Raw genomic sequence first — 72,089 nt, 5'->3', positions numbered from 1 at the left:
TGAAGAAGTAAACTTAAAAAATATACTCAAATTTAACATTAGATACACTACAACTTCAGGATATTAAATAATGTATTTTTTAAATATACTTTCAGTGCATTGTTACAATGATCATTTTCAGCACACTGTTAAAATATACCTCAAATATATTTTTATAAAGTGCAAATAAATACACTTTTAAAAAATAAACTGAACTTACACTTCAAGTATATTTTTCTAAAATATATTTTTTAGAAAATATACTAAAGTACAATTATTTTAAAGTGTGTTAAAAGTTGCATTGTGAAAATATGATACTAATATACTTTTTATATATTTAATAATAGTACATTTTTTGTTAGTATATTTGCAGTGTACTATAGAAAAAGGGAATATATTTAAAATACAATAAAGTATACTTTTTTTTCAGTAGGGCAGCCACATACTGGTTACAATGGTAATTTAATGTCTTTAAAAACTTCCATGGTTACAGTTAGTGTTACTACATTAAAGGTGCCATCGAATTGTAAATTGAATTTACCTTGGCATAGTTAAATAACAAAAGTTCAGTACATGGAAATGACATACAGTGAGTCTCAAACAACATTGATTCCTCCTTATATAAATCTCATTTGTTTAGAAGAACAGGCGAATCTCAACATAACACCGACTGTTACATAACAGTCAGGATCATTAATATGTACGCCCCCAATATTTGCATATGCCAGCCCATGATCGAGACATTAGACAAGGGCAGCCAGTAACGTCTGGATCTGCACAGGTGAATCATCAGACTAGGTAAGCAAGCAAGAACAACAGCAAAAAATGGCAGATGGGGCGATAATAACTGACATGATCCATGATTACATGTTATTTTTAGTGATATTTGTAAACTGTCTTTCTAAATGTTTCATTAGCATGTGGCTAATGTACTGTTAAATGAGGTTAAAGTTACCATCGTTTCTTACTGTATTCACGGAGACAAGAGAACTGTCGCTATTTTCATTTTTAAACACGTGCAGTCTGTATAATTCATAAACACAACTTCATTCTTTATAAATCTCTCCAACAGTGTGTAATGTTAGCTTTAGCCACGAATCACTATCATACTCATTCAGAATCAAATGTAAACATCCAAATAAACACGCTGCATGACGAACACTTTGTTAAGATCCATTTTGAGGGTTATATTAACTGTGAACTTTATTTATGCAATGATTGAGTCGAGAGCTCGGAGGGGGTGGAGAGCGCGCGATTTAAAGGGGAAGCCTCATGAATCGGCGCATTTCTAATTATGCCTCTAAATAGGCAGTTAAAAAAATTAATTAAAAAAAATCTATGGGGTATTTTGAGCTGCAACTTCCCAGACACATTCAGGGGACACCTTAGACTTATATTACATCTTGTAAAAAAACGTTCGATGGCACCTTTAAATCCATGGCGAATGTTGTTCGTTTGTGGACTGAAAGCAGTCTATAACTTGTTCATTCACGGCACAATGTGTCTCCTGGTTTCCACGTCAGTGTTGTTTGATCTTATATTTTTGGTTAATAACGGAGAACTCTGTGCTGAATTTGAATGCTTCTCACCAACTTTAGATCTCCCAGTGATATTATTAATTCTGTGGTGAATTCAAATGCTTTCTTTACTGGATCTTCCAGTGCTGTATAGTAACAGTGTCACGTGATCAAGATCGGCTCGTCAGGGGCTCTGCACTGACATTGGTCCAAGCTGATAAACGCTCTGTGAAGCACAAATGAGCAGCACAGTTTTGTTCTGCATTCATTACATTTGCCATTTGATGTTGGGCAACGTTATGGTGGTAGCACCAGCATGACTGCTAATAAATTTTGATCACACCAGCAGAAAAAATGGTTTTAAAAGTGTGACACAAACATAATTGCATAGGATTGCATTTCATGAAGTTAGATCCCTACAATGATTACCATCTGGTCCTGATTTCTAATTAATCTTTAAGGAAGATACATCAGAGGTTGGATTATGTGCGGCTCTTTCCCAGCCCTGGAAACGACATTATGTGCCCCTGTTGCATCCACCATTTTTTCCAACAAACAAACCAGACATTAGAGTTAGTAGATTAACATCGGCGGATGCAAACTTGAAAAATGGTGTGTATCGACATCTTTCCATACCTTCTGATGTTCATTTATGTTTATTTCATGTTATAGCCAGTAGTAAAGATGAGATGATCGGTTCACGTGTCACTTAAACTGAGGCACTACAGAAATCTGTCCAACACATTAAAGAGCCACAAAATGGTATTTATTGTTTGAATTTCTTTAAAAAAAAAAAAGCTGAGACTTGTTTCATACAAATAGTAACCTGCTCTTTCTTGTCTCTTGGCATGTTCATTTTGCTCTATGATGTATTTTTTCACTGCATGAGAACACTGACTACCTTTATATGTGCACCAATAATCAGAATAAGGAGTAAGGATTTCAAACATACCTTACAGCACAAATGATAAACTCAAGTACAGTAGGCATGCTGTGCTTTTCAGCTTTAATAAAAAGCAAATAACATTTCTATGGATGTATTGGAATGTTATTCAGCACTGAGATGAACATCACGATGCCGCTGTAACTGGGTTTGCCTACACTGCACTGTTTTCTTCTCTATATGAAGATACAGAGCAGAGGCTACGCAGCGAGTTCTGTTGACAGTGGCCATACATGACTAGTGAAACAAATGAGAATAATAGTATTTTGTGTAAACAGGTTGTTTGAGTGTTTGTCAGTGCTTGAAGTTAAGCTGCGCTTAATTTTCATTGATGACAATATATAGCCTATAGGCCCATAATTCATTGTATAAGACCTAAAAAATGTTTAAATCATTTTCAAAGATAGCAAATAGCATAATCTTATATTATCCTCAGGGCACGTTATGCAGTGATGCGCTATGAAATTATTGCGGGACAAATTTATTATAATATTAATTTAATAATGAAAGAAAGAAGCCTAACAATAGTAATTTAACATGCAGGCATTAATTGGAAATGCCAAACCTTCTTAATATTGCCTTGATTTGATGCTTTAGACAATGGCTGCGTCCGAAAACCTAGGCAGCTGTCTTGCTGCCTCGCTATCTTATAAGAGAATGACTTGTACGGCAGCATTTGTGCATGAAGGTACCTCACGAAATTTATTTCGGACAGACTTCTGAGGCAGCGTAACAGTTTAATGATCTACAGCAATATAGCGCGAGCTTTGGTGAGAACTAAACAAATATTTAATTATTACAGTAGTAATTTCCCGATAGAAATGATATCAAAATTGAAATATGTTGATCAAAATCGTACATTTATACACAAACTGAGCAGCAAACGCAACTTTCGGACGCCATCTTTATTTTTCTAGCTCAACTGTCACAGAATGGAAAGCACAGGATTGTGGGATATCAAAGGCAGCTAAGGATACATCTATGCTTCCTTCAAAAATCGATCTGAGGAAGGTATCTCATGAGAGAGGAAGTGAGGCTAACATTGGATTCGGACGTGCCTTGATGCCTTACCTTGAAATGTGTCCTCGGAAGGCAGCATTTTCCAGTTTTTGGACGCAGCCAACATCTCGTCGATACATGATCGTCTGTTGACGTAAACCGGGTTACCGCAAGTGTGATTGATATGACGTCACACACGCAGAGCGCGTGCGCAAAAGTTTTAATCGGAATGTATATAAAACATATATAAACTGATATTTAAATCAGATTACAATGTTTAGAGAACATGTAAACAGATCTGCAGTCGGATTCAATTCATTCGGATTGATGAAAATCGGTGCATGTAAACATAGCCACTGATCTATACAAAGATTGTAGAAAAAAAGGCTGATCAGGTAGACTAATAGACAGAAAGATAATAAGTACAGGGAATACTTCTTGGAGGTCTGGAGGTTTCAGCACTGTTCACTTTGATTTTCTATGCGTTATCTGTGTATAAACAAGAGCATGTTGTCATATTTTTTGTCTTTAAGGGAAAAAGACAAAGATAGACTTAAGTTATTACAGACAATTATCAAAGTGTAAGGACATAGTATCTTTCTCTGTAAAAATATATATTGTTTTTGTTAACAAAGACATTCTTAGGGGAAAAGTATTGATGTGCTCTTGATTGAATTATTTATCTCAGTGGTTCTCAAATGTAAGGTTATACTTCTGAAATACAACATACAAAAACTAAAAAGATGATAAAAAGCAGTTTGTTTTAAATCCATACTTTGTTATTTAATCTGGTGGTCTAATTTAAATTTGTTTAGTGAAACTTGAAAAATTATCTCATTCAAATCTGTCCTTAATTCTTTCCCCAAATCACACACTGTCATTTCTCCACTGATTGTTTTCTGAATATCTGAATATCACAAGCAGACATGAATATAAATGAAAACTACATCTGAAAAGAAACAGATACTTACCCTGGGTTTGAAATGATTCTCTGATGTCTGAAGGGTATGAGGACCAGCCTGAGCTCCTCTCTCTTTTTATCTTTGGACTGTACCAAACAACAGAGGGGAGGGTTGAGTGATCTTAGTTACAAAAAGAGAGAGAAATTAGAAGAACCTAACAAATTTGCCTATTAAAGTGAAGGATTATACAGATCTGGAAGGCTGTCTGATTTCCCATCATCCTTTACTTAGATCTTCAGTTGGGCAATTCGGCCAAACTATTAAAGTGCCCCTATTATGCCTTTTTTAAGATTTCTAATATTATTTTGGAGTCTCCTACAACACATTTACATGCATGCAATGTCAAAAAACACTTTCATTTTTTCCTCATAATGTACATTTAATTTCACCTCAGTTCTCAATGATTCGTAAATGACTTAGTTTCCATCAGCCTACACTGCTCTGATTGGGTGTTGCTAACAAAATGGAGGCAGATATGAATGCCTGTTTGCAGCCAGTTGTAGGGAATTTCTCTCCACCGGACTCACTCCGAGCACCCTCATCATGTTACTGTTAGAACTTTATTTATTGAGGATGACGAGGATGGTCAATGGCACTAAACAGCGTGAGAGACTGACTGCCAGTGCGTGTCTGCTGGCGTGGAGCGAGTGGAGAAGAGCGAACGTTTTCAGGTCATTCCTATGGAAACTGAGCCTCATGTTCGCATGCAAGTGACTCTAAACTTCCATAGGAATTCCATAGGGGAAAAAATAAATAAAACTTCCATAGGAATGAATTTAAAAATGCTCGGGTCGCTTGATCCAGTGGACACTGACTGACTGTGTCCTTCAGGTTAAGTCATTCACGAAAAAAATTTGTTTGCCATGCCCAAAGAGTAGTGTTTTTGTAACATCCTTTCAGTGTTTAAGGGTACTGTACACAATGACTGGCATCAGTGACGGTTAATGCATTGATCTCTATTAAAGTGAAACATCAGCCTTAGCATTTCCCCCTTATGTCATTGGATCTGCTGGCAGTTCCAGATACCTTGCGCCATAGCATGTGACAGGAAGACGATGAGTCATTTTGAGTGGGAGGGGAGGTTAATGTTTTTGATCAAAGATTATGAGAGCACATGAATTAAAAAAAATAATAATGAAATGCACCGATAAATTACTTACAATAAATACTATAATATTCCATAAAAAATAAGGGTACATTTAAATTAATCATTTGATACTATGCACTTATTGTGTACATACATGTTTTTACATTGTACTTATATTTTAAAAACACCTGCATTTAATTACATCTGTAATTAATTTCTGTTATTACATTTATAATTACACTGTTGACCCATCCCTTACACCTTACCCCTACCCTTAAACCTACCCATACCACCAAAGCTTTCCCTAACCTTACCCGTATCCCACCTCAATAGCAGCACAAGTGTTTCGCAATTCAATATGAACCCAATAAGTACATTGTTCTTATTTTTTGATGTAAGTACATAGTAGTTAAGGCCACTTAATATAAAGTGGGACCCTGTAATAATAATAACACAGCCAAGCACAAATGTGAATAGCTGTTAATGCATTACTGTAATAAGTTCAAGTTCGTAGGGAAGGAAGAGGACAGGGTCGACTTTGACTGCTGACTGAGTTTTTATTTCAATAACAAGATGTCCAACAAAAAGTCTGTGCAACGCACAATAAACAATCCACATCCACAGACGGGCTTCACTCCAGTAGTGCTCTCCAGCTCAGTCCCAGTGTCTCTCAGTCAGCAGTCCCTCTCTCTCTCTCACACACTCCTGTTTCTCCCGGTGTTTTATCCTGTCTCCGTGCCAAATACTGGAATAATCCAAATAAACTGGGCATTGATCCATATTTTAAGACCAAGCATTTTTTGCATTCTGTGAAGACTGTATAAAGTTGCTAGGCATTAATTCAAGAGATCTCTCTAGCTAAATGAAAGCATGATCTTAAAACATTTAGTCATTTAGCATATGCTAATTATTTAAAAAAAAAAATTTTTATATTTTATATTTTTATTGAACTTTTGCAAAGCTTAAACCAATATGTAGAAAAGACCATCAGTGCACAAAAAAATGATCCTCTCCCCTTCAGAAAAAAAAAAAAATAATTTTGGCAATAACTGACAAATCCTTAGTCCAAGCGAGTTCCAGGAGGCCCGCTCTCAGTCTATCAAATTTAGGGGTCCCCAGATATAGGGGATCCATATCCTGTAAAAAAAGAAACGGTTTATCATTCATGGCTGTCGAGAAGGCCTCTAGAGCAAATGATAAAACATAGTAATAAATCAATTTTTGTTAACTGTCATAGCTTATGTCGCACTCATCAGTGGTAGCAAAAAGTCACACTCACAGAAGGCAACATATTCTAGCTGAAGATCAAACTTAAAAACAACATTAAGGACAGAAGGCTGTGTAAAGTTGCTATGAATTCAAGAGATCTATCTGGCTAAATAAAACTGAAAACACAATTTTAAAACATTTAGTCATTTAAGCAGACGTTAAAAATGAGAGGGAGCAAATAAGAAGACAAAAACATTGTAATAGATACATTTATGTTAATGTCACAGCTTATGATACATATTAAGCATAATATACAAACAAAATCATCATTTATCGGGTACTTTTGAGAAGTGGCTGTCCTAAACCCAAGCTCCTAAACTTCAAATTGTGAAATGATATTGAAATAATATATTTAAAAATATATTTTTGATTTTTTTTAAAAGTGAAGTTAAAAAAAAAATTTAATATTTTATTTTTAAATCATGAAACCTTATGTAAAAACAAGGTATGTTTTAGTCCATTGGCTGAGACTGATTTTATCCACACTTCTACATTTTTGATCAGGAAATATTCCCGTGTTCCTCCCTCTCATAGCCTCTCTTTCACAGTAGATATGTACCATCATTTTGAGTTAAATGTGTTCAAAAGTCTGAAAATCTGTGTGTAACTTTAAGGAACATCACTACCAAACACCTTTTTCTGCAATTAAGGAAACTTTTTTCATTCCATAAAATTTAGTTTTTATGTGTACACATGTTCAGAACTGTGCTAGGTAACCATGTACCGATTATCATCTTTCAGCTAGGTTCAAACGTAATTTAAAATAATATTACCGAAACAGTCACTAACAAATCGACATAAGTGTTTTTTTGGATGGTTTAGTTTTTGTGTGTACACATGTTCAGAATTGTGCTAGCTAACCATGTGCTGATTGACCTAGGCTCAAAAGTTTTTTAAATTGTCACAACCGGAACATCACCACATGTTGTTTCGGTCATGACTGTTTTGGAAGTGACAAAAAGAAACAATAATTTATTTGGGGGGAAATAAAATTGTAGTACAGTTATGTAAATCACTAGAATTTTAGTATGAAAGTTAATATTCTGTAACACATTACCATCACTACTGAAAATGTGCAGCCATGACTGAAACATGGGATGTTTTGTCAAAAATAAAGTACAGTGAATTATCAACTAAGATGTTATTATAGTGTTTGGTTCAATGTATATTGAAACTAATGAATCCTTAACTTTTTTTCGAACTTATATTTTTATTTTGAACCACAGAACAAGATACAATACAGTATAATATTGGTTTTTAACATGTCAGTCCATCACATTCCAACAGCCTTAACAAGTATTACATTGTAAATATATCAGACACATCATCCAAAAAGTGAAAACAAATCCACCTAGTACATGGGTAGGATGGGATTAAAAAAAAAAAAAAAAAAAATAGGGAAAAGCGGAAGACAACACATGAAGGATGTAATCATATAACATGAGATCACTGGAGTATCAAAGGCATTACAGGGGCCCATCTTTTTAAGAAATTAGCTTTCTGAAGTCGTAATGAATATGTGATTTGTTCCATTTCATACAACTCCCATACTTTTTGAATCCAGGCATTGTATGATGGGGGGTCAGGTTTTAACCATCTGCATGTAATACATTTGATGGCTGCAGCAAAAAGAATTTGCAGTAAATATAATTTAGTTCTACCCTCAAAGCCCTCTGGACGAACCCCTAGAAGGGCAATTGTAGGGTCTTCGGGGATTTCAAAATGGAAGATTTCTTTAAGGGCGTCAAATATGTCTTTCCAATAATTTCTTAATTTTGAGCATGACCACAAAATATGGGTGTGGTTGCCAATATGCTGGCCACAATTTCTCCAGCATTTGTCTTGGCAAGAAGGATTCCATTTTGCAATTATCTGTGGAGTTCGAAAAAATCTGGTTATTATCTTCCATTTGAATTCCCTCCAGATATTAGAGTTGGTCACAAGGTGTACCTCTCTGCAAACTTCCTCCCAAGTTTCGAGAGGAATTGTTTCGTTAATTTCCGCCTCCCATTTCTCCTTTATCTGTAATGTGTGATTTGGGTTCTTAGATAGAAATAACAGATATATTTTAGAAATGATTTTTTTGACCGCATGTCCACTTTGTATTTCTTTAAAAAACAATTCTAATGGAGAGGGTTTTTTCACAATTTCTAGATCTTTATGTGTAGTAAGGAAATGTCTCAATTGTAAGTATCTAAAAAATTCAGACCTTGGGAGTGTAAATTCTTTTCTAATCTGGTCAAATGATTTAAGTGTGTCATTGTGAAATAATTGGTGAAGATAATTGAGTCCGTATTGAGACCACTTTTTGAAACCTGCATCTGTACGAGATGGTGCAAAGTCATTGAGATAACCAATACTAGCTGCTGATGAAATTTTTTTTGACAAACTAAATGACGTTTGTATAGTTCTCCAAATTTTTAAAGTGACTTTGGTCCATTCACCCATGGAGCCGTTTTTTAAAGGAACACTGGAAAAGGGTATAATTTTTAGGGGCATGGAACAGAGACTATTTTCGATATTGACCCAACGAGTTTGTGTATCTTCACTCATCCATGAAATTAGGGGCCTCAACTGAGCTGCCCAGAAGTAAAACTTAAAGTTTGGGAGTCCCAGCCCACCACTTGTTTTTGGTGATTGTAATATTTTGAATCTTATTCTTGGCCGTTTTCCTTGCCAGATGAATTTAGAAACCATTTTATTCAGCAAATCAAAGGTTAATTTTGGCACTTCAATAGGTAACATCTGAAACAAATAGAGTAATCTTGGCAGGACATTCATACGAATAGATTCAACACGACCAATCAGAGAGAGAGGAAGAGCTGACCAGCGATTTATATCTTCACTAATATTTTTAATCACTTTTTTATAGTTTGTGTTGTATAGTTGGTTCAGAGATGAGGGAATAAAGATGCCCAAATATTTGAACCCATTCTCGGGCCATTTAAACCTGCTTTTAATTTTAATTTGTTTTGAAATTTGACCATTAACATCTATTGCCTCAGTTTTATCCATATTCACTTTATATCCAGAGTAGTAGCCATATTTTAAAATGAGCTTTTTTAAATATGGAATTGTTGTCTCAGGTTCTGTTAAAAAGAGTAGGACGTCATCAGCATATAACGACAACTTATGTTCCTCGCCTCCAATTACGATTCCCTTAATTGTGCTGTCATCCCGAATGAGTTGAGCAAGGGGTTCAATGCTGATATCAAACAGCAAGGGTGATAATGGACACCCTTGTCTACATCCACGCTCTAGAGTAAAGCGCCCAGATCTGCAACCATTGACTCTCACTGAGGCGAGAGGATTTGTGTAGAGTGTTTGGATCCATTTTATGAAATTGGGGCCAAATTTAAACCGTTTAAGTGTTTGGATCAGATACTGCCAGGATACCCGATCAAATGCCTTATGTGCGTCCAGTGATAAGAACAGCGCCTTTACACCTGTGGATTTTGAATAGCTCATAATATTTAACGTTCTGCGAAGATTATCTCCATAATATCTCTCTGGGATGAATCCCGTTTGGTCCGGATGTATGATTTGACTAACGAATTTATTAACCCTTTTCGCAAGAATGGCAGTTAAAATACGTAGATCACTATTTAACAATGAAATAGGCCGATATGATTGGCATTCGGCAGGATCTTTGCCTTCTTTGTGAATTACAACAATAGTTGCATCCCTCCACGAGGGTGCTAGCGTACCAGATTGAAGCGCATAATGATATGCTCGCAATAAGAGAGGAGAAACAAGATCTTTAAATATTTTATAAAATTCATTTATATATCCGTCAGGTCCTGGGCTTTTATTATTCTTCAATGTAGAGATTGTGTCAATTATTTCACTTTCCTCTATAGGTTCATCCAGATCCTTTGCCATTGACTCTGTTAACTCAGTTAATTTTATATTTTTTAAGAATGATGCCATAATATTATCATCAGAGCAGGTATCTGAGTTTTTGTAGAGGGATTTGTAAAAATCTGCAAAGGATTCTGCAATTTCATCAGGTTTGGTATGAAATTTAGTAGAGCTTTGAGATTTTATTTTTTGTACAATATTTGAAGATCTTTGTTTTCTTAATCTAATTGCTAACAATCTGCTAGCCCTATTGCTGTGTTCATAATATCTTTGGTTGATAAATCTTAGATTACCTTCAATCTTATCAGCAATTAAGCAATTGTATTCTCTACGGGCATCCTTTATTTGATTTAGTAATTGTGGGTTTGAGGTTTGTTTATGTTGTTTCTCTAAATTTTCAATGGTGTGTTCTAATTTTTGTTGTTTAGCTACTCTCTCTCTCTTCTTGGCACTTGCGAATGAGATAATCCGACCTCTGAGATATGCTTTTGCACAATCCCAAACTATGAGTGGTGATACCTCTGTAGAGTCATTTATACTTAAATATGACTTAAGTTCTGAAGTGACAAAAGAGATAAATTCTTTGTCGTTGAGGAGTGAGGCATTTAATCTCCATTGTTTGGAAATTTGTTCATGTCCTATGCTCCATATTAGCTCCATAGGTGAATGGTCCGAGATTGTCATTGGTAAAATCCTCATATCTTCTATTCTATAAAGCTCATCTTTGGGAGTAAAAAAATAGTCTATCCTAGAATAAGACGCATGCCTATGAGAGTAAAATGTAAAATCTTTACAATTTGGAAATTTACTTCTCCATGCATCTACCAGTCCAAATTCAGAGGACTGGTATTTTAACATTTTACTCATTCGGGAAAGTTTAGTGGTAGAAATAGGCTGTCTGTCTAATTGTTGTGACATAATACAATTGAAATCTCCTCCCATCAATAATATTCCAATGCTATACCGTGTAATTATATTAAAAACTTTTTTAATAAAAGTAGGGCGGTCATCATTTGGTGCATATACATTCATAAGTGAAACATTAATGCCATCTATAGAGCCATTTACTAAAATGAATCTTCCCTCTGTGTCCTTGTGAGTTGTTATTAAGGTAAAATTTACCTGCCTGTGTATTAGGATAGACACTCCTTTCTTTCTCCCTGATGGATGAGAGGAAAAGTACACTTTATCTGCCCATGATCTCTTTAATTTCTCATGTTCTGCGTCAGAAAGATGGGTTTCTTGCAAGAATGCTATTTGGCAGTTAGATTGTTTAAGCTGACGCAGAATCATTTTTCTCTTCATAGGACTATGAAGGCCCTTAACATTATAGCTTATAACCTTTATGGGTCCTAGTATTAATTATATGAAGGAGAGGAGTCTGTAAACGCATAGACAGAAGTGGGAAAAAAAAAAAAAAAAAAAAACACCGGCCATAAAGTACATAGGTGTGATTTTAAAACCAACATGTTAGCTATTATATAATCATAAGAGGAAGCAACTTTCCATCATTTCTTTTAACAGTGAGAGGTCTCAGGGAAACAATGAGACCTGCATAGACAGAACTAAAGGGAATGTTCTTAGAACTCCAGAACATAAGTGAGTCCAGGTATTTTTGGGGGCCTGGCCCCAATCTGCACGGGAAGAACAGGCAGCCACAAGCGATCTTATCACAGTACGTAATAGCAAAACAACTAGGGCCAGTATTTACCTGTGCTTAAATCAAAATAAGAACAAGGGGTCGCGAATAAACTATTACATTAGCTCCTACAGAACCAATAATACTCAGAAAAAATAATATTTTTACAACAGCATAGAAAATAATAGTAACGTTACATCTAATATAGCAGTGAGAATAATTTGGCCATTGGGACGTTCATTCAATATTTACGTCAGAAATAATACTTAACGGCAAACAAGGGTCATATTGCCTTTAGTTATTATCGTAGAATAAGGATCGAATACTTATCGGGCAATGTCCCTTTCCACGAGGTTGAGTCATCATGTCAAGCATCAGATTGGGTTTCTGGAACAATTTTCCTCTTCACGTAGTCCATTGCCTCGATCGCATTCCGGAACTCTTTTTCTTCTCCGTCATGTGTAATTCGAAGTCTGGCCGGGAAAAGCAGTCCGTACCGCACACCTTGTCGCCCTCGGAGAACTTTCCTGACATCACTGAAGGCCGCTCTTGCCCTGGCAACGCTGGCTGTATAGTCAGGGAAGATGGTAACTTGCTTTCCATTATACTTGAGCGGCGCGCGTTCTCTGGCTTTTTGTAAGATTTCCATACAGTCTCCGTCATAGTGTAACTTTGCTATGATGGTGCGGGGTTTATCTCCCGGTTTCCTTGGAGCGAGTGTACGATGTGAGCGGTCTATCTTCACTTCTCTACCCAGTTCCAGCATCTCTCTCAGGAGTTTGGATACAGCTGCTGGTGAGCTCGAACCAGGTTGCTCAGGAACTCCCGCGATGCGAATATTCCCTCTCCGCATCCGCCCTTCCATATCCTCACACTTTTCTTTCAAGTCGTCAACTTGGCTGGTAAGTTTGGTTACAGTGGTCTGAAGAGTAACCATCTCATCTGACCAGGTGGAAAGCCCGCCCTCGACATCTTTAATGTTCTCTTTCATTTGATCAATTTCAGAACGCATTGCGGCGGCATTATTTGAGATTTCGGCCCTCATCGCTTGTAGTTCACTTTTTATTATGTCGAAATCTTCAGCCAATGCGTTCTTCAGCTCTTGTTTTATTACAGATGATATTTCTGACCTCAAGGAAGAGAGAAGGTCTGCTTGTACTGCGTCGAAATCCATATTGATGTCTTCAGGCCGTTCTGAAATTGATCGACTGGGGGCACTTTGTCCCGAGGCTTCAGGCCTTGCGCTAGTAGAGCCAGCGTACTTATATTTACGGAGATTCGCTGCCATCCGCAAATGTGATGTCAGACTTATTTTGAGTTTATTTATGGCAATCGCAGCAAATAAAGTATATTTTCGGACTTAAAATGCTGTTGTAGGATTAAATATTGACAGACTCTGCAGGAGCTTTGGAAAACACGTCTCACTCCATGCTTCGCTCAACAGCGCCCCCCATGAATCCTTAACTTTGAAATATAAATACAAAAATACAAATCTCATAAATTACACTTGACATATTGTTAAAATTGTAATTTGTCTGTGAAATTATATATATATATATATATATATATTTATTTATTTTTTAAAGTTATTTAAAAGGTCAATGTAACCTTTCTTATTACATAATTTATCATTGTGTTTCGGTAGTGACAAAACTTTTTGAAAATACTATGAGAATTAACTGTACACTTACTAGAAATATGTATCTTGGATATTATACAACTTGCATACCTACAAAATTTGGTGAAAAAGACTTTTTTCACGGCATAATTGTTACTGAACACAGACTCACAACAACGTAAAAGTGAATGAGGCTTTACTGATCGTAGCAGGGAGAGTAAACAAGCAGGTGAGTAATATAGATTGAGCAGGATGGTAATATTGAATGAGTATACTGACAGTTCTTTGTTTTGTAGATGATTGGAGGAGATCATGGAGCTGAGCAATTGACCCTTCGCCGGGAGTTTGATTGACAAGCGATCTAACCAATCAGAATGCTGAATCTGCCGTTTTGTCCGACAAAGCAGTCAGGTGTTAGAAGATAAACTTGAAAAATGGTGTGTACTGACGTCTTTCTGCATTTGAAACAACATTCCTTCTGATGTTCATTCATGTTTATTTGATGCTATAAGTGAACTAGTAGGAAGAGATGATTGGTTTATGAGCGTCTTGAGCTGAAGCAGTACAGCAATCTGTTACAGCTCATTAAAGAGCCACAAATCAGTTTTTATTGTTTGAATTTCTTAAAAAGCTACACAGTTTGAAAGCTGGGACTTAACCTGCTCTGTCTTGTCTGTCGACGTGATGTCAGTATCCTCTTTGCTCCGCAATGTATTTTTTACTCTGTGTGGCGTGACAGTGCCATGGCTTGTCAGACAAAGCAACTGTAACTGGGGGGGTCTTTCCACGGGCTAGAGAGCCAGCACAGAGCCAAGTTTTACATCACTGTATATATATATATATATATAACAAATATCTGCAACAGAAAAGCTCCCGAGCAGAAAAAGCGTGTTTGTTCGTATAATAAAGAATGGGAGAAAAAATATACGTGGTTAAAACCAGCTACAGGTGACCCTAAAAAAGCAGAATTCAGTGTCTGCCATCAAAGTTTCACCATCACGCATGGAGGTGAGGGGGATATAAGGAGGCATGGAGATGGGGAAATTCACAAGAGAAATGCTAACGCTAGCATGACAAGTTTTTTCTCTCCACCAAAAGATAGCAACCAAAATAAAATCGCAGCAGCTGAACTGACAAGTGTAGTGACCATAATGTGCAGCATGGTTTGTCGTATAGGTCAGGCGACTGTACTACTGAACTAGCCCTCTTCATTTTCCCCGATTCAGAAATAGCAAAGAAGCTTGTGGAAGAACTAAAAGTGCATCCATTGTTACAGGTGTGCTTGCACCAGAATCTTTAGAAACATGCTTGAAACAGTTAAATTCGCCAATGATTGCAGATAGACCGGATTCTCTTCCACCTTTCTCAACTGCATCTGATTTATCAAACCATGGAACAACCAAGTTATTCCCGTTAGCATTAAGATATTACACACCCGACCTAGGAGTGCAGAACAAACTCTTGGATGATTGCAAGGAAAACTCTGATGCGATTTTTAACCAGGTCGTTTCAAGGCTTGAGGAGAGAAACCTGGGGTTAGAACGGATCTCTGCATACTCTGCTGATAATGCCAGCATTAATTAATGTGTGCATAACTCAGAGTATAAAAAAATTGACGGACAGGAATGCCTCAATTATCAAGGCCGACTGCATGGCCCATATTCTACACGACTGTGGGAGGCATGCCAAAATAGTCACAAAAGTTTACAACCACTTTTCTTCTTCAGCTAAACGTGTGCAAGAATTAAAAAAAGTGCTTGAATTTGTGGACGAGGAGTGCACAGCTCTTTACAAGAACGTGCCGACACGGTGGCTAAGTTTGTGGCCTGCAGTCAAGCATCTGCACGACTCCTGGCCAGCTATAAAAAGCTATTTTTTAATCTCTTGGAGAAGAGCGCTGTCCATCAAGACTTTGGAAACTGCTTGCAAATGTTGAGGATGGAGAGGATATTCCCTGTGAACTCCAGGCATACCTCATGTTTTTGCAAAATATCTCAAACTGAAACTCGTGCAAAGGGAAACGGATTGATTCTTTGGGTTGGAGATCAGTACTCTCCTGCAACAGTTTCCCACCGCACAGGTTGCTGTTATAGAGCAGGACTTTCTTATGTTCTATCAAAGAGCACTTGCTTTCCTCAACAAGTGGTTTGATTTTACTGATGACAACTACCTAAAGCACATCTCATGCCTGGCTATCAAAAGGGAATTTAAGACTGATTTATGCTTCTGTGTCGAGTGTACGGCGTAGGCTGTTTGCACCACGCATAGCCTACGACATAGCGTCAACGCGTCAATTCTATGCAGACCACAATCGCTGTGATTGGTCTACTAGAACCACTCCCTATAGGGTCAAGAAACTGGCGTGGAGCAATAGGAGAAGAGCAAGCGCTTTTAACTTCCATAGGAATTAAAAACGCTCTGTTTCAGAGGACACATGCTGCAACAAAGTCGTTACCTATTTGCCGCTTCTCTGCCAATGTACATGACAAGCTTTCTTCTTCTTCGGCTTTTGCCTTGATCCTCAACATGAGCACGGACACTGCCTACTAGTGATCTGCATGAACATCGACGCGGACAACGACACAGAAGTATAAATGAAAACAGACGCATAGCCTATGGTGCAGAAGCTCTCGGCGTAGGTCCTGCACAGAAGCTCCGGCGTAGGTCCAACGCAAAAGTATAAATCAGCCTTGAGCTTCCAAGACCTCCATGGAGCAGCTGAAGCATTAAAAATGAGCTTTAAACTTACATGAACCAGCTGCATTCTTTTGCCACGCTTAAAGGAAATCGCAAAAAACGGACAAATTGGACAGCTCTCCTGAAGCCCGTCAGTGCCCCAAAACATGACAGCTCTGGCATCTTTGGCTTTGAGCATTACTGTTACCAACACTTTCATGGAGAGGGTGTTTTCTCTGATGACCGCTGCGTGGACAGAGACAAGGGACTGAGCAAATGTGGAACTTATAAAAAGTGAACTCCTGGTGAAAGTGAACTACAGCTACACCTGCCAGGAGTTTTACAGACATGTAATGAACGACAACGCCCTACTCAAAGCTGCCAGATAAGACAAAAAATATAAATTCACGATGCACTGAATCTGGTAGAAATGCATTTAAATGATTCAGTCTTTCCTAGTGGAATTTATGTGCTTATTTGGAAATGTGCTTTTTAACGATTATTTGATAATTATCACCTCATAATATTTAGATTGAATAGTCTGTGCTGTTAAAATTAGTTTGTATCATACTGTGCCAAACTGAGTGAAGTTCACAGCGCCGGTCAGTGCCGTCATTAACATTTTATAAAGCAATAAAGTAATATATAATATATTATAATATCCTCCTGAGACCCAAGGAAAAAAAGTGTCATCAAATGTTTTTGTTTTGTGTGATTTCCTACTTCTTTGGGGTAAAAAAACATTATACAATTTAGAATTTTTAAATTTTATTTTTATTTTTCATTTTACAGAATGTCCACTGTAATGGACCACAGGACCAATTTAGTTTGAAAGACAGCCGAACTCAGAAAACCCAAAAATAAACAGAATATGGCTGTAGAGTGCTTTTAATCCAACAATAAGTTTAACATAAAAGCAAAACAAAAGCAAATTATCATTCTGTATGGTTTCACTTGCTTAGCGGTGATAGTCCTGGAACAGTTTAGTTTGAAAAGACAGCCGAACTCAGAAAACCAACAAAATGAACAGAACATGGCTGTAGAGTGATATTAATCCAAGAATAAATTCAACATAAAAAAAAATCAAAAGTAATGATTATTCTGGATTGTTTCACTTGCTTAGTGGTGATACTCCTGGAAGCATTTTCTCTTTTTGGTAATGCAGAGAAACATCCTGCATTTGGTACACCTCATGTACGTCTTGCTTTTGCAGCCCTTATTTCTGCACCTTTCAGCATGGTTGATTTCTACCATCTCTGGCATGTGGGTGGCTCCTAGTCTGCGCACAGATGGTTCGGGTTGCGGAATCCTCATTTTAATTGGTGGCTCATACTCTTCTTCACTTGTTTCACTGCTGTCATCAAGTTCTGGACAGTCCAACAACTCCTCAGCCAGGTGCAATTTGAAGTCCAGGTACTGTTTGGTGTTCTTCGCTGGTCTGTTAAGTGCTTTGCTGTCCGACTTATATTGGATCCATGAGTTTGTGATGGCAACATCAAAGAAGTGAGTAACTACACGCAATGTCCATTTCTTGGACCTATTTGACATGCGATAAAAGCTCAGCATGCGGTCACAGAGGTCCACGCCACCCATGTTGTCATTATACTCCCTGATCACTGCTGGTCTTCTCACTGGGACATGGACTTTTTCTTTTTTGGACCATCTGTTGCAGACATCTTCAGGATGTTTCCCATGAACTGTGGAGGCCATTAGCACTGGTTTGTTGTCATACCATTTTGTGATTGCCAGCTCTGGGATTTTCCTGACCATAGACACTGATGCTCCTCTTCCCTCTTTTTTCATCACCTTGTCACTTGGCATTTTGCTCTGCTTTGGGACTCGGTTCTTCATTATGGTTCCGGTTGCTGGAAGGCCCTTTGCCAGCAATGCATCCATGAGATTGATTGTTGTGAAGTATCGGTCGAAGAATAGGTGACTTCCAGTGGGAACAGACTCAACCATACATAGGACTGCTGCTTGTCCAACTCCCAGTCTTTGGCCATTGAATGTATTCTTCCCTTGGTACACTTCAAAATCCAGCATCAGACCATTTGGAGAAGCAAGAACAAAGACCTTTAGGCCAGTAGGGTTTGGCTTGCCTGGAACATATTGCCTGACTGGACAGCGGCCTGTGAAAGGGATGATTTGCTCATCAATGCAGACCTTCTCTGTCTTTGGGAGATTGAGGCAGCCTTGCCTCACACGGTCAAGTAATGGCCTGACTTTCCATAGAATGTCTGCTTTCTTTGTTTCTTCTGTTATAGCCAGGTCATCCACAATCTTGAGTGAGCTTCTCAGCTTGAAAAACCTTCAACCTCTCTTGTCATTTTGCTGCTTATAACTGGCACTTTTGTTTTTTTGCCCCAAAACATTTTAATTCTGGGATATCCTAGGCAGGCCATGTGGATTGAAATGCCAAAGAAAATCTTCATTTCTTGTGGAGTAGTATTTAGAGACACTCCTCTAATTTGTAGCTCTCTTTGATTTGTAAATTCAGCCAAATTCTCAAAAATTTTGTTGTCAATGTACTGAGTAAAGTACTGAATTGGACTACAGTCTGCATGGGCAGTAGGGTCATCTTTACAGTCAGGAAGCCCAGGTAGCACAGGTGTGAATCTATTATGATGGGAACAAAACGCAATAAATGAAAGTTAATTTGGAATAATAATTAAACCTCAAACAAATCTATTTGAATATCTGTGTTATGGACGTAATATGGTCTCCTATTGACCACTCGTAAGTGAAAACGTAGAATATTTTTGCTAATTTGCATATTTCATGATACCACGTGGATAATCTTCAAGCCTTACTAATATTTATTACTGATGATTTATCACTGGATGTAGTCAATAGTGTGCGTGCGTGTGTGTGTGTGTGTGTGTGTGTGTGTGTGTGTGTGTGTGTGTGTGTGTGTGTGTGTGTGTGTGTGTGGGTGGGTGGCTAACTACTAGAACTGAATAAATTATCCTGGAACTAAATAATTCATAATTAATTCATACGTGTTACTCCTGGTCCACAGATGGCGACGTCTTTCCTGCTCATCCCTTTCTGTCTCTGTGTCTGATTCTGTCTGCTCATCTGAGTCTCTTGCACTTTCTTCCTCTTCTTCACCATCTTCTTGTACATCAGGTTCAAATTCATCCTCATCTCTCTCCTCATCTGAAAGGTCTAAGTCTGAATCTCCCTCAACTATCTTATAAAGAATCCTCTCTGCTTCAGTTCTGTCTCCTACAACATGGAGTCATTAAGTACATTAAGATGGTCCTGGTGTCCACTATAATTGACATTCATAAAAAGGATAATATTTTGAAACACAAACAATTTAACTGCTTTCAGAACTAAGTTTGTTATTCCTGACACTTTAATAAACAATTATATATATGATAATAATAGTAAAAAAACATTTAAAAAGCAGTATTTTACATACCTCTCTTCTTTCCATAAAATGTGCTTGTTCCTATGGCGGCCATTTTGGATGCAGTGTAAGAAGTAGTTCCTTGTATCCCAGCCAATCAAATTACATATCAATAGAAAGCCCAGGATGTCCTCTGAACAGTACAACAGGAATTGATAGAGTAGATCAAAAATTTCAACGACCATTCATGAAAACAAAAGGTCCACTACAGAGGACACAAGTCAATGGGCGGGGTCTCAGGAGGATATATAATATATTTTATAAAGTAATCTCTCCCTCGTGTCCTTCAAAATCAGGTCTGCAGATCTGCAATAGAGCGAGAGCCAGGTGGTCACCCTAACCTACATCGGCATCCAAACACAGCTCACCGTAATTTGAATATAGGCGGCGATTACAATCGAGCTGCTATTTCAAAAATGGCGGTCACAAGTTTCTTGTTGGTCATGGTAACCCCGCCCCCAGCCCCTGACGCAACGGGTCTTACTTCTATCCCAGCAATGTTTTGGTGCCACTTACGAACCACTTTTCCTGGTTCGGAGCTGGTGCTTTGTGTGTCAAAAGATAAAGAACTGATTTGAAACTAGGCTCCGAACCAGCACTCAAACTGCCTTGGTGGAAAAGGGGTAACAGAGGATCGGGAGAGACGCAGGAATGCTGGAGCATGGAGGTAAGTAGGTCAGGTGAGTCCTTCTTGAAGTTGAGACCAGACAAAGTGCTGTGGTGAAGTGTGTGCTTATATACTGCAGTGATGATGAGGTGATGATGAACAGGTGCGGGTGATTAGTACTCTGGTGATTGTGACTTCTGTGATTGGGTGGAATGTATTGTCAATAAACAAATCTACATAAAGTAACTAAAGATAAGTTATCTATTTCATGTGTGTGTTAGTACTGTTGATACATTGAGGAATATTTGTGTTTGATATAAAGTGAGTTAACACATCTGTAATGAAGGGAATGAATCAGATATTTAATGTTTCATTAAATATCTGCCACTTAACTTCCTCTTTGAACACATGGCGGAAGCCATTTGAAGTGGAGTTGAGGCCTAAGAGTGATGGTAAGTTGATGTATTGTTGTTTGTGCAGGATGATTGACTATTTGTACAGATTGCTTGTTGAGGATTTTAATCTTTATGTCCATGGATATTGTTTTTGTATTTGATGTGGTTTAGATATTTTGTTGAAACCTTTGTGATCTATGATTGATGAATAATGAGGAACTTGTTTGTTGCACATGCAGTAATGTATAAGTGTTTGATGTTTTATATTTGAAACTGATGTCAATGTTGTTGTTCTAGAAACCACACCTTGATCCATATGTTGAGCCATTAATAAAGAAATTAATGGAACTTTCAGTGTCCCAAGGTGATTATAACTTAACTACCTCAACATGTTAATGTAGAATTGAGCAGATATATCTTGATTGGATGTTACAGGTACAGATGATCATGTGTGTGCTTATCTGGTGGAGAGAGGCTGATGAAATGCTGCAATCAAAGGCTCTTAGTGAGTACACTACAGAAATTAATACTAAATCTTAAGTTGTAATTTATTATTCTGGAGTAGGGGCTTGCAAAATGAAACCAAGTAAAATCATTTTGTGCTGTTAAAATGACTGCTTTTAAATTATGTTTGGTCATTTTTACAGGATCTGAAATGTCCACAGCCTGGTGTGAGCACAGCTGAGAGGGAGGTGAGACGATGGAGAGAAATGGAAGAGAAGGAGGAACGAGAGAGACGAGAACGCGAAGTCAGAGAAAGAGAAGACCGATGGCATCAGGAAGCAAGTGAAAGAAAGGAAAGGAGAGAGAAGGAGGCAAAGGAAAAGGAGGAAAGATGCCAGCACCTCCTTGAAATAACTGCGAAAAAAAAAAGTAAAATAATTACAAGACTAAAGCATCTTCTGACCATTTACGTATTTGGGTTGGTGTAAAGAACAAATACATTTTAAAATAGAATTAAATTTATTATGAATATAAAATATTATTTATTATAGCTCTATATATAAGAGGCAGAGAAGAATGTCCGAGTGTCTTTGGAAGCTCCATACACAATTTGGAGGCTGTGGATTCTCACCTTGAGCAACCTCTTGCAAGGAGCGGCGAGGAAGGATATTCGCGTGGTGGCAGGACAAAGACGTGTAGGTGGAAAAAGTTGCCGTTGTGCACAGCTAGGTTGAAGATGTGTGGGCAGAGGAACTGTCTGCGCCAGCTGAGGATGTGCATGCAAGGGAGCTGCGTGTGCAGAGAGAGGCTCGTGCCTGACACGGAAAGGGATGTGGATGGCCTTGAACATGGCTCGTCAAGCATCCGGCCTGCCTTCTAGCAGTTTTTACTACTGATTTGGCTCTGCCGATTGCCTGCATCCCAGTATCGATTTACTGATGTCTTAGTGTTTCCTTATGTGCATGCCTGCTTTTCGTTTTGCATGAGGCTAAGCGTCACCTATGCACTGCACCGGTCTCGTATCTCTCACGGAGGAGCTCCACAAGCAGTGTTGCCAGATTGGAAATGTCCAGTTATCATACCAGAAGCTCAAAATCATATTTGGAAGAAAATTATCGTTCATGACTTTTTAGTATAGGTAAATGAACTAAATTAACAACTAATGATTTTTACAGCGGAAAGAATCAATACTGAACTAACTTAAAGGGTTAGTTCACCCAAAAATAAAAATTCTGTCATTTATTACTCACCCTCATATTGTTCCACACCCGCAAGACCTTTGTTGAAATCCGATGGCTCCGTGAGGCCTCCATAGGGAGCAATGACATTTCCTCTTTCAAGGTCCATAAAGGTATTAAAAAATATTATAAAGCGACGAGAATATTTTTGGTGCACCAAAAAAAACAAAATAACAACTTATATAGTGATGGCCGAATTCAAAATACTGCTTCAGGAAGATTAGGAGCATTATGAATCAGTGTGTCGAATCAGCTGTTCGGAGCGCCAAAGTCACATGATTTCAGCAGTTAGGGAGGTTCGACACGTGATCTGAATCATGATTCGACACACCGATTCATAATGCTCCGATGCTTCCTGAAGCAGTATTTTGAAATCGGCCGTCACTAAATAAGTCGTTATTTTGGCGCACTAAAAATATTGTACATCGTACAAATACGATAATTAACGTACGTCTGGCAACCCTGTCTAGAACATTGAAGGACGATAGAGGACCAGGACTGCACTTTATTATGTTTGTATGTGCGGCAGTCGTTTGTGAAGGACTGCCAACTTTTTACTTTCGTTGTGTGTTTTTATTTTATATCGTAGTCTGATTGGACGTTCGCCGGTTCCCGCCTCCTTCCCTGATCTATTAACAGTGTTACAATTTTGTTGAATGAATATATAAACAAAAGAAAGAAAAGAGCTTTTGCTTCTAAACAAACAAAACATTTTATTCAGAGAAACCAAGGATTGCTCGAAAATTCCGTCAAGCGTTGCGCTATAAGTGACAGAAAATACTGTCAATGGACGAAAGAGTTTGTAACACTTCACATAAATCTAACATGGAGGTTACACCAATTATTGGGGTAAAACAGGCCCGTTTCAGAAAGGTAAATGGGACTTGTCTGTGAAACCACGGGTAATTTACACCTGACATTGAGCTTTTATCTGTATCCATACAATCCTTTTATTTATCAATGGAGTTTCCACAGCTATTTGTTACACTTTCTACATTCAACCGAAAGCCAATGTTGACAATGCAAATCGAGTTATTGTTAAAAAAGAAAATAAAGTCCCTATGTGTTTTTTATAAGTATGTAACTTGTTTGATACATCTTATGTAATGTTTGGACCTCTGTTATGGATCTGTAAAGGGAGCTTTTTGTAAGTATTATACTTAAAGAGGTGGTTGATTATGATTTAACTTTAGTGTGTAATGTTGCTGTAAGAGCATGAACAACATCTGCAAAGTTACGACACTCAAAAGTTCAAAGCAAAGGGAGATATTTTCTTTTAAAGAATTCGCTGTTTAAGAACTACAACAAACGGTAGGGACTACAAGCTTCTTCCCAGGTTACTGTCATCACTAACCCTATAATTTACATAAACCCCGCCCCGAGAACACGCAACAAAGGGGGTGGGGCCATGTCACTGCATTACAGTATGTAACACAAATGCATGACATAAAAACAAGAGGCCAACATAAGTTATAACCATAATTAAACTAAACTATACTTGTTCTGTAGGATCTTACAACAGTTCCCACATTAACGATTTATAGATTATCAAGACAGAATATGCTAATCAATGACTAGAAGATAACTACACATAAGCTACATAAATTCATCAACTAACCATTCAGAAATGTCCTGTTGCTTCTACATGTTGTCACTTCTTCTTGAGTCTCTCCATCATCAAAACGCTGAACAGTTTCTGACATTTTCAGTGAGACTGCATGAGGTAAAAAGCGCTGCTAACAGAAGCTCCTGAAACTCCTCTTCTTGAGAGCAGCGGCTCATTTGCATTTAAAGGGACACACAAAAATGGAGCATTTTTGCTCAACCTAAAAAAATGACAATTTTAACATGCTATCACATACGCACTCTGGGGACATCAGAGACTTATTTTACATCGTGTAAAAGTGGCATTATATGACCTCTTTAATCAATTAACTCTATACAGTCCAATTTATGTTGAAATGTGGCCACATGGTACATTGGTACAAAATTAAAAAAAAAAAAAAATTTGTCAAATAATTGAGCAGGAAAAAAAAAGTTGAGCCACGGTGGTGTGAATATAGCTCTGCTTTTCTTTGATACATATTTTTTGGTGCCATTTTACACTGCTGAGCCATTGAAAAATCTTTCTACTACAACAAAAAAAAACAAAAAGATGCATGACTTCTTATATGTATCTGTAAGTGTGATGGCAACATTTTTTATTTCATTTTTTAAATTACACTGATTACAATTAAATCTTTCTTTTTGTAAACCTCTTGCCACACTCAGAACTTTGTAAATTTAATTTTGGAATGATTAAGCAAATGACGTTTCATGTCTCTTGGATACATGAAACGCATCCTACATCGAGGACACTTGAAAGGCTTCTCTCCAGTGTGAACCCTCGCATGAACCTCAAGACTTCCTTTACTTGCAAAACTCTTTCCACACTGAGGGCAAGTGAAAGGCTTCTCTCCAGTGTGAACTCTCAAGTGGATCTCAAGGGTTGATTTGTGTTCGAAAGGTTTTCCACAGTAATGGCACATGAAAGGCTTCTCTCCGATGTGAATTATTACATGATTCTTAAGTTGACTCTCGTCTGTGAAACTCATTCCACACTGATGACACATAAAACTTTTTACTCTTGAGTGAATCCTTGTGTGGCGATTAAGGGATATTCCTAATCTGAAACTCTTTCCACACTGATCACATGTGAATGGCTTTTCTCCAGTGTGAATTCTCATGTGGCCATGAAGGGTTGCTTTTTGTTTAAAACTCTGTCCACATAGAGGGCATGAGAATGGCTTCTCTCCAGTGTGAATTGTCATGTGGCATTTAAGACTTGCCTTTCGGCTGAAACTTTGTCCACACTGGCAGGCAAAAGGCATCTCTCCGGTGTGGATTCTCATGTGGATTTTAAGGCTTGCTTTTGTAGTGAAGCTTTTTCCACACTGTTGGCAGGTGAATTGGCTCTCTCCGTTGTGAATTCTCATGTGGACTGTCAGGTTTTCATTTTGTCTAAAACGCTTTCCACACTGTTTGCAGGTGAAAAAGCTTTCTCTAGTGTGAATTCCCATGTGTCTTTCAAGGATTGCTTTACGATTGAAACACTTTCCACACTGTTGGCAGGTGAAAGGCTTCTCTCCAGTGTGAATTATCATGTGGATTTCAAGGCTTACTTTTTTAATAAAACTCTTTTCACACTGAGGGCAGGAAAAAGGCTTCTCTCCAGAGTGAATTTTCATGTGGGCGCCAAGATTTCTGTTTTGTTTGAAACTCTTTCCACACTGTTGGCAGGTGTATGGCCTCTCTCCAGTGTGAACTCTCATGTGGTCTTTCAGGCTTCCTTTTCCATTGAAAGACTTTCCGCAATGTTGGCACGCAAAATATCCCTCTCTAGTGTGAATTCTTATGTGTCTGTTAAGGACTCCTTTTTCATTGAAACTCTTTCCACAATGTTGGCAAATGAAAGGCTTCTCTCCAGTATGGATTCTCATGTGGATTACAAGGTGTACTTTTTGAGTGAAACTCTTTCCACACTGTTGGCAGGAAAAAGGCTTCTCTCCGGTGTGAATTTTCATGTGGACTTTAAGACTTCTATTTTGATTGAAACACTTTCCACACTGGTTGCAGGCAAATGGCTTCCCTACGGTGTGAATTTTCATGTGGATTTTAAGACTTCTATTTCGTTCGAAACTCTTTCCACACTGTTGGCAAGTGAAGTGATTTCTAGTTGCTGGCTTTTGAGCTGTTTTCCGAGACAAAGTATTTTTCGTCTGTGAGCATCTAAACGATTTTTCTCCAAACATGAAATCTTGATGTTTCTCATACTGACCTTTATCTTCAGTTTCATTCAGTTCTTCGCCCTCCTCTTTCAGCAACATCATGTCTAAGTTGAAAACAGGCAAATGACACTAGTTTAATAGACCAAAGTAACAGACATAAAATCAACAACATGAATGCTAGATCCACACACAATAACTCTCATAAACTATTATTAATATTGTTAACTCATAGCTTTCTTTAGGACATTAACCCCAGGTTTTATAGACAAAGCTTAAGCTAGTCCCAGAGTATAACTCATCTTTGAGCTGTTTCAACTGAAAGCAGCTTTCACTAACAATATCTCAATGTCATTGTTTTGTCTCAAGATGCACACCAGTAATGTTTTTCCTGAGGCACATTCATGAAAGATACTTAAATATCCTAATTGAACTAAGGCCTAATCCTAGCTTAATCTAAGCCCTAAAAAAAGAAGCACAATATTACATTCATATTTTCCTTTAAACAGTCACATTTTAAAATCTTTTAAAATAAATTTTAAAAAACAGTCACATTTTAAAATAAAAAGTTATTACAATTCCCAGACTTAATAAAAACCCAGACTATTGGACTAGGAAAGAAAACCTGATAGAGATTTTTCTGTTTAGTTGGCTTGAAATTCATTAAAAATAAATTTCCCTTTCGATATGGAATCCTATTCTCAAGCAATGTGGGACATGCTTTTGGACAGAATGCGGTTGACTGCCTCGTTTACACCGTCAGTGAAATGTGACCCAATTCCGATTTTTTGATCACGTGACACATAACATGTTCCTCGAGGGTGTTAAAGGGTTAGTTCACCCAAAAATTAAAATTCTGTTATTTATTACTCACCCTCATGCTGTTTATCACCCGTAAGACCTTCATTAATCTTCGGAACACAAATTAAGATATTTTAGTTGAAATCCAATGGCGCCGTGAGGCCTGCATAGGGAGTAATGTCACTTCCTCTCTCAAGATCGATAAAGGTACTAAAAACATATTTACAGTACAGTGGTTTAATATTAATATTATAAACAAACGAGAATATTTTTGGTGCGGCAAAAAAACAAAATAACGACTTATTTAGTGATGACCGATTTCAAAACACTGCTTCAGGAAGCAGCGGAGCATAAATGAATCAGTGTATCGAATCATGAATCGGATCGCGGTTCAAACCCGCCAAACGGCTGAAATCATTCGATTGATTCGACTGATTCACTGTGCTCCGATGCTTCCTGAAGCATCGTTTTGAAATCAGCCATCACTAAATAAGTCGTTATTTTGTTCTTTTTGGAGCACCAAAAACATTCTTGTCACTTTATAATATTAATATTGAACCACTGTACTCACATGAACTGATTTAAATATGTTTTTAGTACCTTTATGGATCTTGAGTGAGGAAGTGACATTACTCCCTATGGAGGCCTCACGGAGCCATCGGATTTCAACTAAAATATCTTAATTTATGTTCCGAAGATTAATGAAGGTCTTACGGGTGTGGAACGGCATGAAGGCAAGTAATAAAGGACAGAATTTTCATTTTTGGGTGAACTAACCCTTTAACAGGGAAAAAAAACACATGCATTCAGATATTTCGATTCCAGATTTTTAATTTGAATTTAATATTTTGCCACGATTTTATTATTTTAAACTCAGAAATTGGTTTAAAAACCTGTAAAGAACTACTGCTATATGTTTTATATTTAGTTTGCATGATGGTATCAGGCTGAAAGGTGATGTTATTTGCAGGTGATGATAAAGCATTTATTGTTAATAATAGCCTATTGTTGGTGTTATTTATTGCTATTACTTTTTCGGCTAAGATAAAATATATTTATATGAATAAAAATAATTTTTGTTTTGCTTTTGCACATAAAAAGTTTTCTCATCACTTCATAAAATTAAGGTTGGAATTTAGTACCTTTCTGGACATTGAAAGTGTCGGTTAAATTGCTGTCTATTATTATAAATAAGTAATTGTTCATTAATTGTAATCTAGGTAAAATGTTCAATTAATCGAGATTTTTATTTTAGGAATTTAAATACACATAAGTACTAGCAAAACAATACATAAAATAGACACTGATGTCTATGGAAACACAAATAGTAAATATACGACATGTTTTAATCATATCAGATACACATTGTGTAAATTACTATAAAGCTTACTCTGTTTTTCTCTAAGTTCACTGACCACTTTCATGTATTTTGGGAGAAGTGAATCAATTTACGTGTTGTAAATCTGTTCTTCATGTAAAGGTCTTTGGTGAGCAAATAATGAACAGTAACTGTTAGTTTAAACAACAATCAAAGGCAGATGGCGGCATTAACTCTATCAAGCTGTGTCAGCAGAATGATTGTTTTATTATAGGCTGCTGTTTTTGACATATGACTCATTTATTGCTTGATTCAATATTCACATTTACACGATTTAAGTTCAGGAAATTTAGTATGATTATATTTCATTTGTAGACTGTGTTTTTGAGGCTTTGAATATTGCTAACTTCTATGTGCATCACACAAAAGAGTATAAATATATAACAGCATTTACTGCATTTCTTTCTTTAAAAAAAAGAAGCATTTATAGACCAGTGTTTTCAATCAGTCAGCAGTTTGATACAATGAGTGCTTTTGAGACGGATACAAATGTAAAGTTGATCAGTAACTTTTAATGGATTGGTTTAATACTCTTACACAATTGAGTGATAAAAATCAATGGTTTTATTGTTTTCAGTTCAGAAATAGCTATTAGGTTTAATGTTACATAATTGTTTTGTTTAGGTTTTATCTATATTCTTCCTGCGTTTTAGTCTTGGAATAGCTTCAAGCCTTGTCTGTGAAACCAGGGGAAAGACTTAATATTTATGATCATGTGATCTGAACATGTCTGACCAGCTCCAAGTTGAATAAAACCACTTTAATTAATTTGATATTCTTCAAAAAATATCACTCATTTCTGTTGAGCTGGACATTTTAACAAGGATCAAATGAATTAGTTCAGCTTTGAGAATGAAACCAACCTGTTTGCTCCTCAGTATCTTCTTGTTTCACACTGAATTTTTCTTCAATCTCCATTTCTTCACTCTCCTCTTTAATACACGCCATATTTATAATAGTAATAAACCCAAACTAAATCTCTGGGTGTGTCTCAATCAGCTCTAGTTCAGTAGTTCGGTGCACTGGTGAGAGAGACAGTCAGAGTTAATGGACTTAAATCACCTGATTAGCCTAAAAATAGAACACAAATTATATTGAACATTTATATTCAGGTATTTAAATGGTTTGTAGATGACACTGTTTTGAATCGAGCGTTTTGAATCATTTTCAGACACAACTGGTTCAATAATTAAAGGTTTTCGAGTTAAAACGTACTCGGTTACTAACGTAACCTCGGTTCCCTGAGATACGGAACGAGTACTGCGTATGGGGAAAGGTCTCCCTTTTTCCCCGCTGCTGAAGCCTTTTTCAATAACGCAGTGTAACTGCACCGTCATTGGTTCACTCATAGACAAGTTGTTGAACCAATGGCGGCGCGGCATAGCTGCGCGGCCTATGGCGACAAAGCGCGCGAATATTCCCGCCGAAATGGGCGGGGTATAGGGCTATATAAGCAGGCGTTTCGCCATAGGATTTCAGTGTCAATCGACTGAAGCGACGACCCTGAGCCGCAGCCTCGTGGCACGGCAAGTGACGCAGTACTCGTTCCGTATCTCAGGGAACCGAGGTTACGTTAGTAACCGAGTACGTTCCCTTTCGATACTTCACTCGTACTGCGTATGGGGAACGAATTCAACCACGCCGTGCCACGGCTGGGAACGATATAGCTTGCATTTGGCCACCCAGAGGGGGGCAAAAAGGACAAGCGGAGGCAAAGCCTAACCGAACCCATGGTTACACTGAAGGAAGATACTTCCTATGGTGGCGTGAAGCGGGACCTGTTGGAAGCCGCTAATCACACCGACAGGACCCGAGCTTGTAAGGTCGGGACATCGAGGTGATAGAACCTGACAAAGGTGGACGGCGAAGACCAGCCGGCCGCCTCACAGATGTCTTGGATGGAAACTCCGTTGGACCAAGCCCACGAGGAAGCCATTCCTCTAGTGGAGTGGGCCCTGACTCCTATGGGGCAATTAGTGCCCAGTGAGGAGTAGCACAGGTTAATAGCATCCACTATCCAACGGGAAATGCGTTGTTTCGAGACCGGAGACCCTTTGGTGCGGCCGCCAAAACAAACAAAGAGCTGATCTGACTGTCTGAAAGACTGTGATCGGTCTATGTAGGTCCTCAATGCCCTGACTGGGCAGAGTAGCTGCAGCTCTGGTTCGTCCGCCGAGGGAGGAAGAGCAGAGAGCGAGATGACCTGAGCTCTAAACGGAGTTGAGAGCACTTTAGGGACGTAGCCATGCCTAGGTTTCAGAACGACCTTAGAGTCACCAGGCCCGAATTCGAGGCACGCAGGGTTCACGGAGAGGGCCTGCAAATCGCCAACACGCTTTACCGATGCTAGTGCTAGTAGCAGAGCGGTTTTAGCGTTAGGGGCCTGAGGTCGGCTGAACCCATTGGTTCAAATGGGGCTCCTTTCAAGGCCCTGAGGACCAACGAGAGGTCCCAGGAGGGAATAGTGAGAGGGCGAGGAGGATTCAAACGCCTAGCACCTCTCAAAAAACGGATCACGAGCCCGTTTCGTCCCACCGATTGGCCAGCAATAGGAGCGTGGAACGCTGCAATGGCTGCTACGTAAACCTTAAGCGTGGAAGGGGAGCGCCCCATTTCCAAGCGTTCTTGGAGGAAAGACAGTATGGAAGATACGTCACTCTCCACAGGGTCTATGTTGCGTGTTGAACACCAATCAACAAAGACTGACCACTTCTGGTCGTAGAGGCGCCTCGTAGATGGGGCTCTAGCCTGAGAAATGGTATTTAGGACGTCCTCGGGGAGGCTAGTCGGCTCCCATCGAGGGACCAGAGGTGCAGAGCCCAGAGCTGCGGCTGTGGGTGCCAGATTGTTCTGTTTGCCTGAGAGAGGAGGTCCCGTCTCAGGGGAATCGGCCACGGGGCTCTTAGAGAGAGCCTGAATAGCTCTGAGGACCAAACCTGGTTCCTCCAGAGCGGGGCCACCAGAAGGACTCTGTGCTGGTCTTCTCTGATACGCCTGATGACCTGGGGGATCAGTGCGATCGGAGGGAAAGCATAAAGGAGCGTGCTGGGCCATGTGTGGGCCAGAGCATCTACTTCCTTCGAGAAAAATGTTGGGCAATGAGAGTTGTCTTCTGAGGCGAAGAGGTCTACCTCTGCCTTCCCGAAGAACTCCCAGATCGTGAGGACCACTTGGGGGTAGAGCATCCACTCGTCGGAGGGGATGTTGCTCCGTGACAACATGTCCGCACCCAGATTGTTCCTGCCAGGAACATGAGTCGCTCTGAGCGACTGAAGCCTCGGAAGAGCCCATTCCAGCAGACGTTTCGCCAGAGCGCATAAGCGGCTGGACGAAAGACCGCCTTGGTGGTTCAGGTATGACACCACCGTCATACTGTCTGACCGAACTAGAACATGACGTCCCGTCAAGTAAGCCTGAAAGAACTGAAGGGCTTTCATCACTGCTAGCATCTCTAGACAGTTGATGTGTAAATGGCTTTCCTCGTGGCTCCACGAGCCGAAGGCCGGTCTGCCCTCGCACACAGCGCCCCAGCCCAAGTTGGAGGCGTCTGTTGAGAGCACCGTCCTCCGTGAGACCGCCTGTAAGGGGACTCCGCGTTGGAACCATACTGGATCCATCCAAGGTTTCAGGGCTAGAAGACAGGCCCGATTGACCTTGAGACATAGGCGGCCGTGCCGCCATGCGCTGGGAGGAACCCGGAACTTCAACCAGTACTGAAGAGGCCGCATCCGAAGAAGGCCTAGCTGCAGCACCGGGGAGGCGGAAGCCATCAGCCCTAGCAGCCTCTGGAAAAACTTCAGAGGGAGATAGGCTTTGTTCGTGACAGATGCCGTGAGCTGCTGAATTGCCAGGGCGCGCTCTGGCGAGACTACTGCCGTCATACGGACCGAGTCGAAAACTGCTCCCAGAAACGAGATTCGTTGAGTGGGGCATAGCGAGCTCTTGGCTAAGTTGACCCTGAGACCCAGGCATTGTAGATGGCTGAGGAGCACGGATCTGTGGCGTTCCAGCTCGTCTCGTGAACGGGCTAAGATGAGCCAGTCGTCGAGATAATTCAGAACCCGGATTCCCATCTGTCTCAGAGGGGAAAGCGCCGCGTCCATGCACTTGGTGAAAGTGCGGGGAGCCAGAGACAGCCCGAAGGGCAGGACCGTATATTGGTATGCCACCCCTTCGTATGCGAATCTCAAGAATCGTCTGTGACGGGGGCTATCTGGATGTGAAAATACGCATCCTTCAGGTCCAGCGAGCAGAACCAGTCCTCGGGGCAAATGTGCGCGAGGATCTGCTTCAGCGTCAGCATTTTGAACTTCCGTCTCGTGAGGGAGTGATTCAAAAGCCTGAGGTCTAGGATGGGTCTGAGACCGCCATCCTTTTTGGGGACCAGAAAGTAGCGGCTGTAAAAGCCTGTCTCGCTCTCTGACGGAGGAACCATTTCCACAGCTCCTTTTTCCAGCAACGACATGACTTCGGCCCGGAGGACATGAGCGTCGTCCGGATTGACCGATGTTTGAAGCACCCCGGCGAAGCGGGGGGCCGTCGTGCAAACTGGAGCGAGTAGCCCTGGTTTACGATCCCCATGACCCATTCTGACACATCGGGGATGGCCTGCCAGGCCTCGGCCCGAGTGGCTAGGGGTTGAATAATGTTGGGTGACAGACCGCCGTTGAGAGGGTCGTACACCGCGAGGGGTGGAAGAGGAAATTTGCTCTTTTTGTGATGAGGTAAAAATTTGTCCGCCGTGAAAACGGCGTTTGGAGTGGGCGCAACAGGTGTGGGCCCAGCTGTCACTTGGAGTATGTTTCCCACGCCCGGAAATAAACGAGGCGGAGGGGAAATTACCCGTGGGAGCTTTTGGGGTGGTCCGGTCGTAACGGGACGGTCCCCCATCCTCTTCCTGTCCGACGAATCAGGACGACTTCGGAGGCACCGGGTCCAGCACAATCCTGGGCCGGGGTCCCTGGCGCCTCGGGAAGGGAGGGCGCTTCGCAGGGCGCGAGCGCTGGCGATGCTCCTGGGGCGGCGCTGCCTGTGTTGCAGGTGGGGCTGGTTTGTTCTGCTGAGCCGGCGCAGTCCTGGGGCGGCTAGACGCAGAAGCGGAGCTGGAGCGCTTAGGCAAGAAATGCCTCATAGCCTGAGACGATTTCTGCGCGGCAGTAAAGCGCTCAGTGAAGCCATCCACTGCAGGCCCGAAGAGACCAGAAGGCGAGACCGGGGCGTCTAAGAAGGCCGTCTTGTCTAGGTCTTTGATCTCCGTTAGGTTGAGCCACAGGTGGCGCTCCAACACGACCAGGCTGGCCATGGAACGACCGATGGCCTGGGCCGTAGCCTTCGTAGCTCGCAGGGCAAGATCCGTGGCGCTGCGGAGATCTTTGAAGGCTGGCGCGTCGATTCCAGACTCATCCAGAGAGCGGAGGAGTTTGGCCTGGAATGCTTGAAATATGGCCATGGTGTGGAGCGCAGAGGCAGCTTGGCCCGCCGAGGTGTAAGCCCGTCCAGCCAGAGTAGAGGTGGTCCGACAGGGCTTGGAAGGAAGGGCCCTCTTCGTCTTCCAACCCACAGCCGCGGGAGGACAGAGGTGAGCAGCCACCGCTTCATCTAGGGGTGGCAAGCGCTCGTATCCCTTCTCCTCGGCGCCGTCGACGGCGGTGAGGGCGGAGCGGTGCGTAGTGTGGAGGCGGGCAGAGTAAGGAGCGCGCCACGACTTCGTCAGCTCTTCGTGGACCTCAGGAAAGAAGGGCGCTGAACGCTGGCGAGGTGCTTGGCGGCGGCCTGGCAGAAACCATTCGTCCAGGCGGCTGCGAGACGGCTCCTCTGGAGGGGCCCACTCGAGGTCCAGCTCTTCAACGGCTCTAGACAGGATGCGGAAGAGCTCGGCATCCATGCCCTGGCCATGCTCGATGGGTTCCAAGGGAGGCGGTGGAGCGGGGTCTTCCGGCTCGCCAGCCCATCCTTCCGCTTCGGAAGCCGCAAGAGACATGGAGTCGTCTTGTTCGTCGTCTGTTCCCCCGAATGAGACGAGGTCACTCGCTTCTGCGGAGGGACGCTGCTCAGGGCGAGAGAACAGAACTGGAGAGAGTTCCCTGGGAGGAGAGGGCGAGGCACGCGGGGGCTGGGCCGGCGTGAGCTCGCTCAACTCCTGGCGCTGAGTCGCTCTACCCCGCTGTCTTTTCCTCGCCGGACCGCGGGAGGAAGGAGACGGGAGGGCGCGAGCGGCGAGATCGCCCTCAGTGAAGAAGGCGACCCGCGAGCGCAGGGAAGCGAGACTCATACACTCGCAGTGCGGGCATGAGTCTCCAGCGAGCGCGCCGTCTGCGTGGGGCTTGCCCAGGCAAGCGACACACTCGCTGTGTCCATCGTCGTCGTGCAGGGGGGCCCTGCAAGTACCACATGAGTGGCGGGGCATCGTGAGACGCCGCTGCCGTGAAAACGGCAATTGGGTGGCTCTTTTAGAGCGGCGAGGGCCGCGGAAGCTCTTAAAGCGGTGAAAACCGCTGGAAATCGCTCTTTTAGAGCGGCGTTTAAGCCGCGGATGAAGCTCTCAGGCGGCGCGCCGGATGGCGGCAGGGGACGGACAGGAAGCGGCCGGAAGCGGGAAGCGGGAGGCGGCGGCTCGGCGACGGCGCTAGAAGCTGCAGTCCGCGAGGGCGCCGGCGCTTTCTTCCACCGGCGAGTCCAGGCGAGTCCGCTGCGGGAGCCTCTTCAGACGGCGGCGAGAGCAGAAGGCGGCGAGCTTCTTCGGCTTCAGGCGGAGATCAGCGAAGAGAAGTAGATGTCGTCGCTGAAGGAGAAAACACTGAAATCCTATGGCGAAACGCCTGCTTATATAGCCCTATACCCCGCCCATTTCGGCGGGAATATTCGCGCGCTTTGTCGCCATAGGCCGCGCAGCTATGCCGCGCCGCCATTGGTTCAACAACTTGTCTATGAGTGAACCAATGACGGTGCAGTTACACTGCGTTATTGAAAAAGGCTTCAGCAGCGGGGAAAAAGGGAGACCTTTCCCCATACGCAGTACGAGTGAAGTATCGAAAGGGAACTCAGTTTCTCTCATCACTACTTACAACAACTTTACTGTTACTTTTGCTTTACTGACACAAAACAGATAAAGTATTACAATGCTAAATTCAATATAAATAACTAATTTTATATAATTTCTAAAAAATATAGAATTGCCTAAACGAATTGGTTTATTTCAAACACTTCAGATGGATAAAGCACAAACCTTCTTCAGTCGAATCACAACAGAGCGCGGCGCAGCCTTATGACGTCACACCACCGTACCAAAATAAAAGCCCTGTTCACACACTTCTGTCTAAAATCACAGAAGTGCAATATTAAATACATGTCAGAGAAATTTAGATTTAAATCCTTAGAGAAATGCATATTTAAATACATGTTATCCAATGATGTGATGAAAATATTAAGAACTACAATGGGTGAAAGATGTTGTGTAAAAGGCAAATGTTATAACCATTTGTACCAAATTTATATGACATTGAAAAATGTGATTAATGCCTAAAATAAAATGTTAAATAGAGTGTGAGTTCATATATGTCAGTACTAAAATGCATAGTTAGTGCGTTTAACTGTTTCTTGCATATTTTATTTATTTATTTATTTTTGGTCGGCCTGTGACAGTTTTTAAATGTGCTTTAGAAATAAACCGAACTTGAACTTGTTTATATTCAGTGGTCCTAGTAAGTTAATTTGATATTAAAATACCTAATAAATAAATATATATATATATATATATATATATATATATATATATATATATATATATATATATATATATATCCCTTGTGCATTCAAAAAAAAAAGTTATACATAGGTCAATAATGGACAAAAATGTCCATGCCCAAAAACTGTCATAGAAATATGATTTATTAATATTTTTTTCCGCTTTCACTGATGTCAATTTTTTAACCAGCATCTGTTCTTTCCATAGGTACCAAACATTAATTTTAAAAACTTTAACCCTTTAAAATCTGGTTTGTTTACATAATGCCATAGGTGTGTTTTTATGAAAAAATTAAAAATAGTAGTTTATTTTCATAAAGTAAATGCAAAGCAGAAATTTTTTTTCTTTGCTAATTAGATTCTTGGGTGGGTCAATGAAGAACAACAAAATTAATTTTGAGGCATTTATATTTTTTATGTAGTGTCAGATTTTTAAAAAAACTAACACTTAGGTCAATAATGGACAAAAATGTCCATGCCAAAAAACTGTCATAGAAATATTATATAAATACTTTTTTCCACTTTCACTGACTGTTTTTTTTTTTATCAGCATCTCTTCTATTCATAATTACCAAACATTAATTCATTTTCAGAATTTTAATGCTTTAAAATCATTAGAAATTATTATTTCTTTACATAATGGCGCTGTTATTTTCAATAAAAAATATAATAAATTAGATAATAAATATAATAATAGAATAGTAGCCATCTTTGCTCCAGAAATAAAACAAATACAAGATCACTTTGAACAAAATCAAGATTTATTGTTCAAAACCCAAGAACACAGAGAACAGAAACCACAGGTATTTGAACAGGAATATGAATATAGATGATGAACTGAGTGAGAGGGAATTCACTCAAAGCAGGAGGTGAAGTATGTCAGTGCATGGACTTTGCAGATGTGCTTGCCACACTTCTTGCAGATGGAGGCAACTTTTTTCTTTTTGTCAGTGCAGAACGTGCATAACTTTCTCTTGCGGGTGTTTGGGTTTTCCTGCCGTTGATCCTCCACCATGGTGGAGGCAGAAGGTTGGCGAGGGATCCGCTGTCTTCGCGATACTTGTGGCATTACCAACATCTTCCCCAGTTCCTCGAGAAACAGCCGCCGTCTGAATGTTTTGCCCTGGTTCCAGGAGGGGTCCACTGCCGTCCACAGTACAAACGAGTTGAAGGTTGAGACATCAACAAGGTTGTAGAAGAGAACCACTGGCCACCGACATGTTCTTCTCCTACAGCTGTAGGTGCCAACAACCTGCAAAAGAAAAAAGAAATAAATAAAATTTTCCTCTCTTAATGAATAATCAAAACATTATGCAGTAAGAATAAATGTGTGTGGAACTGATGATTATGGCATATACCTTGTCCAGGTTGTCGACACCTCCTTTGCAGCGGTTGTAGTCTATGATGATCACTGGCTTCTTTTTTTCTGTGTCACTCACAGCCGGCTCTCGATGCTTGGTGCTAAGGAGCAGCACATTCTTCCCACGTTTGGGTACATAGGAAACCGCTGTGTGTGTCTTTGTGAAAGCAAAGAGGGAGGACAGTAGTGCTCTTTGCCTTGTATCCAGCAGCTGTGGGGGAAGCTCTGGCTTGTTCTTCCTAATCGTACCAACTAGGGCCATCTTCCTCTTTAGAAGTTCTTCAGCCAGTGCATAAGAATTGAAAAAGTTGTCGCAGGTTACAGTGTTTCCCTGGAGCCCCTCCGTCATGTCCAGGACAACCCTTTTTCCCTGGTTCACCTCCGCAGGACTTCCAGGAGACTTCCCTGTGTATATTTGCATTTTCCATGCATAGGATGTTTTGACATCACAAGTGACCCAAACCTTTATGCCATACTTGGCTGGCTTGCTAGGGATGTACTGGTGAAATCCACATCGGCCTCTGAAAGGGACCAGCTGCTCATCCACACAGACATCCTGGCCTGGGTTGAACAGCATAGGAAGGCGATCTGTCCACTTCTCCCAGATGGTCCGAAATGCAGCCAGCTTGTCGACCCTGTGACGTGCAGGTCATGTCAGCTTGTCATCAAACCTCAGGGTGGAGCTCAGGAGCCTGAATTTACGGTGGGACATGGTAGCTCGGAAAATGGCCCTACCACTTTCCACATCCCACAGGCTGCGTGTTGATTCATTTCTGGACCTGTATACTCCAGCCAGAATTAGAAGCCCGATGTATGCCTGGATGTCAGTGGAATCAAAGTCAGTCCAGTTTTTCACAGAACTCCTCCCTTGTAAATTGGTATTTTCCAGAAGCAGCTGAATGATGTCTTCGGTGATGAAGAGGTCAAAGCAGGACTGGACAGTAGTGATGCGAGCAATGGCATAGCGTGTGGGACCCGGGGTCATACCCTTGGCAGGACAGTAGCGCAGCGTCTCAGCATGAGTGGAAGACCAAACAATCTGGCCATTTTTTGAATTCCACTGAGAATGTGCTGTATCCTCCATGTGCTCACTCTCAGTGCTTTCATCAGAAGAACAAGAGCTATCAGAGGGGTTAGACTCCTGCTCAAACTCAGCGTCATCCTCTGAACTCAACTCTTCATCCTCTGAGCTCAACACTTCATCCTCTGAGCCCAACTCTTCATCCTCAGCTTCAGTGGGCAACACTAGCTTCAGAGCTTCCTCTGCTGAGTAACTTCTCTTCATCTTGCAAACGATGAAATGATCAACCCCCAAGCACCACATATTTATATGTTTGTAAGTGAGAACACCTGTGTGAACTCAAACTTTGTATAAAATCTACCAGACTAAACAATCAGCATTTTGTTGTGGTGAAAACTAAAACAATGTGTTTAGGGGCTTCTGAAGTTCTACTTCAAATTCAAGCACACCTTTTATCTCCGTACAAAAACAATAACAAGTGAAAAAGTGCAATCAAGGGTTAAGATGCGTGTTTGGGTGAAAAAGAAAAACCTCAAAGCTCATTAACCTTCTTTGACCTTTTTCATAGTTCTCACATGGCCCTTTGACCCTGCCATGGGTGTGACTCATACATGGAGATTTTTGATTGAAAGTACAATATAATTTCTTTCAAACTAATTACACACATTAAATTTTCAGTAAACACATGCAAACTACACTCTGACATCCTTACCAATATACCCACACAATTATAGCTGCATTATTTTTCCAATTGACTCTATAATAGACTATAATATGCATAAGTAGAAAATACAAATAAAGCAAGTATTTCTTTTATATGCCAAATTTGAAAATATGGCACAATCTAGTAAAAAATGGTAAAAATGTAAAATTTGAAGCCTTGCCGACAGAATGAATGCCTATTTGCAAATATTGTATCATTTTATAGTCAAATGGCCCTGGGCTAAAAAATTGCAGTTTTAATGGGTTTCAATGTGGACATTTTTGTCCTTAAGGTCCTGAGTGTGAGTATTTTTTGTACGGAGGGTAAAATTGATTTTTTTAAGGAAATGAGGATAAAATATTAAAATTCCAATAAAAATAAACACCTGAGCCAAAATTCATGTAGTTGGCATTAACAAAAGCACACTTATAACAAAAAACTAAACTGAAATGGACAAAAATGTCCATAAGGATGCACAAGGTAAATATATATATCAAGAAGAAGATAGTGAGTTGCTGCCTATTAAGTTATTCAAATCATTTAGCAATGAGTGAACACAGACACAATTCAACTGAAATCTGCAGTTTCTCAAAAAAATTAACATTTTAATTCATTCATTAATTATTTTACAGGAAATCTAGAGCTTTAGACCCACATGAAAAGGATAGGATGGGTGAAGATGTTAGATCATGCTGACCTCCAGCCAATTCCCAAAATGTTAAAGGGTTAGTTCACCCAAATGTTACATTTCTGTCATTAAGTACTCACCCCCATGAGCTTTGTTCATCTTCAAATCACAAATTAAGATATTTTTGATGAAATCCGAGGGTTCTGAACCACAAATAGTCATTGCACCTTTTGAGGTTTTATCAAGTTGATTTGGGCATTGACACTATTTGCATGGATTGCCTCAGATCATTGTATTGATGTATTGCTTTTATCTGTATGACCATAAATGATAACAGAGTTTTTGTTTTGTTTTGTTTTTTAAGCGAAGCATTAAGACATGTTAAACTGGGTCCCATAACCACAGTCAAGCCTAGAAAAAACCCACTGAACCACCCACATTGACATTGACATTTTCGCAAGCAAACATGGGAGTATAACAAGGTCCATGAACAAGAACTATGGACCATGCTGGCAAGGAGAAGACCCTCCAAAAAATATCAGCAGTAAGAGTGCAAAGACCTCCACAGGTTCCAAAAGTAGCAAAATGACTGCCTTTCTCCATCCGCAGCACTGGCTTAGCTGTGAAGAGATTGATTTTGCGTCTTTCTTGCCTGATGGAGATAGGGTGTGGCCACAAGATTTATTCTTTTTGAAGTCACATTAAAAGGAAAGATTATAAGGAAAAGCTATGTGTAGCTCACAAAAAAACTGGTTAAAAAGGCAACAGATAAGGAGACTAAAGCAAGAGTTTCTTCCTTGAATAGCATAATAAAAGTGCTTCAGAAGAAATTTATCATTTCAATCCTCTCTTCTTAAAAGTATGGATGATGTTCCCCGGGAGATCTTTCAGAGAATCCAAAGGTAGAAAAAGTCAGTGTTTTGCGAAAAATTGAAGCAATTTGCAACTATACTGCACTTCTACTCTCCAAAAGCCTATGACTATGTGAGAGAGGAGTTTCTCTCTGTTTTGTCTCATTCTAAGACTATACGAAAATAGTACAGTAGCATCTATGCAGATCCTGGATTTACTGTTGCTTCATTCACAGCTTTAAATAGTCAAGTTGCTGAGCAGAAGAAAGTCGGAAAGGTTTGCTCACTGATGATGGATGAAATGTACATTTATAAGCAAATTGAGTTTGGCGGAGTTGACATCGGTGAGATTGAAAATGTTGTGGCAACACAAGCACTGGTCCTCAAGGTTGCTGCAATCGGCGAGTCTTGGAAGATTCCCATTGCTTACTTTCTTATCAACAGCATGCCAGGGCCAGAGATAGCAAACATCATCCGAGAGAACTTAGCAATGATCAGGAAGCTGGGTGCTAACTTGGGCATCATGAACATGAGACCTTACTTTCTCCATCCAGAGGATCACACACAAAAAGTCCATGTGGATCCATGTCACATGCTCAAGCCTCTTCAGATTGTGTTCTCAACAGTTGAGGTTCTGGAAAGAGAAGATGCCAGCAGATAAGGTGGTGGTACATTGAGGAGCTCCACAAGCTTCAGGAGAAGGAAGGCTTGCGTCTTGTCAACAAACTTAAAATGCCGCACATTCAGTGGCGAAATAAGAAAATGGAGGTCAATATCATCACACAAGCTCTTCAGCAGCAGTGTGGCTGATGCCCTTGAGTATTGTGAGGAGGAGCAGAAGTATCAGTGGATTTGCAGCCACAGTTCAATTCCTGCACACAATTGATGGGGCCTTTGATGTCCTAAACAGCCGCAACCCACTTGGCAAAGGACACAAAGCACCCATAAAGCCAACCACTAAACACCACGCTAAGGGTATTTTAGAAGTCACTTCTCCATGGACTCAAAATGAAAGGGACAACACACCTGTACATGTGCATTGCACACAGAAAAAGACATCCATCTGTGGTTTCATTGCTTGTGGCAGAAGTGTGATGGGCATATACGATACCTTCTGACGTACCAATTCAGTCAGGACCACTTGGAGTTGTTCTTCTCTGCAGTCAGAGTGTGTGGAGGTTACATCAAGCCCAATGTAAGGCAGTTCCGAGGGGCACAACCATCCTTGATTCAACAACTGCGACTGTGAACATTGCTCAAAAAAGATAAAAAAAAAAAGAGAAGGTCACATGTACGCCTTGCTCACAAGCACTGACCTGAGATGACTTGGTGCATCGTTTCATTACTTTGAAGGACAGGTGGCTACAGAAACCTTCTTCAGGCATCACTGCAGTTTTCCAAGCTACAGAAAGATGCTTTCAGTGGCTTTGGAAAAACCAATGTGGGAAGGGCTCCACAGGGAAGAGGAATTGTATGTTTGTACCATGTTATATGTTCCCACTCTTGGCCTGCACCTTGTCCTGGTGAGTGGGCTTTTAACCACACTGTTAAAAAAAAAAATCCTAATTTTTCTGTTTTTCGTAAATTATAAACAAATGTATGTAAAATTACAAAAACAATCAGTAATTAAACAGTAACAAAACAGTTAAATGATAAAACGGTCAAATGAATGGCAGCCAAAAACCCAGTAGAATTAAAGTAAAATACCCAAATTTAAATAAACCGAAAAACACTGTAATTTTACAGGTATTTCCTGAATTATTACAATCAAATACCTTCACTTTAAATAAATAATTAAAAATGGTCAATGACTAGCAGCAGCAGCTGCCAAACAAAAACCATTTAATTAAAGTAAAATAACCTAATTTGAATAAACTGAAAAGCACTGTTATTTTACAGGTATTTCCTGAATTATTACAATGAAATATCTTCACTTTAAAATAAATCGTTAAAAAAAAAAGACCATAAAATTGAAGTAAAATATCCTAATTTAAATAAAGTGCAAAAAACTTGAACAAAAATGTTCTTTAAATGTTAAAAAACACTGTTATTTTACAGGTATTTCCTGATTTGATTCAAATGACTGGCAACAACAGAACATCAAACACTAACAGATCTCTCAAGATCTCAGCATCTTCACTTATTACAGACTTCATTTCTTTTATACAAAGGTTCGTACCGTTATGTAGCTCTTGACCCTTGACTTTTTCATGTTAGTTTTTCTCTGACTGCTTTAACTGTGTGTTTCTGATGCACGTTTGTTATAGCAAAAAATTCAGGAGAACATCTGATTAGATATTGATTGTTTATTGATGATCATGAAGTGGCTCAGTGATCCACTGATATCACATAGGCCCCGTCCACACGGAGACGTGTTTCAGTGAAACTGCACACATTTTTTATCACATAGGCGTTTCGTCCACACGGATCTGGCTTTTTCGAAAGGTGAAACCGGGTCCCAGAGTGGAAAAATTTGAAAACGCCGTCTTGGCGTTGTCGTTTGGACGGGTGAAATCCGTATATTTTCTGAAACGATGATGTCATCACCCCGCGTGTCGACGCTAGTCAGACGCGCTAACACCACAAAACAGCACCAACAACAGCAATAGACGACTCTACATGCTGCAGAAGCTACTGAACCAAAATAAAGTGCTTTAAGTGCATTTCTGTGACAGCATTATAGTGCCACATAATGGTCTGGCATGTATACTACATCGTTTTGAGTCATTTTAGTGGTTTCGTGTGGATGCAGATATTTTTTGAGACGAGGAAAAAAAAAGAAGATCGGTTTAGGGTAAGCTCCAGCTTTGTGTGGACGTAGCCATAGTGTCAAAATTAGTATATTATATAGTATATTAACTGTTATTTCATATGATTTTCTGTAACCTTGTGATATTGTGGAATCATTATTATAACCTGGTATTCTGATTTTTAAGTTATTATGCAGATAGTTTTCTTTTCTTTTCTTTTTTGAGCACAGAGACATCAATAATCAGCATATGAATCTCAACAACGGTGACAATCAATTAAGCTTTTTTTTTTTACTTTAGTAGCTTGTTTTGTGATTTTTTTTTTTTTATTGTCACTGTTGTTGAGATTCATACGCTGGTTCTTAATGTCTGTGTGAGTCTGTATGACCTTGACAAAATGTTTTCTACATAAAAATTTAATAAAATTGTTTATAGTATCACAGCACTGCAATAGTACTGGCATGTGAAATTACAGCTAATATTAAACAATTTAGTCAGAGATTTGTATCAGTGAATCATCTGACCACTTTATGATGACTACATCATCACTTAAAAAGTGTCCAACATCATCTGATCAGAGTTTCTCTTGCTTTTTTCTTTTCTGCTATAACAAACATGTATCAGAAAACACAGCAATAGAAACACTAATGTTAAAGAGTCAAGAGCACAACTAAAACAAGCACTGACCACGAGAACGGTGACTTCAAACTTTATTATTTTCAATAAAACATCAACATCTAAACCTGTTAATTATCAACAGGAACTTTAGTGTAAAAGAAATAAAGTCTGGATTGTAATAAGTGAAGATGCTGAGCTCTTGAGAGATCTGTTAGTATTTAATGTTCTGTTGGGATTTAAGGGGTTTCTGTTGAGTTTTGTGGGTCACCTTTGTGCTGAAGAGTAAAGCCTGTGCTTCAGCCCAGGATGAGCCAGAAAACATTGGTGTTATGCTGCAAATTGCTTTATTTTAGAGGCAGTCACTGTGATGCAGTGACAAATAGTTACATTAATTCATTCATGTGCTGTTTTTGGTTAAATACAAGAGATTCACATTTTAGTCACTGTTTTTTTTTTAAGATTATGTTTTGCAGTGAAGGTGTTTTATTGTAATAATTCAGGGAATACCTGTAATGTGTATTCCTGCAAAAAAAAAAAAAGTGTAATGAAAAGTTTTTTGCACTTTATTTAAATTACAATATATTGCTTTAATTTTGTTCCTTTCATTTTTTGCGTGAACTACCCCTTTAAAGCAGTGTTTGTGGCAACTAACTTTTAAGAACTTCTTGTCACTTCAAAAATCAGATTTATTTATTTATCACACTCAATCAAAACATTATTCTAAATTAATTCATAAAGCAATGAAACTGTAACGGAGCGGGACTGAGGCAGGGATCCAAATGCAAGCTTTTATTAAAAGGTGAGCATGGTCGTACAGGCAGGGTCAAACAGGCACAAACAGGAACAGCAACGGCTAGGCAGAATCGTGGTCAGGATACAGGCAGTAGATCAGGGCAGGCAGAAAACGTTTACAAAACCAGGAATCAATAAACAATCCAGAGGGCAGGCAGCGAAGAATCATAAACAGGAAATCCAGACAGGAACAGGAACCGGAACAAATAGGCAGGACAATATACACAGGGGAAAACGCTAGGAAATGCCACACTGGGTAAACAAGACCTGGCCCTGAGCTGGTGTGTGTGTGAGTCTTATATAGTCCAGGTAGTAGGCTAAGCAGTATGTGTCAATAGATGATTGGTGGAGTGAGTGCATGTGACTGGCAGGGAGGATTATGGGAAATAGAGTCCAGGAACTGACAGGAACAGACGGTGATCGTAACAGAAACAAAACAAAACAAATCAATGCTATTGCTAAATCAATCTATCTATCTATCTTCATAAATCTAATTTTGACTGTTAAAGGTTAATTTGACACAATTAAAAATTTCACTATACCTGCTCAAAAGCATTTTTTAAATTCATCATTAATATTGCATTGCATAATGTGTGCTTATACAAACTGACAACCACAAGTGAATCACATTCATATATTTAATATGGACTAAAATATTTTTTTGTTTGCAATTTCAAATAGGCTGTATTTACATAATACGAATAACCTGACAGTCAAGTCATTTATACAGGTTTTGTGATGGAAACAATTAAGAAACCTTTAGAAAACAGTAAAATCATTGAGTTTCACTTAAAATATGTAATTTATTCCAATATCCAAATATGATACTAAATCCCACAGAAAAAAAAGGGTTTCTATTTGTAACGTGCTGTCTTTGAATTATAAACAAGACAAACATTCGCTGAATAAAGGTTTGCCAATACAAACATATTTATAGAAAACAGTTGACAATGAATAGACAGGACCAATAGCAGCAAAACACATCAAGTATTCAAGAATATCAAGAAGTTAGTCATATAACGAGGGATTAGGTGAGACACCCCAGGTGAATAGGGTAAAAAAAATTAACTAATAGATATCACCATACTTCCCCAGCTGATTGATTACATAAAAAATTGCAAACATTTTTTGTATTACAATTTATCTAAAATGTTCTGTTTAAATATGCAAATGAGCCGTTGTCTAATTAAATATGCACTAATTTGCATACATTTCTAAAACAAAAATCTGAATATTGGATGAAGTCAGGTTCAAAATTCTTGTTTAATTTTTTGGACATATTAAATTAAAAGGTTTTTACAGAAGGAATTTTGGACATCTCTTTTTATCACTCCATAACTCAGAATATACTATCAACAGCCAGAAAAAAAATAATTTTCACAATTTTTTTAGGAATAAAATGCTGTATAAATTGATATATAAATTATAAATCAACAAACCCCTCAGTAAAAAGCTTCAGAATATAGATAGGAATAAAACTGTAAAGTGTAGTGTAGGCATATAGTAGGATGTGTTATGTATCCTGATTGACTTTATGATTAGTTAAATCTGTTTTGCACATGCATCGCCACAGAGTTAGCCATTTCAGACAGTACAGGACAGCCTCTGTCTCGTTCACTTCACGTCTGTGGGCGTTACGCACAGCTCAGTGTGGCCCAGGCACGGCGCCAGGATTCCAGTTTTGGATGGGCCAGACCAATTGTGGGTGGGCCTTAAATTAAAAATGTTAAATAAAAAAAAAAACATTATCCAATCACTGCTTTACCTAAAAAAAATATTGACCAATATAGCCTACTGTTATATTATCTGTGCGTATACATAATATAGATTTTAATAGCTTGATGCTCTTTAAATATTTTTTTGCATTGTTAAAAGTTTCGGTGCCTAGGACAGACTATCCGCGATCGCTCTCCATGGTTTTGACCAAAGAATAGCACTTTGGAATCTCCATTACGCATGAAACATCATACCTGGGCTGCGTTTCCCGATAACATTGTCTCTTAGCGCGCTACGAAGACTCTTAAGGTATAACTTAACTAAAGGTTTACTACCTCTAAAGGTATATCATTGCTAGGCGTCTTCAGGGTTATCATCCACTCGCGAGGCATAGGCGCTGAAAGGCAGAGGCGCTGGCGCCCTCCTAGCAACGGCGCTGTTTTTGGAAAAACATGATTTTGACGACTTCATTAAGTTTTGTTTTATAGAAAACTCTTTTTAAAAGATATTCGTTTTGTATAAATTGTATTTTAATTTTGATAAATGTTTTATCAATCAATTGTCCGTATTTAATAAATAAGAAGCAAATATATAGCAGACAATGTAATAACCTTAGTGTAATTGACAAAATTACTAAAAAATATTTTGCTACCTAAAAGTTGAAGATTTTTTGTGTCACGCATACATGCATGTCTATTTTCCTCATATTAAATATAAAACGCATGTGGACTGATATTTTTCCAATGACTCCTTTATTAATGGAGTATATAAACAGACATTTCAATATATTAGTATTAAATGCATTTTCTGAGAATTTATATTTCAAGTTTTTACTGCAAATGTCGAAATGCGCGCTCTTTGGTCCATCAGTGCTTGAGTCACTGATCACATTAGAATAAAATATCTCATGATAAAATACAAAATTGACTGATTTATGAATGTATATGCATAGTTCTCATCAGTCGGAAATACAGATAAACGCTTTCATTTGTTGTATTTTTGATCCTGAAAGAAAACAGAACAACAAAAGAGCGAATCATAGGGCTACATGGAGTCTGTACGTGCTATGCTTCTTACGCGGACTTTTGGGACTCAGTTTTGAACTGGTGTCAAGGCGCAATGAATGAAATGCACAAATGGTAATTAAATAGAACCCCTGAAATGAACGAGGGTGAGCTGTTTTATTTTGGAACATGAAAATTCATACCAGTAATATAAAGCCACTGAACGAACATATAGAGCCCTATATTGAAATAGCATTGACAGTCAAAACATTTAAAGCTATGAACATGCTAGTAGACACATACGCTACTCAAAAAGTGCATTAAACCAAAAAAATTAATTCATGCATTTCCAAAGGTGGATCTTCTTTCAGTTGTTCGACTTGTACATTTTTTTATCAGAGTCGAGACATCGATTTCATCCAGGAGATCACTGTGGGCATCCATAATGGCCAAGTGCGTTAGTCTCTCCTGTGACATGGTGTTACGCAGCCAGGTTTTCAACCTGCGCAAAGTCCAGAAGGAGCGCTCTGATGCAGCGACAGATATGGGCAGGCACAAGCATAGTTTAATGAGCTTTTCCACCTCTGACAGCATGGAACGGGTTTGTGGTTGCGTGGTTTGGAGAATGGGCACAACATCCCTAATTGTGTTAACTTCACGCCCTGTACAGATATCCCACAGTATGTCCAACTCATGACTTAGTCGCTCTCTTGTAAAACCGGTGAGTTTCAGAGAAGTCACATAATTTTTTTTTCCTTGAGCTGCCTCAATGATCTGCTCTCGCCCTGCAGCAACTTGGATTCTGACCTGGTCAAAACGCCTCTCCACTTCTGAGCACACCAGGTCCAGCGCCTCAAACATCTCCCTTTTCCACACGTTCGGATACACTGAATACAGAAATATTAAATAACCTTAGCCTACTACAACTGAAAAGACCAATTGTGTATTTTTTATTACAAACATTTACCCTCCACTTCGCTGCACTCTTGGTCATTGGCATCCTCCTCTTGTGTATAGCGAAAGTGTGCAGTTGTCTTGCTGCTGCACACTGGATGTGGCGGCTTCAGGTCGTAACGCTCTGCATATTGCTTGGTCTTGACCACAAGGTCAGTGATGGTTTCATCCTGTCGCAGTGTGCCCAGTTGTTTGCCAGGAGTTTGCCAGCTTCCATGGATCCTAGAGCTGTGGTTCCTTGAAGTGATCGTGCCACTGCTTCACATGGGGTAAATAGGGTTACGCAGGCAAACAAACCAAACACTGTGCGCATATTTGTGGCCTTTGTTAGCAGTCACAACACAACGGAATAAAGCTACAACACAACGGAAATGCTCCCGACGAGATTATTCTCGTAATTTAATGAGTTTATTCTCAACATTTTATTTAGACTTTTTTTCTCAAAATTTAACAACTTTAATCTCGAGAATATCTTTATTTTTTATTATTGCTTGGCCGTAATCCTCTTCCATATAAAAGGGCAACATATTAATAGGCTATAGAAACCAAACCAATTTGCCATTTAAAGTATTGTCATAGAATTTATGTGCTAAAGATGAATAGAAAAATATTGTGTCGACGTTTGAGAAATTTTATCATCAAATGGCATTTCCATCGGCTATATCGCTAAACATTTCGATGCGCTAAAAGTTTTTTTCCCAGGGTCCCTTCAACACACAGACCAGAAGTTAAAAGACGAGTACAATCAGAGTTATATTAAAGGTGCTCTAAGCGATCCTGCGTGGAGTAACTTCCTGTTGACGTTCGAAGTGTTGTCAAACAAAACAGAGGCTAGCTAGACCCTCCCTCCTCTTCCCCTCCCCTCCGTGCTTCCTGAAACAGTCATGAACGCGCATTTAAAATCATTCTTGTAGGTCATTGGCTGGAGCATGTTTATTATGTTTCGTTGTCCAGACTGCACCAGGTAGTTTTTGTTGCCATCTTTGGAGCTTGTGCCGACTACAGAAACCGCATTTTTTACAGCTATGGGATAGTGAGGAGATGTTTGCTGTATGTGACAAAAAATGTTTTGGCCTAAAAACGAGTTACATCGCTTAGAGCACCTTTAATAATCACTCTGATGCTTATAATGGCAGTGCATGGAAACCACCAGTTTGAAGCTCAAAAAAGTGCATCTATCCATCTTAAACATACTCCACACGACTCCAAGTGTGAAAAAAGGCCTTCTAAAGCGAACCGATGCATTTGTGTAAGAGAAATATTCATATTTAACATGTTATAAAGTAAAATATCTGGCTTCCACCAGACCGCTGAAGGGTTGGAGTCTGGAATCCATTGCCGGCTCAAAATTTATGTTTCGAGTGAATTGTAATCAAGTTATTAATCAACATTTATATTTCTAAATATTAAATTATTTTACAAATCCTTTTCATCTTTAACGCAAGAGAATAATGATGATTACTGTCTGTACCTTTCTCTGAGAGAAAAGTACAACTTATCCGTAAGTTTTGGGAACCTTTCCTTTTTATACAGTAGTTCAAGGCTGGGCTAACTTCAACCTTGAAGAAGTTGTGAATCATGTGTAATTTTGTATGTGTGCTGTGTTCTGTACAGGTCAAGTATTGGTACTGATGACAGCTGGCATTCTGCTCGAGACCTGCAGATGCCTTGTCATGATCTAGAAAGACATCCTGTGCTTAAATCCAGGGTCCGAGCATCAGCATCATGATGGATAGACATATGCTTCTGACTATCTGTCCATGTATGGAAGATTACTATTTTTTTATTAGCCAATCAGAGTCATTTTAACCTAAGTAATGGCGTAGTTAGTGGACTCTATTAGAGTATAATTGTTGCTGTATTGAATGTGTGTGCAGAGCAGCCTACGAGTACGAGTACTACCAAGTACAAGTATCGATACTTTTTTTTAGTACTCACCGATACTGATGTCTATACATTTATTAATTTCTCTCTCTTATTTTAATGTTGTAGTTTTCCGCGCACAACACAGTTAGACTAATGAATGTAGGACAGCTTCTTTATTGTTACTCTAATGAGAAAAAGTTTTTATGTGCTTGTCACAAACTTAAAGAACAAAACTTTCCTTCAGAACACAATCTAAAGATGTGTGAATTACAGATGCTAAGCTGTCAAAAGGTGTGTTTTACTGCCTATAGATAGATCCATGGCTGAGGTTTTATTTTTTTAACCTTGTACGGAGGTTCTATGATCGTCTATATCAGACGTGCAGAATAACGTCATAAAAAGGTTCTTTCTGGCTCCTCAGTGGGCGTCTTTTCAACGTACATGTTTTGTGATGATGAAAAGATGTCTTCTGGACATAACTTTGTTTAGTGGGAGGGCATGGTTGGCTGCAAGTTTTTTGCAGTTCAATGAGTCAAAATCTGAAGTGGTGTTTTTTGGTCCCTCAAAGTTAGCCACATCTTTGGAATAGTCTTCTTCTGCATATCAGATCATGCAACTCGACAGAATGAGCTGTTGTATGCTTGAGTAATTTTTAGACTTGTAAAGCACTTTGGTCAACTTGTGTTGTTTTCAAATGTGCTCAACAAATAAATGTTGATTGACATATCTTGACTTTCAGAGACATTAGCCATCATTTATCAAACGATCCTACGCCAGAAGTTGCATAATGGAGCAAATGGCAACATCAACAGATGGATTCACACATCATGCACCTGCAACGCAGAGAAAAACAATAATATACAACTAAATATTTATCTATATTTTATTCAATCCAATTGGTTGCGCGGGCGCCTCACACACGCAGACGCAACATATCAGTTCTAGCGTTGCTAACTTTACATTTCAGTCATTTATCAGAAAATAAGTGGAGAGAAAGTCAACTCTGCACTCCCTTTATAATGCACTCACTCCCTGCACTCCTTGTCCGTTCTCTGTTGTGTTAACGTTATGTTTGGTGTTTCCTTGCCGTTGTTTGATTAAAGTTCTATGTTAATTGTGGAAATCCGTATCTGCCTCATCTCTACACCAGCATACCGTAACAAATATAGAAACGTTTGGATTCCTTCCGAATGAGAAAGGTAGGCTATGTGAGCCCAATTCAGTTTTGCTTTAAATAAATTCATTTCTGCCACTATAGCCTAATTTGTGTTTCAAATTATAATTTAATATATAACTTTATAGCTACTTATATTTCACTCTTGTTCCGATTTGAAGAAGATACATTTTAAAGGATTAGTCCACTTTTAAATAAACTTTTCCTGATAATTTACTCACCCCCATGTCATCCAAGATGTTCAAAAAGATGTCGAAAAGAAATTAAGATTTTTGAGGAAAACATTCCAGGATTTTTATCCATATAGTGGATTTCAATAGCTACCAACAGGTTGAAGGTCCAAATTACAGTTTCAGTGCAGCTTCAAAGGGCTTTAGACGATACCAGACGAGGAATAAGGGTCTTATCTAGCGAAACGATCGGCCATTTTTGAAAAAAATACAACCGCTTATGCTTTATAAACACAAAATATCGCCTTGAATGGATTTCCCGTTTCCACATTCTTACGCTGAATGTCCTACGCCTTCCCTATTCTACTTACGGAAAAAATGTAACTGGCGCCACGTTCGTTCCGTAAGTAGAATAGAATAGCCCATCACATTTCAGGGGGGTTCCACTGTAAAAATCACATTCCGGGGGGTAAAAATCCACATTTTTGGTGGGGCTTCCCTGGTAAAATTCGCATTCAAGTGCTAAATATCACGTTATTTGGGGTTGATTCAACCCACGGACATGAAAAACAACCTACAGCAACAGTGTAAAAGTAGACCAATTCCAGGTGAAAACCACAGACTAGGCAACACTGCTTTTATAATCTACAGGTTTTTCTGTTGTTTTGTTTTTAAACACAGACATCAAGGATCAGAATATGAACCTCAACAATGGTAACAATCAAAGTGCTTCATGTTGCAGTGCATGATGAGAGCCAATCAAAATTCATCAATCATGACTCCCATCATGCACTGCAGCATGAATAAATTATGCAGCTGTAATTTTCATTGATTGTTCCTGTTTGCTTTTATTTTGCTGTTCTTTTGTCACAGTTCTTGAGAATCATATGCTGATTCTTGATGTCTGTGTGTTTCTAAACAGTAGCTTCTGTGCACAATGTATTTTTGAAATTGTTCATATTGCTGTTGGATCTCAAGCTGTAAAATCACAGGTCTACAATCACCTGAAATTACCTATCAAGCATGAATGACATCAGTGAATCAGGTCTCGCCATGACAAATGTGTTTTATAAATGCAAGTTGAAGCAGCCAAAGAAAAACTAATATTAAAAAAGGAAAGGGTCAAGAGCCTAACTAAAGTGAACACTGATCTCCATCATGGCGAAACCTTACATAAAAACATCAAGATCTAAACTTCTGTTAATTATCAATAAGAGGTTTTGTGTATGTATGACAGAAATAAAGTTAAACTGATTAGTAAAAAGTGGAAGTCACTTCTTGTTGTGCCTCTCTTTTTTTCGGTTCTTCTTGTTTCTCGTTCCTTCAGTGATTCTGCTTATAAACATCAGGTATCATCAATAATGGTCAATCATCACCTAATTATCTCATGAAGTTTAACACTGCTTCAGTGTTACTTTGAACCCTGTAGTGTGGACACATATGTACACTGAGGGGTGTTAATTTAACACTGAGGAAACGAGTGAATCGTTACATCCCTACTGGTTTCGTATTGATATCGGCCACATTTACACTGCATGGTTCAAGTGACCCAATTCCGATTTTTTTTTTCCTCCCATGTGGCACAGATCAGATATGAGCCACGACCGTGTAAGCAGGAAAAAAGCGCATGGATGCCAATATTCACAGATCGGTTTCAGGCCTCATTCATATGTGGAAATAAACCAGATATGAATTGGATACGTGTGTTTGCAGAGGTGATATTCCCCTCTAAATGCGACTCCTGCATCATTGAAAAGTGAATTTAACATTTCGCAGTACAGACATACTCATAACAAAAGAAACATCTCAAGTTGACTGGCAATAAAAGGTGATCTGACGTTGAAATGTGTTGCCTTTGAAATCACACTGAGTGCTTGTTGCCACTGTTGTCAGTGACGATTGACTCGTGCTTCAGCCCCGTTGTGGAGACTCTACCCATTCGTTCCATTGAAACCACATAATAAAAAGCACAAAAACTTGTACCTGCCCTTGATTATACAATCACTGATGAACGCATTTGGCTTTAATGAGTAGTATACTAGTATACGACGGCGGATTCGAACCCAGAAGCTGTGACATGTTTAACAATATCTACGCGAGTGTTATTCCTCTCGCACGCTTCGTGAAGAATTTGTATTATTTTGATTTACAGATCTAACTATTGCATTAAAAAGGTTTCTATATGAATTTCATGTGAATAAATTAAACTCAGTGTACCATTGAAATTGATTTGTGATCTCATATATGCTATTTTTGGTACATTTCACCAAATGCAGTGTAAAAAGGAGACAGGATACAGGTCACTTTTAAAATAAATTTAAGCACGTCGTCCATAAAATCGTAGCCTGGGTACCAGCCCGAACCCAGCCAACAAATTTTTTTGGATGGGAAGTTCGGTCTGGACTCGATCCATTGTGGAGTAATTATGCTCGGCTCCCAGAATGCCGAGCCAATCAAATTGCCAGGGCGGGCTTTAATCAATGATGGACAGGCTATCTGCGGTTACGTAACCACCCACGTCATCAAAGAGCGCTTGGGTTGAATTGGTTTTCACCAACGATGACTGCAGCTGGAGAAGTAAGATGTTTAGATTCCGCTATCACGTCTGTAATAAAAGAAATCGATAGGTCTATCCAATTGAGTGAAGAGTTTTTTTTTTTTTTTACTGGTTCGGTTAAGACATGCCCCATAATTCAAGTGCAACGGAGCAGTATCAGACTCACATTCTGCCTAGAATATGAGAATGACAAAGTCAGGCTAATAAAATATATAATATATAATCACAAAATCGTCTCGGTTACATAGGTAACCCTCGTTCCCTGAAGGAGGGAACGGAGACGTACGTCGGACAGACCGACGAATAGGAATCTCGCTAGAGAGGCCAATCTACTTCGAGTGTAACTAAACGAGCCAATGCACATTGGCATGCAATCATATGCATCAGCTGCTTGCCTCGCAGCGCGGGTATATAATGAGCAGCAGGTGCGTTGCATCTTCAGGTTTTCGCTGAGGAGCCAAACCGAGCAGGCGGCAGCATCAGCAGGACAACGCCTGTGGCGACGGGACGTACGTCTCCGTTCCCTCCTTCAGGGAACGAGGGTTACCTATGTAACCGAGACGTTCCCATTCAGTCGGTCACGTTCGACGTACGTCGGACAGACCGACGAATAGGAATCCCTACCAAAGCGCCACAGGAGCTGCCCTCTTCGATCACTGTTGTTCCCAAAACCCACTCAGTGCGACAATTGGATAACGCTGGGAAAGCGTAGCCTTACATGCGATAAGGAACGCTGCGGAAGCCATATCCTTCCCCGAAGGAGTTATATGGATAAGTACATATGGACTAACCTTGTAGGTTGTACAACATATGGAAGAACTGGGGTGACTCCACTCGATGAGAGATGGGTTCTCCCAGAGGGAAAGACACGGGCTTCGTTTAGGAGCAGCCGTGGAAAAAGCCATATGGGATCCCCGTAGGGTCACACATATGGAACCCAGCCTAAATCCGGTTCTCAAGGATACAACGGAGTATAGGCCTGGCGCCAGACGCTCCGCCACGTCGGCTGCCGAAGGGTAACCGGAGGACTCAACAGGGTCTGCCCGTAGGGACTCTCTGGAGAATAGAATGCGCATGTAGCGCAGCAAGCCGACACTAAGCCGGGGCCTCTCCGTGCCTCTGACCTGAGGCGAGAACACGGGAGGAGACCGGCTCGACACGAAGGCTATAGTATCTAGCGAACGTGTTAGGTGTCGCCCAGCCCGCAGCTCTACAAATGTCTGTTAGCGAGGCGCCACGAGCCAGCGCCCAGGAGGATGCCACACCTCTCGTGGAGTGGGCATGCAACCTGAGCGGGCAGGGCACGCCCTGAGCTTGGTAAGCCAGGGCGATGGCATCCACTATCCAGTGGGCCATCCTCTGCTTGGAGACAGCCTTTCCCTTCTGCTGGCCTCCGTAACAGACAAAGAGCTGGTCTGAGGTCCTGAAGCTTCGAGTTCTGTCTAAGTACAGTCGCAAGGCGCGAACTGGACAGAGCAAAGCCAGGGCTGGGTCTGCCTCCTCCGAGGGCAGCGCTTGCAGGCTCACTACCTGGTCCCTGAAGGGAGTGGTAGGAACCTTGGGCACGTAGCCAGGCCGGGGTCTCAATACCACGTGGCTGTCACCCGGCCCGAACTCTAGGCACGATTCGTCGACCGAAAATGACTGCAGGTCCCCTACCCTCTTGATGGAGGCCAATGCCACCAGCAGCAAAGTCTTCATAGAGAGAATCTTTAAGTCTGCTGACAGCAAAGGCTCAAAGGGAGCAATCTGGAGTGCTCTGAGCACCAGAGTAAGGTCCCAAGAGGGTATGGAGGGGGACGAGGAGGATTTAACCGTCTCGCCCCCTAAGGAACCTGATGACCAGGTCGTGCTGACCAACAGATTTGCCATCTATGTGGTCGTGGTAAGCGGATATGGCAGCAGTATGGACTTTGAGGGTGGAGGGGGACAGCCTACGCTCCAACCCTTGCTGCAAGAAGGAAAGCACGACTCTGATCGAGCATCTTCGGGGGTCTTCTCGACGAGAAGAACACCACTCGACGAACAGGTTCCACTTCGAGGCGTAAGCACGTCTCGTAGACAGTGCACGTGCCGAAGTGATGGTGTTAAGTACCTCAAGGGGTAAGTCACCTAGAACCTCCGCGTCCCGTCCAGGGACCAGACATGGAGTTTCCAGAGGTCTGGACGCGGGTGCCAAAGAGTGCCCCGTCTCTGAGAGAGGAGGTCCTTCCTCAGAGGGATGGGCCAGGGAGGGGCTGTCGCGAGGAGTGAGAGTTCTGGGAACCAGGTCCGGTTGGGCCAGTAAGGCGCAACTAACAAGACCTGCTCCTCGTCCTCCCTGACTTTGCACAGGGTCTGTGCAAGTAGGCTCACTGGGGGAAACGCATATTTGCGCAGGCCCCGGGGCCAGCTGTGAGCCAGTGCATCTGTCCCGAGTGTTCCCTCGGTCAGAGAGTAAAACAACTGGCAGTGGGAGGTTTCTGGTGAGGCAAACAGGTCTACCTGAGCCTCTCCGAACTCTCTCCAGATCAGCTGAACCACCTGGGGGTGGAGTCGCCACTCTCCGGGCAGCGCAGCTCGTGATAGCTCGTCGGCCACACGGTTGAGCACACCGGGGACATGAATGGCGCGAAGCGACCTCAGATGCTTCCGACTCCACAGGAGGAGATGGCGGGCGAGTTGCGACATGCGACGGGAGCGTAGACCATCTTGACGGTTGATGTACGCAACGGTCGCAGTGTTGTCCGTACGGACCAGTACATGCTTGCCCTGAAGCAGGCCTTTGAGGCGGCTCAGAGCAAGGCGTACTGCCAGCAACTCGAGGCAATTGATGTGCCAATGCAGATGGGGTCCCGTCCAAACCCCTGAGATTGCATGCCCGTTGTACGTGGCACCCCAGCCGGTGGCAGAAGCATCTGTGAAAACCACAGCATGCCGGGACACTTGTTCTAGGGGCACTCCTGCCCGAAGAAACAAAGGGTCCGACCACGGACTGAAGGTTCGGCGGCACTCCTGAGTGATTGGCACCCGGAACGTGCCGCGTTGCCACGCCCATCTCGGGACTCGGCCGTGAAGCCAGTGCTGAAGCGGTCTCATATGAAGCAGACCGAGCGGTGTTACAGCCGCTGCAGCCGCCATATGCCCCAGGAGCCTCTGAAAGAACTTCAGTGGGACCGCTGTCCTACCATTGAACGTATTCAGGCAGTTCAACACCGACCGAGCACGTTCCTCTGTGAGGCGTGCTATCTGTTCGACCGAATCCAACTCCATACCGAGAAAAGAGATCCTCTGCACTGGGGCGAGTTTGCTCTTTTCCCAGTTGACCCGAAGCCCCAACTGGCTGAGGTGACTGAGCACCAAATCCCTGTGTTCGCACAACTGATCCCGAGACTGTGCTAGGATAAGCCAGTCGTCTAGATAGTTGAGAATGCGAACACCCTGTTCTCTCATGGGAACAAGGGCTCCCTCCACGACTTTCGTGAAGACGCGGGGAGACAGGGCCAGCCCGAAGGGTAGGACTCTGTACTGATATGCTCGACCTTCGAACGCGAATCTCAGGAATGGCCTGTGTCGCGGAAGAATCGAAACATGGAAGTACGCGTCCTTCAGGTCGATCGCTGCAAACCAATCTCGGGGACGGATGCACTCGAAAATGCGTTTCTGCGTGAGCATTTTGAACGGTAGCTTGTGAAGGCTCCGATTCAAAACTCGCAGGTCCAAGATCAGTCGTAACCCGCCGCTTTTCTTGGGTACAATGAAGTAGGGGCTGTAGAACCCCGACCTCAAATCGGCTGGAGGGACCGGCTCTATCACGTCCTTCGCCAGTAGGACTGCGATCTCCGCACGCAGAACAGGGGCATCGGCATCTTTCACTGTAGTGAAGAGGATGCCCCTGAACTTGGGGGGGCGCCGGGCGAACTGAATCGCATAGCCGAGCCTGATGGTCCGAAGGAGCCAGCGAGACGGACTGGGGAGCGCTAGCCAGGCTCCCAGAGACCGCGCAAGCGGCACCAAGGGGACCACCGGCGTACCCGCCGCGGGGCAGCGAGGTGGAACGCAGGGACGCGGCCCGGGAGGCTCTCTGTGTGAGGCGGCCCGAAGCGGGGTCACAGTGTGCTGTGCAACACTTACCTGCTTCCACGGGTGGACAGAGGGGGCAGTCGAGGTTTTGCCTACCTGCTGCTCGCTGCTGTCCGCTGGCGACAGAAGAGGTGGATGAGAGTGGTGAGGTTCTAGCCCTCCCACTGCTCTCCGAGCCCTCTTCGGACCCGGAGATAGAGGAAACTGCTCTTTTATTGAAAATTTGGGTACCGCTGGCCGTTGAGCCAGCGGCGGAACAAAAAGGGGAAACAAAAGATTCTCCACCCGGCCCTCCTCCGGGGGAAGGAGCGGTGCGGTCACCACCTCCTGAAGAGCAGTCCCGTCCATCTCCGGGTCGCCCGTCCTAGGGCCGCTTGGACTTGGCCTTGCCACCCTTCTTCTTAGGGGGTGAATGGACGGGCTGGGCACCCCGCCCGCGACCGGCTCCACGACGCCGCTTGGATGGAGGCTGCTGCTGCTGGGGCGTCGGAGCGGGGGCGGCTGCAAGGGGGCGCCCTCGGCGACGGGCAGTCTGAGGTGCCGCCGGCGGTGGAGGTGCAGCAGCTGACCGCCTCGGCAGGATGTGACTGATCGCCTCTGACTGCTTTTGTACAGCCGAGAACTGTTGGGCAAAGTTCTCGACCGCGTCGCCGAAGAGGCCGGTCTGGGACACGGGGGAATTAAGAAACCTGACTTTGTCGGTATCCCTCATGTCCGCAAGACACAGCCAGAGATGGCGTTCCTGGACCACCATGGTGGACATCGCACGACCCACTGACCGCGCCGTAACCTTCGTCGCTCGGAGCGCGAGGTCCGTCGCGGCACGAAGTTCTTGTAGAACTTGCGGATCGTGACCACCCTCGTGCAGGTCCCTCAGTGCCTTGGCCTGATGGACCTGCAACAACGCCATAGCGTGTAAGGCGGAAGCGGCTTCCCCACAGGCCTGATAAGCCTTGCCGGTAAGATCCGACGAGTACTTACAGGCCCGGGAAGGGAGAGACGGCTCCCCCCGCCAGGTGGAGTTAGGGCACAGTTGCATAGTAACGGCCCGTTCCACAGGGGGTATGCGCGTATAACCCTTAGCCGCTCCACCATCAAGGGTGGTGAGGGAGGAGGACCCACCGACACGGCTTCGGGCAGTAAAAGGTGCCGTCCACGTGCCAGTGAGCTCTTCATGCACCTCCGGGAAGAAAGGCACTGGGGTGGGGGGCTGAGAACCAGCCCTTGCCACCCCGAGATACCAATCATCCAACCTCGAGGGCTCGGGACACGGTGGAGGGTTCCACACGAGCCCGACCCTGTTGGCGGCCCGGGAAAGCATAGCCATCATTTCCGGGTCTGAATCGGGCACAGTCGTCACTCCCGAGGGAGGCAGCTGCGCCGAATCGTCATCCCCAGAAGCGTCAGGCTCACCCTCCGATGCAGCGATCGACATCCGGTCGTCTTGGGGAGCTCCGAAGGATACGGATGGTACACACCTCTGGGGTGGTCCACCGCGTTCCCCCGGCAGCTCTACTGGCTGCGGAGCGCAAGAGGGGTGAGGGTTCCTAGGGGGTTGGTTCCCCGAAGGAAACGCGCTCACCGTGATCCTCAAGTCACCAGCCCCGCCGCCCGAAGCAACCCTCTGAGGAGGATTGGAACGAGGCGTCGGGACCGGGACTCCACCCCTTTGCAGAAAGTGGAGTCTCGACCGCAGCTCCGCGACGGTCATCTTCCCACAATGGGTACATGACTCGTCCACAAACGCCGCCTCAGCGTGCCTTAAGCCCAAGCACGCGATACAGCGCTGGTGACCATCCCGAGGCGCCAGGTAACGACCGCATCCAGAAGCACACAAGTAGAACGACATCTTTAAAAAGACGCGAACTACTCGTGTAAGCTCTTTCAAGGACTGACTCTTTTAGGTGCTGAAGCACGCAGGGGAAAAGCCGCTGCAGCACAGACAGGGAAATGTGCAGCCTGTCGTGTGCACTCTCCTTGAAGGCGCTCTCTTACCAGCTGTAATAACAGCTTTTTAGCGCTCTAGGCGCACCGTTTCACCAGCCGTGAGAACGGCCTTCACGCTGATTACAGCTTTTGCTCAAATAAAAAAGGCAAAGAAAAACAAAGGAGAAATCGGCCCTGCTGCTGCGCTGTCCGCCTGCACCGCAACCAAGAGACGTCTCGAAGAGCAGACTCGTTCACACTCGTGGTTTCAGTAGCTATCTTCTTCAGTGTTGAGAAGGTTTGGCTCCGAAGCGAAAAGCTGAAGATGCAACGCACCTGCTGCTCATTATATACCCGCGCTGCGAGGCAAGCAGCTGATGCATATGATTGCATGCCAATGTGCATTGGCTCGTTTAGTTACACTCGAAGTAGATTGGCCTCTCTAGCGAGATTCCTATTCGTCTGTCTGTCCGACGTACGTCGAACGTGACCGACTGAATGGGAACGGAAATTACCATCAAGACCTGCAGTGTAAATGCAGCCTTGAACACAACAAAAATCATATTACAAATCAATTCAATTTATTCTGATAAAAATTTGGATATCATGTACATTTTTCATCATAGTTCAGTTGAGAAACATTGAAAATTGATTTTTTTTTTTTTTTTTTTAATTTTATTTTTTTTTACAGATATTCTGGAGCATCAGTCTTTGATTTTTGGCTTTTATTTACAATTATTTAATGTAAAATATCTAACTCACTTTGAATGATGATAAATGTAGATGTTTCTTTTTCTTTAAACTGTCATCTTAAGGAAAACAGCACTATTACATCACATGATCAGGTGAATTAAAATACACACAAGTGAGAAAATGTCTTTTATGAACAGATTGTGTTCCCAGTAATCCAGGGGTTTCAGCCTCATCAGCACATTTTAAATGTTTGTAGACGTGTCAGGTCTACAAATCATGAGGAGTTAATTCAGCCGGGTTCAACAAGAGAAACATCTGAAATGCGCTGATGATGATCCAGGATCAGTATGGAAACATGCAGTAGTCAAAGTGTGACGTTAACTAACTCTCCATAGAAACAACACACCCACGCTGCCCTATTTAGTGTTTCTCAGATAGTGAGTGAGTCTTTCAGCTTATCTGTTCTTTTACAGCAGGAAACAAACTAAAGGTTTAATATATGACAGTTTTCTAAGAGGTATTAGATAATTTTCTCTCCATTTGACTTCTGAAAGAAATGTCTGTATTAAAACATTTTTTTTTTGCTTGAATTTTTACATATACTGTACATAATACAGTACACTCAAATTGCTTTGTATTACTGATTCAATCTCCATTTTTACTATATGCTCACAAAATTTAGGTCAACATGTTAACAACCAGGGAATCTAATAAATTGGCATCTAATAAAATGACAAAAAATTGTGAAACACAGAAAGATAGACTGTGATATAATTTCTGCGTGATTCAGAAATATTTTAATAGAATGACTAATGGAAACATATGTGATAATATGATTGAAAGGTGTGATAATATGATTGGCAATTCAAATGACATCGCTAACAGAATTTTGTTTTAAGAACATTCTCTAAATATTCCGTGTTTGGTTCTGGGAACATAAAAAAGTCTGGTTTTCTTGACATTAGAGGAATGTGTTTTAAAAGGTATGATGTTCTTTCAACTTAATTTTGATTTAAAATTAAACATTCTATGAACTTTAACTTCTAAAATTCCAAGAACATATAATGTTAGTGGAATGTTATTTAAAGGTTAGTGTGATGTTCCTGAAACATTCTTTCAATCATTCAAACACCTGCTGTGAACAAGCACTGAAAGAAAGAGAAATAAGAACACAAACTACAACTTTCTTCAGCCACAGCCTTAGATGAACTGAAGATAAAAGACATTAAATCTCTCAAGGCCTGATTAAACAACTCCACAAACAGCATTACCAGCTTCACTTATTACTAACTTTATTTCTGTCACACATTTACAGCAGTTCGTTTTGAGAATTAACAGAGGTTTAGATGTTGATGTCTTATTGAAAATGTTTTGTTTGAAGTCGCCATTATGTAGATCAATGTTTGCTTTAGTTGAGCTCTTGATCCTTGACTTGTCGAGTTGCTTTTTTATCAACAATTGCAGGTGTTTCCCAAAAACATTTCTGTAATGCAGTGTTGCCAATATTTTACTGTAAAATACCTGGCAAGGTCTAACGGTGCATACTATAAGCGTGAAAACTGGAGTATACTTTTAACACTGTAATTTTTCTAGGATATACTTTTGATCTTCATGCTGATGGATTTCATACTGACAGCAAAATTCTCTTTCCAGTGGTACCAAGAAATACCAATGGCAAAATGAGTACCATCTTCTCCCCACAAATACACACCATTGGGATTTGCATTGTGACAGTTTGCATACCAAAATGCCCCGAGATACACTTTTGCACAGTTTTCTTCATTGGCGTCTTGGTCTTTGTCAAAGGTTGTGAACTTCTGATTATTGTGGGAGGTCAAAGAGTCGCCTGCAGAGTGGAGAAACATGATTAACATATTATATAACAGAGTCCCGTTTTGACTTCTTTTTCCATGTAGGTTTTGCAATAAACAAGGGATTTTCTGCTTAACAAGCTTCATTTTACCCAGATAATGTTATGAGTAACACTCACACTTTAGCTCCGTGAGGCCTCCATAGGGAGCAATGACTTATTTAGTGATGGCTGATTTCAAAACACTGCTTCAGGAAGCTTCGGAGCACAAATGAATCAGCTGTTTAGAGCGCCAAGGTCACGTGATTTCAGCCGTTGGCAGTTTGACACGCGATCTGAATCATGATTCGATACACTGATTCATTTGTGCTCCGATGCTTCCTGAAGCAGTGTTTTGAAATCGGCCATCACTAAATAAGTTGTTATCTTGTTTTTTTGGTGCACCAAAAATATTCTCGTGGCTTTATAATATTAATATTGAACCACTGTACTCACATGAACTGATTTAAATGTGTTTCTGACTTCCAGGGGTTTTTTCCACCCCTGGAAGTCAGCCGACTTAATGTAGCACCATCTTGTATATGTTACATATTACCACGCTTGTTTGTACAGTTTTAACCACTTCCATTTTTTTCTGTGCTTCTAATATGTAAAGCTGCTTTGAAACAATTACCAATTGTAAAAGCGCTATATAAATAAATTTGACTTTTTAGTACCTTTATGGATCTTGAGAGAGGAAGTGACATTGCTCCCTATGGAGGCCTCACGGAGCCATTGGATTTCAACTAAAATATCTTAATTTGTGTTCCAAAGATTAACAAAGGTTTTACGGGTGTGGAACAGCATGAGGGTAAGTAATAAATGACATTATTTTCATTTTTGGGTGAACTAACCCTTTAAATTGAAATTATAAAAACATTTGTTAGTGCATGATCAAGTTCACATTAACTCCTATAAATGAAATTACCCTACCTGCTCCGCCATCAGTGAATCCTGAAACACGCAGTTTATATCCAGCACATTCACAATCCACAGAGAAGGACGAGTACAGAGCAAAACCCTTCCTTCCTTCAAAGTCCTCCAGATCCACTCTCAGCATATACTTCCTATTACGTGACAGCTGGTAAATGTTCTCCAGCCCTGTTCAGACACACATAAAGAACATGTTCAACTAAACACATGATCATCCACACAAATGGACACACGCTGTGAGACCTTACCCAGCCAGTATTCACCCTCCACATTCCCAAATCCTCTCTTGTACTCTTTCCACGGCCGATAGAAATTCACACTGCCATCCATTCTCCTCTGAATCACCTGTGATGGATTTATATAGAATAAATGATTCATGATGTATGTTCTGATGTGTGTTTAATGATCTAAAGTCACATTTGTACCGTCCATCCTCCGTTGTCTTCATCTTTCCCACCTGAGATCATGTGACAGTAAACCCAAACAGGAATGTCACCTGCTGGATAGATGGTGTAAATCCCACTGACTGTTTCTCCTGAGTTGTAGATGTCAGAACAGTCAAATGGCATTAATTTACAGTCACTGCCCAATACAACTGGGAGAAGAAATGCAAAAAACAGCATCATCTACAAGAGACACAGAGAAAGAGATAAGTGAACCTGTTACACGTGTATAATGAAGAAATCATAGTAAAATTAAATGTTAATCAGGAGTTTAGAGTAACTGACACAAAACAAGCAAATGAACTTACTGCCATCTTCTGAAACTTTCCTCTGTAGTTCACAGATAGAGATTTGTTTCAATCTAGAAAGTAATATAAATGTTTTCATATGTATATCTTTATCTGTTTATTTTCTTACCCTACTGTAAGGGTAAGAAAATAAACTGTAAGGTAAACGAAGTCAGGTAAGGTAAACGAAGAATAAAACAGTAACTCACCGTTTGTGTTGTTCAGTCTGACACAAACACTCTTTTTATATCTGTCAGATTCTCAAGCTCCTCCTCTGTGTGTTTATGTAAATGTCCATTATGAAGCTTGGTAAAATATCTGTTAGAAAACTTCATACAGCATAAATGAAATTTTAATATGAATATTTTAAAATTGTAAATATGGAAATGGTAAAATAAGGAAATGAGTGTCACAGAGAGAAATCTGCATTATTTTGTCACAGCACTGTAAAAAAAAAAAAAAAAAAGTATAGTTTCTTTAACTTAACTTTTTGAGTTATCTTTTTACTTTGACTCAGTTAAGTTCCACTTAGAATTTTAAGTTTTTTCAACTTGACAAATGTAGTTATTTGTATTGTAGTTAATTAGTTTAAAAAGTTTAGTAGAATAACTTTAAAAAGTAAGTTCACTTTACTTTTGTAAAGTTATTCCGACTAAACTTAGTTAAAAATAACTACATTTTTCAATTTGAAAGTACTTAAAATTCGAAGTAAATACAACTTAACTGAGTCAATGTAAAAAAAAAAGATAATTCAAAAAGTAAAGTTAAAGGGTTAGTTCACCCAAAAATGAAAATTCTGTCATTTATTACTTACCCTCATGTCGTTCCACACCGTAAGACCTTTGTTAATCTTCGGAACACAAATTAAGATATTTTAGTTGAAATCCGATGGCTCTGTGAGGCCTCCATAGGGAGCAAGTTAATTTCCTCTCTCAAGATCCATAAAGGTACTAAAAAAAACATCAAAATCAGTTCATATGACTACAGTAGTTCATTATTAATATTATAAAGCGACGAGAATATTTTTGGTGTGCCAAAAAAAAAAAATATATATATTATATTTATATGACTTATTTAGTGATGGCCGATTTCAAAACACTGCTTTAGGAAGTTTCGGAGCACAAATGAATCAGTGTATCGAATCATGACTCAGATCGGGTGTGTCAAACTGCCAACGGCTGAAATCACATGACCTTGGTGCTCCGAAGAGCAGATTCGATACACTGATTCATTTTGGTGCACCAAAAATGTTCTCGATGCTTTATAATATTAATATTGAATCACTGTACTCACATGAACTGATTTAAATATGTTTTTAGTACATCAATGGATCTTGAGAGAGGAAATGTCATTGCTCCCTATGAAGGCCTCATGGAGCCATCGGAATTCAACTAAAATATCTTAATTTGTGTTCCGAAGATTAATGAAGGTCTTACGGGTGATAAACAGCATGAGGGTGAGTAATAAATGACAGAATTTTCATTTTTGGGTGAACTAACCCTTTAACCCCTTAACTGTCACCGTCCCACAGGTGGGACGTTTGCCATTACATATTTAAAACAGTAATATTCTATACTAAACCTAAATGAATCTTGACAAACTATATATCATTTGAAAGCTTAGAATCTCTAGTTTACATATTTGGTGACTGACATAGGAGCAGTAATTTATCAATTTGCAACAAGCATATTTTCATACTCATAAGGCATGTTCAGACCTTTATTTTGAAATTGCAATGAACATGAAAAATCATTAAAGATTGGTTGAAACATGTTTGTTTTCATGCCAAGAGTTCAAAAGATGTCTCCGTGGTGTTTGCTTTGGTTTATCGCCCACCCCAGCCAAACAAGGACTTTCTCAACGAATTTGCTGAGTTTCTGGGGGATATTGTTACCAGTCACGACAGAATTTTAATCTTGGGAGACTTTAATATCCATGTATGCTGTGACTCTAAGCCACTCTCTAAAGAGTTTCGAAGTCTGATTGACTCATTTGATTTTGATCAGTGGGTGTCTGGCCCCACTCATATTCAGGGTCATACTTTGGACTTAATTTTATCACGGGGTTTACCTGTACTGGACATTAACATCTTAGACTCAGGCATGTCGGATCATTTGCCAATCCTGTTCTCTTTACCCTTTACTGGAACTATACATAAGCAACAACCCCTCTCACGGCTGACTCGTGTTTTTTCAGATCGCTCTAGTGATGATTTTACAGTTTTATATTCTGAACTACGTGCCAATCAGGACATGGACTCATGTTTAAGTTATCTAGATGCTGACGAACACTTAATCTTTTTTAATTCCATCTGTTTTAATATTTTAGATGTTGTTGCTCCTCTTAAGTTGAAAAAACATAAACACAACTCTAAGCCTTGGTTAAATGACACTACTCGTTCACTCAGACAGACCTGTAGAAGGGCTGAACGTAAGTGGAATAAGGATAGATTACAAGTTTCTTATGAAATCCTAAAGGACTCTCTCTCTGCATTTCAGCGAGCTGCTAATGCTGCAAAGCGTATATATTTCTCTGAGGTAATTTTAAGTAACACTACTAGGCCTAAAGCCTTATTCACAATAATTGATTCTGCTCTCAATCCCACTATTAATCACTTTCCTGTGACATCTGTTTCTCTTTGTGAGGATTTTGCCAGTTATTTTAATGATAAAATCTCACAGATTAAATCTCTATTGCCTTTGTCAGCCTATACACCAATTGATGTTCCTTTCTGCTCTTCTACATGGTCTGTCTTTGAGTCTATCACCTTGGACTCTCTTAAAGTGATAGTTGCTGGTTTAAAATCTACTAGCTGCCCTCAGGATGTGATTCCCACACATTTTCTTAAGCAAGTTTTTCAAGCTATTGGCCCTGATTTGTTGTTTGTCATCAACAAATGTCTTTCTACTGGGACTGTACCTGAATGCCTTAAACATGCCTCTGTTCTGCCTCATCTTAAAAAAACAAATTTGAATCCTACTCTTTTGAGCAATTTTCGACCAATTTCAAATTTACCTTTTCTCTCAAAAATTTTAGAAAAAGTGGTCTTGAGCCAACTTTTGCCTTTTTTGAATGATAACAATATTCACGAGAAATTTCAATCTGGTTTTAAAGCTCATCACAGCACTGAATCGGCCCTTTTAAGAGTTATGAATGATGTAATGCTTACCACCGATACTGGTCAGTCTGTGGCTTTGGTCTTGCTAGACCTTAGCTCTGCTTTTGACCTGGTTGACCACAACATTCTCTTATTACGTTTAGAAAAATGTGTGGGCCTTCGGGGTACGGTGCTCCAATGGTTTCGCTCATATTTAACAAATAGGAGTTACTCTGTCAGCCTTGGGCACCATTCTTCCTCTAGCAAACAGTTAAGTTCTGGTGTCCCTCAGGGCTCTATTCTTGGCCCGGTACTGTTTAATCTTTACATGTTACCTTTGGGTTCTATTTTATCTAAATATGGTGTATCTTTTCATCTGTACGCTGACGACACACAAATTTATCTGCCTATAAAGCGTGATGATAAGCTTGCCTTTAAGCCAATATTTGACTGCTTAGACGAATTGAAACTCTGGCTTGCTAGTAATTTCTTAAGTCTTAACGAGAGCAAGACTGAAATTATCTTGTTTGGTTCAAATGATCGCAGCATTCATGATGTTGATCTCGATACTTTGTTACCTTACAGTACCACCTGTGTTCGGAATCTGGGGGTTTTGCTTGATAACAGTCTTAAACTTGATAAGCAGATAGGTTCTGTGGTTAGGTCTTGTTTCTATCATCTTCGTCTTTTAGCAAAGGTTAAGCCCTTTTTGTCTGGTAAGAATCTTGAAACTGTCATGCATGCATTTGTGACGTCTCGCCTTGACTATTGTAATTCCTTGTATATTGGTGCCTCTCAGTCTTGTGTTTCACGCTTACAGTTAGTCCAAAATGCTGCAGCCCGGCTCCTCAAAGGGAAGCGTAAAAATGATCACATTACACCAGTTCTGATTTCGCTTCACTGGTTACCGGTCAAATACAGAATTGACTTCAAAGTCTTGTTATTTGTTTTTAAGTCCTTGCGGAACCAAGCGCCACAGTACCTATCTGAATTACTGCTTCCATCCTCTCAGTCTAGATCACTTAGATCTAGGAACTCTGAATTACTTTATGTTCCTAGAACCAGACTTAAAAACAGGGGTGATCGCGCATTTGCGGCCATCGGCCCCAAGTTATGGAATAGCCTTCCAGCCTACATCAGATCTGCCCAAACCTTGTCAACTTTTAAATCTGCCCTGAAAACTTACTTTTTTTCCATGGCTTTCAATATCCCGTGACTCATATTGGCCTTAATTGTTTTTGTAACTAGCTGTTCTCTTTTATTTTTATTTTTATTCTTTTTACTTTTATTGTTTCTCTAGTGCTTAAATTTTGTCGTTATTGTCGACTTCTTTTGCCTTGTAAAGCACTTTGGTCAACACCAGTTGTTTTTAAATGTGCTATATAAATAAACTTGTATTGTATTGTATTGTATTGATTGCGGTTCTTTGTTCGTCTTTTAAAATGAATGCGCTGTCGATTTCTTTTATTACAGACGTGATAGCGGAATCTAAACATCTTACTTCTCCAGCTGCAGTCATCGTTGGTGAAAACCAATTCAACCCAAGCGCTCTTTGATGACTTGGGTGGTTACATAACCACAGATTGCCTGTCCATCATCGATTAAAGCCCGCCCTGGCAATTTGATTGGCTCGGCATTCTGGGAGCCGAGCATAATTACTCCACAATGGATTGAGTCCAGACAGAACTTCCCGTCCAAAAAATGTTGTGGGCGGGGTTTGGGCTGGCACCCAGGCTACAACTACACAGTCACTGCCTTTAAATAAACATGCAGCATAACATCAGTGTTTCTCAGCTCATCATTGACTGAAGCACAGGCTGTAGTCTCCAGCATAATGGTAACCCCGTACAATTAATGAAATAAACTAAAAGATATCTCCTATATCATCTTGTACAAAAACACATAAAACACTTCAGTTAAATATTTACTCTCCTTATCAGTTTTTTCTATTAACTTTCAGTAATATTTCAGTGAAATTAACTTGAATCGTTTAGAAAATCTGACTGTTGTCATGTCTTGTTTTGTTTCATGTTCATGATTTTTGGTTTATTTTCATAGTTTTGTTTGTTTTGCCATGTGTTTTGTATCATGTGATTCCATTGCCCTCATGTGATCATGTCATGTGCTTCGCTTCCCCTGTCTCATGTGTCATGTTCCGATTGGTTGTCATTGTCATGTGATTTCAGTTCTGTCTTGCCATTGGTCCTTTGTCTTCATTGTTCACAGGTGTTCCTTGTTTGTCATTAGTCTCTTTGTATAAATAGCCCTCATGTTCCATTGTTATCTTGTCTAGCTTTGTTTTATGTAACCTGTTGTTGGTGAGTGTCAGGATCTATAGTCAAGTCATGTCAAGCCACGTTTGTGTTCCTGTTCTTGTTCCTGTTCCTGTTTGTATTTTGGATTTATGTCATTAAAACTGCACTTGGGTTCTACCTAGGCTCGCCTCCAGTGGACTCACTTTACAACTGTTATTATTTACTGAATATTACTGTTTTTTCCCCCCTTCATTTTACGGTAATATCGCATACACAGGAAATGATTGAGTGGATATGAATTTGAACCATAGCATAACAGGGGAATGAAGCTATGAAAAGAGTCATTTAACAAGCTGGAATAACTAGTGATGGGAAACCGAGGCTTTCTGAAGCGTTTGAGGCTTTCATCAAATTGTGCCGAAAAATGGTTAATTACTCGAAGCTTTTAACACAGTGCGCATTAGTGACATCTGGTGGTCAAACTTGTTTTCTTCACCATATCTAATTGTTGAGCAGATCTGCGGTTTGAAAAATCACATGACCAAAGCTTCAAGTCCGTGACATACGGAATCACTCTTGTCTTGAATCTGTTGTAATCTCATCTAAATTAATTTGTGACAGAGACTAAAACTCGTGTCATGTGTAACCTGCATGGTCAACAGATTCACATATTTGATCAGTAATATAAAATATACAATGATGTGATCATAACTGACATGAGTAGTTAAAAAACATTTTAGATGAGCTGTTTCACCCTTATGTTCTGTTCGGGTTGTCTGAGACCCCAGCAATAAAACATGATTAAATGCATTTTCCTTCATGTAGGCTATCAGTGAAGCGCCAATGTTTTCAAACCAGCTGTCTCGACTTTCCGATACTGCATGACGTTTGAAGCTTCAAACGTCATCAATCACGTGGTATTGTCATTTCGATACAAGCATCAGTACACTGTGTGATACAATAGTGCTTTGAAAACTGTCGGAGCATCGAAGCCCCGGTATCAACCGTCCCATCACTAGGAAGAACCATCAGTTTCTCGCTATAAAGCACCTGTGGTAACAAAGGGTTTCAAACGTAATACTAAATCGCCATTTAGTGTTCAAATGTACTATACTTGCAAATGCCTTAGCAGTTGAGCATCCGGATATGCAGGCTGAGGTGAAATTCTTGATGGTTTAGTGTGAAATCTGTAGTAAATATCTTCTGTGTTGAATGAAGAAAATGATAACAAACTTGCACTGCTAATTTGACCCTGTTGTCGAGTGTTGTGCATGGCTTGAAGTGAGTGAAGCCTGCCATTGACCAGCAGTCAGTAGAATCAGCAAGAACTAAAAGAAGACCAGAAGAAGAGAGTGTGATCTGCATGGGGGGCTTTTTAACCTCTATAGAAGTCACACCTTTGAGTTTTGGCTTGATCAATGAGAAAGGTGCAGGACTCATTTGCATGAGGGGAGTAAGCTTGTAGTTTTGTGTCCATTTATACTCTGATAAATATAACAAACATACAATTCATGTCTACCATAGTGTAAGTCATTAAACAAGGAGTAATTTCATATGAACACCACCTAGATGAACTACATGTAACGACAAATCAGACACAATTATTTGTTATATTTAACAAATAACCCTTGAAACTCATTCTGTGGTCTTTGGAACCATCCTCCCCCAAAAGACCAACTAGGGCAAGAGGGGCCTCAGTTACCATGGACACCATCTGATAAAGGCCAGAACACACCAAGTCGACACCGACGAACTAGTGGCGACAAAAGCAGACTGTGTGGTTGGCTCACGTCGGCAGTGTCTGTGTCCAAAGTTGCCCTGACACACCAAACCGACGCTAAACAGCCGACGGCCAAGTAGCACGTCATTTCTGTGCCTGCGTGAGATGAAATGCCTTCCCGTACCAGCAGGCGGCAGTAGCTGAACAGCCAATCAGAATGATTCAATGGCCCGACAAGCTCCAACACTGATTCACTGACGGTGCGGAACACACTGAGAAAACTTAGTCGGCCGACCAACAGCTTGGTGTGTTCCTGCCTTAAGAC

The 72,089-nt window shown here is 40.8% G+C and overlaps 4 protein-coding genes and 1 pseudogene across 5 annotated transcripts; all 5 read right to left on the bottom strand.

Moving 5' to 3' along the window:
- Nucleotides 1-17,669: 17,669 nt before the first annotated feature.
- LOC137025302 (piggyBac transposable element-derived protein 3-like) lies at nt 17,670-20,020 on the bottom strand. The gene is given in 4 exon segments (XM_067393308.1): nt 17,670-18,863; nt 18,866-19,166; nt 19,550-19,778; nt 19,978-20,020. Coding segments are annotated over 4 exon segments (1,767 nt in total).
- A 4,801-nt stretch (nt 20,021-24,821) lies between these two features.
- LOC137025012 (zinc finger protein 234-like) lies at nt 24,822-35,887 on the bottom strand. Of its 2 annotated transcripts, XM_067393020.1 has the most exons (4): nt 35,818-35,887; nt 29,456-29,614; nt 26,467-26,520; nt 24,822-26,379 (listed from the first exon to the last, which is right to left on the bottom strand). In XM_067393020.1, the coding sequence occupies exons 2-4, from the start codon at nt 29,538-29,540 to the stop codon at nt 24,917-24,919; spliced, it is 1,602 nt and encodes a 533-aa protein (XP_067249121.1). In that variant the 5' UTR covers nt 29,541-29,614; nt 35,818-35,887; the 3' UTR covers nt 24,822-24,916. The 2 variants fall into 2 exon arrangements, with proteins under 2 accessions (XP_067249121.1, XP_067249119.1); XM_067393018.1 differs by having other exon boundaries at nt 24,822-26,520.
- Nucleotides 35,888-37,188: 1,301 nt separating this feature from the next.
- On the bottom strand, nt 37,189-38,980 carry LOC137025301 (piggyBac transposable element-derived protein 4-like; annotated as a pseudogene).
- A 7,838-nt stretch (nt 38,981-46,818) lies between these two features.
- Nucleotides 46,819-59,471, bottom strand: LOC137025300 (uncharacterized). The gene is made up of 3 exons (XM_067393307.1): nt 59,341-59,471; nt 48,746-48,990; nt 46,819-48,665 (listed from the first exon to the last, which is right to left on the bottom strand). The coding sequence occupies exons 1-3, from the start codon at nt 59,469-59,471 to the stop codon at nt 48,118-48,120; spliced, it is 924 nt and encodes a 307-aa protein (XP_067249408.1). The 3' UTR covers nt 46,819-48,117.
- A 2,976-nt stretch (nt 59,472-62,447) lies between these two features.
- Nucleotides 62,448-64,885, bottom strand: LOC137025039 (microfibril-associated glycoprotein 4-like). Its single transcript, XM_067393058.1, has 5 exons — nt 64,714-64,885; nt 64,388-64,588; nt 64,211-64,307; nt 63,963-64,130; nt 62,448-63,026 (listed from the first exon to the last, which is right to left on the bottom strand). The coding sequence occupies exons 1-5, from the start codon at nt 64,717-64,719 to the stop codon at nt 62,770-62,772; spliced, it is 729 nt and encodes a 242-aa protein (XP_067249159.1). The 5' UTR covers nt 64,720-64,885; the 3' UTR covers nt 62,448-62,769.
- Between the last annotated feature and the right edge of the window lie 7,204 nt (nt 64,886-72,089).

The sequence above is a fragment of the Chanodichthys erythropterus genome, chromosome 8 (assembly GCF_024489055.1).
Source record: "Chanodichthys erythropterus isolate Z2021 chromosome 8, ASM2448905v1, whole genome shotgun sequence".
Taxonomy (NCBI): domain Eukaryota; kingdom Metazoa; phylum Chordata; class Actinopteri; order Cypriniformes; family Xenocyprididae; genus Chanodichthys; species Chanodichthys erythropterus.
The sequence above is the reverse complement of the archived record's forward strand: the minus strand, read 5'-3'. Positions and strand labels throughout refer to the sequence as shown.

Bases quoted from the DNA above. Each gene is read 5' to 3' on its own strand.
- LOC137025012 (XM_067393018.1), bottom strand. From the start codon at position 29,540: ATGGCGTGTATTAAAGAGGAGAGTGAAGAAATGGAGATTGAAGAAAAA. The intron at 26,521-29,455 runs GTTGGTTTCATT...TTTTCAACTTAG, and splicing joins AGATACTGAGGAGCAAACAG to ACATGATGTTGCTGAAAGAG.
- LOC137025300 (XM_067393307.1), bottom strand. From the start codon at position 59,471: ATGGCGTTGTTGCAGGTCCATCAGGCCAAGGCACTGAGGGACCTGCAC. The intron at 48,991-59,340 runs GTCAGTGGGTCG...CCCCATGTGAAG, and splicing joins GCGACGAAGGTTACGGCGCG to CAGTGGCACGATCACTTCAA. The intron at 48,666-48,745 runs GTAAATGTTTGT...TTCTGTATTCAG, and splicing joins AGAGTGCAGCGAAGTGGAGG to TGTATCCGAACGTGTGGAAA.
- LOC137025039 (XM_067393058.1), bottom strand. The intron at 64,308-64,387 runs GTACAAATGTGA...AATCCATCACAG, and splicing joins AAGACAACGGAGGATGGACG to GTGATTCAGAGGAGAATGGA. The intron at 64,131-64,210 runs GTAAGGTCTCAC...GTGTCTGAACAG, and splicing joins GGAGGGTGAATACTGGCTGG to GGCTGGAGAACATTTACCAG.